The 60,948-nt window shown below is 51.5% G+C and overlaps 1 protein-coding gene across 3 annotated transcripts; it reads left to right on the top strand.

Annotated features, from left to right (window-relative positions):
* Positions 1-1,285: 1,285 nt before the first annotated feature.
* On the top strand, positions 1,286-44,473 carry LOC144480583 (annexin A2-like). 3 transcript variants are annotated; one of them, XM_078200199.1, is made up of 13 exons: positions 1,286-1,614; positions 6,246-6,313; positions 12,415-12,502; positions 15,027-15,121; positions 17,210-17,323; positions 19,134-19,224; positions 20,388-20,470; positions 36,935-36,994; positions 39,338-39,431; positions 41,291-41,386; positions 42,741-42,790; positions 42,877-42,996; positions 43,953-44,473. In XM_078200199.1, the coding sequence occupies exons 1-13, from the start codon at positions 1,524-1,526 to the stop codon at positions 44,010-44,012; spliced, it is 1,110 nt and encodes a 369-aa protein (XP_078056325.1). In that variant the 5' UTR covers positions 1,286-1,523; the 3' UTR covers positions 44,013-44,473. The 3 variants fall into 3 exon arrangements, with proteins under 3 accessions (XP_078056325.1, XP_078056328.1, XP_078056327.1); XM_078200202.1 differs by having other exon boundaries at positions 1,609-1,794; XM_078200201.1 differs by lacking the exon at positions 1,286-1,614 and adding an exon at positions 5,536-6,159.
* The last annotated feature ends 16,475 nt before the right edge of the window (positions 44,474-60,948 follow it).

Below are 60,948 nucleotides of genomic sequence, written 5' to 3'. Positions count from 1 at the left end.
CACCCAGTCACTGGCAGTGGCTCCCCCCCACACCCAGTCACTGGCAGTGCCTCCCCCCTCCCCCAGTCACTGGCAGCGTCTCCCCATCCCCCAGTCACTGGCGCGTCTCCCCTCCCCCAGTCACTGGCACGTCTCCCCTCCCCCAGTCACTGGCGGCGTCTCCCCCTCCGCCAGTCACTGGCGGCGTCTCTTCCTCCCCCCTGGCACTGGCGGCGTCCCCCCCTCCCCCCGGCACTGGCGGCGTCCCCCCCCTCCCCCCGGCACTGGCGGCGTCCCCCCTCCCCCCGGCACTGGCGGCGTCTCTCTCCCCCTCCCCCCGGCACTGGCGGCGTCTCCCCCCCTCCCCCCGGCACTGGCGGCGTCTCCCCCCCTCCCCCCGGCACTGGCAGTGTCTCCCCCTCCCTCAGTCACTGGCAGTGTCTCCCCCCTCCCCCCATTCACTGACAGTGTCTCTCCCCCCCACCTCCCCCAGTCTCTGGCATTGTCTCCACCCCCCCCCCCCCCCCCCCACCCCCAGTCACTGGCACTGTCTCACCCCCTCCCCCAGTCACTGTTCAGATTTGGAGATGGAATCGAGTGCAGTTTGCACCCTGACTGCAGTAAGTGAAGGCTGACGAGAACTCAGTCACTTCCTCTGTCCCAAGTCACAGCAGTGAGCAATATTTGTGGTTTTCAGAGGGCTGTTGGGAGTGGGGGACACTTGGAGCAGCCCTGTTTAAAAAGTCCGAAAGACGAGGGTGCATTGGCCCCAACACGCTCCGCAGTGTGGCGACTGGGGGATTTTCACAGTAGCTTCATTGCAGTGTTAATGTAAGCCTGCTTGTGACACTAATAAATAAACTTTTTTAAAACTTTACCTTTACTTTGACCTGGTAGAAAATGTCAAACATTTGGCGGCACGGTAGCACAGTGGTTCGCACTGCTGCTTCACAGCTCCAGGGACCTGGGTTCGATTCCCAGCTTGGGTCACTGTCTGTGTGGAGTCTGCACATTCTCCTCGTGTCTGCGTGGGTTTCCTCCGGGTGCTCCGGTTTCCTCCCACCGTCCATAGATGTGCGGGTTAGGTTGATTGGCCATGCTAAAATTGCCCCTTAGTGTCCTGAGATGCGTAGGTTAGAGGGATTAGTGGGTAAATATGTAGGGATATGGGGGTAGGGCCTGGGTGGGATTGTGGTCGGTGCAGACTCGATGGGCCGAATGGCCTCTTTCTGTACTGTAGGGTTTCTATGATTTCAAAACGATGGGGAAACAAGCAGCAGATGTTAAAAAAAGCAGGGGATTGGGAATCATAACTTGATTCGAATCAAACAAGTCGCCCCAGGCTCATAAATGGCAACCTCCAAATCCACAGTAGCAAAGCCGTGTGTCTCTTTTGCGGATACTTAAGGTGGCATTGACTGGCTGATTGTGCTGGTTTGGGCTGGGTTGTTCTAATAAATGACTGTTTCAGGAGGAAATGCTGAGATTTGGTGCTATGTGGATAAGGCTGGGCTTGCCGAGGGGTGGGGAAATACTCAGTGTTGATGTGGCCTCACAATCAGCTGGTATTTAAAAACCACACCCTGAAGCTGCAGCGAGTTCAGTCCCTATTCTGGTCCGTCACTGAGAAGACAGGTAAGTCTGCGATACTAACCCTCGTTACTGTAGAACCCGAGGCGAGCCACAGTGAATTCAGCAAGCAGGCACTTATTTATTTGTCCTGCTGATTGTCAAAGTCCGCAATGGTCTCAAAACTTTTAAGTTGCCTTTTCCGTGGGGGAAAAAAAACTTTCTGGAAAGTAACTGATTTGTGAGGTTTGTGATTGCGAAATATGTGATTAAAATATGTGAGTAAAGTAATGTAGCGAATGCCGCACCCTCTAGACCAGGCTCTGGACTGGTGCCAATGATTAACAACATTATAAACTACAGTGAGCAGAGTTGAGGTATCAAAAGTTTTGTGTTAAGGTTTCTCCAGAGCCCCCTGAATCAAAAGTTTCTTGTCTTGAGTAAGGAACGCTGTGTGACTGATTATTGCCAGCTGGTTTTTTTTACCCTTCTCGGTTGTTGTAAGGGACAGAGATGGATTGGAAATATTTGGTGAGCTGTTAACACATCTTCCATTGCGGCCGTAGACTCAGACAACTTTATTCTTTGTCTTCCAGCAGTCAAAGAATTATCGTCAGTGTAGAATAATGCCCTGAAGCGTTTTGCAGATGTGCAGTTTAACAAAGAGGTACTGAGAGGCTTGTCAGAGAAGCCTGAGGAGTTAACGTTCCAGGGTGGGGTGATTGAGAACCATGGAAAAGGTACAGCACTGCCATTCGGCCCATCGTGTTCATGCCAGTCCAAGGACGGCGAGGTGCCCTTTCTAATCCCACCTTCCTGCACCCGACCCATAGCCCTGTAGTTTACAGCACCTAACGTGGAGATCCAGGTACTTTTTAAAAGAGTTTAGGGTCTCTGCCTCCACCACCAACTCAGGCAGCGAATTCCAAACCCTCCACCCTCTGCGTAAAAAGGTTCTTCCTCCTATCCCCTCTACACTTACTGCCACTTATCTTGAATCTATGTCCGCTGGTTCTAGAATTCTCTGCCAAGGGAAACACTTTTACCCTGTCAGCTTGTAGGGAGGTTAGCGAGGTTGCTGGCAGGGTGAGAGTTTTAACTTGAGGTCTTGGCGGGAGGGAATCAGAAGCAATTGTGAGTCTGAATAGGATTTGTTGCAATACAGAGTTTGGTTTGGAGAGGTTTGGATGAACTGAAAGGGCACGGCACAAAGTTCAGAAAAGTATTGAAACTATGGAGGCTGAGTAAGGCATGACTGAGGGCGGGGTGTGGATGGGTGGGTGGGGAATGGACAGAGTAACTTGCGAGTTGGTTTTGGATTTACGTTAGGAATGAGACCCAATAATCTAATTGGATAGGTAGATGAAAGGGAAGCAGGTTTATCAATGACTAATATTCACCACTTTGAAGCAGCAGATTACTTCCCATCTCCAGAAGACAGGAAATGCCAATCACTGCCATTCCCATCTTGGCAGTTCCTAACGGGACAGAGGTGCAAACATGTTGAAGAGCAGGGCGGGGGGGGGCGAGTCTAATCTCCCTGTAAGTGCCAACACCCCACCCCCCTGACCTCAGCCTCCTACCCTGGGCAAGCGAAGTTTAACATGGACACGAAAACACACCGAGTCGATTCCCCTCATCAACTTCCCCTCTCGATCGCCCTCGTCAATCCTCATTGTCAATTCCCCTCGTAGATTTCCCTCATTCATTCAAGCAAATTACTACAGACTCATCCAGACTCGAAACATTGGCTCTATTCTCTCTCCACAGACGCTGTCAGACTTGCTGAGATTTTCCAGCACTTTCTGTTTTGTCCCTTATTGATTCCCCTCCTTGATTTCCCTCGTCAATTCTCAATCCCTTGGGCATTTTACGGATCTCGTGTCTTTTTTAATTCATTCATGGGATGTGGGCGTCGCTGGTTGGCCAGCGTTTATTGCCCATCCCTAATTGCCCAAGGGCAGTGAAGAGTCAACCATCTGCTGTGGTGGGATTTGTGCTCGGGTCCCCAATGCATAACCCTGGATCTCTGGATCACTAGTCTAGCGACAATACTACTGCCTCTCTTAATATTGACTTCAAAAATGTGAGACCATAGCGCTTGTCCCACTGTCTCCTAGACTGTGCAGTGCTGGCATTGAGGAGAGAGGGGTTGGCTGTGCCTACACTTCTGAGACTTGGGGCTTGAGTGGGTTAGTTTTCACGATCCCCCCCTTCCACCTTCCCAGTAGAGAAGTCCTAGGGTGGGGTAGGGTCTGTCCTCTTGGTGTTAAGTGTTTTGCTCTTCTTGTTCCCATCCGTAGTGCGTGTTGGAACATTCTGAGGTCGTAGATGCAAATCTTTCTTCGTTGCCCTTTCCTTGGTTTCAATAGTCAGCTTGGTCTTGGCTTCAATCGCCAGGTCCAACAATGCCTGCCATGACATCACCATCCTCTGTCTACAGTCCCAGTACTTGTTCCCCATTCTAAATCTCTTTTGTTTAATCTTGTCCCTCTGTGCAACTTTGTTCTGGATGGAATCACTAGAAACAATCTCCTCCCATTTGCCCAGCTCTCCCACCTCTTCCAAAATTATCATTAAATTAGAAAGAGTGCAGAAAAGATTTACCAGGATGCTGGTTTGAGTTATAAAGAGTGGCTGGATAGACTGAGACTTTTTTCCCTGGAGCGTAAGAGGCTTAGGGGTGATCTTATTGAGGTCTATAAAATAATGAGGGGCACAGATCAGCTAGGTAGTCAACATCTTTTCCCAAAGGTAGGGGAATCTGAAGCTAGAGGGCATAGGTTTAAGGTGAGAGGGGAGAGATACAAAAGGGTCCAGAGGGGCAATTTTTTCACACAGAGGGTGATGAGTGTCTGGAACGAGCTGCCAGAGGCAGTAGTAGAGGCGGGTACAATTTTAAAAAAAAATGCATTCAGACAGTTACATGGGTACAATGAGTATAGAGGGATCTGGGCCAAATGCAGGCAATTGGGACTAGCTTAGTGATCTTAAAAAAAAAAGGACGACAGGGACAAGTTGGGCTGAAGGGCCTGTTTCCATGCTGTAAACCTCTATGATTCTATTTCAAAATATTTCAAGTTTGGGCTGGGATTGGTTTGTGCTCGACAAATATCCACTTAAAGGAGAACGTTGACTTGTCAAAATTGCTGTTTTGGCTGCTAGTGGCCCTGCTGTGTAAGCACTGAAGTATTTGCCTTTTTGAAATGAGAGCTAGTTACGGACGGATGAAAGTTTGACACTGAGACGTCGTCAGAAAGGGCTGCAGCAAGTGGAAGAGAATGGAAAGTGTGAATGAGATTGCTAAACCGCTGTGAGCGAAAGGCATCTTTCCCTTGTTTTTTTTTCTACAAAGACCCCACCCATCAGAGTGAATTTCCAGCGCAAGATATTGCATTTTCGCCTGTTGCCAATTTCCCATTGAAGTGTCCCGTCCCCCACTCCATTCATCGATTCTTGACGCCTTCCTGAACTGAAATTCTGCCGTTGTGATATTTGATGATTGGGTTTGATTTGAAGGGAGGATCATTATTGACTCTCGGGCAGTTGTAGCCACCCAGCTGCCTGCGACTTGCTTCACATTCTGAGGTCTGAGAGTTCTGCCAGCAATCTGTGCCAGCAACAGTTGAAGTTTTCAGTTGCTATGGTTTTAGAGAAGTTGAACCCACAGAGACATTCCATTCTGTCTGTGTAATAGGGAGTGTTTGCAGAATGCTTGGGCCTGTGCAAGTTTTAATCTGTCCCTCACCTTGTTCACACACCACTATCAGACTTCCAAGTAGTTTGACTCACTTATGAGACAACGTGACTTCCAACTAAGAGAGGATTTTATTTGATCCGCAGATTCTATAAACTGAAAATGTTTTTCAACACTGCTGCTTGAGTAGTGAGCAATTGTCTGAGAAACACCCACAGTTGTACTGCAATTTAATTGGATCACACACTGTGCATTTATCAGTGGTTAAGAGACCAGTTCCACAGCTCTCCCTCTCTGCAAGTCTGAGTCACTCTTTCCAGATGGAGACAGGACTCACAGAATCCCTCCAGTATGGGAGGAGGCCATTTGGCCCATCGAGCCTGCACTGACAACAATCCCACCCTATCCCCGTAACCTCACACATTTGCCCCGCTGATCCACCCGAAGCTCGGGTCAATTCAGCACGGCCAATCAACCTGAACCGCACATCTTTGGACTGTGAGAGGAAACCGGAGCACACGGAGAAAACCCACACAGACACGGGGAGAATGTGCAGACTCCACACAGACAGCGATCCAAGCAGCGCATGGAACCAGGGCCCCTGGCGCTATGAGATATTGGCAGTGCTAACCACTGTGCCAGCATGCTGCCCAAGTTTGGAGTTTCGAAATATCCTCTCTCTCTCTCAAAGATGTGCGGGTTAGGTGGATTGGCCATGCTCAATTACCCCACATTGTCAGGGGTTTAGCAGGGTAAATATGTGGGGTTATGCGGATAGGGCCTGGGTGGGATTGTGGTCGGTGCAGACTTGATGGGCCGAATGGCCTCCTTCTGCACTGTAGGGATTCTATGATTTTCTCTCTCTCGCTTTATCCACACTGGGAAAGGAAAGGGATTCATTAACACTGACTGAGGTACAATCACTGTTCAATCTCCTTTATTGTGGGGACACTGGGGACATTGCACAGTCACCGATCTTTGATTCTTTTCTCTGTCCTAGTTCGTGCTGTAAACGAGATGGCTGAAATTCACAACATTTTGTCTCAAGTATGCCTGGGCGGTGATGAGGTGAGTGCATCAATCTAAACTCAAACTGTCTGAGTGGGACTGGCAAGGTAAGGGGGCAGGGGGGAGAGGGGGTGAATGCTTAGTTTGTGGGTGGGGCTGTGGACAGGTTTTGGAATGTGGATGAGGTTGGGGGTGGAGCTATGGGATGTGGGTGGGGCTGTGAGCAGGTTTTGGAATGTGGGTGGGGCTGGGGGCAGGTTTTGGAATGTGGGTGGGGCTGGGGGTGGGGCTATGGGGTGAGTGGGGATGGGGCTATGGGTGAGTGGGGGTGGGGCTATGGGTGAGTGGGGATGGGGCTATAGGATGTGGGTGGGGGTGGGGCTATGGGATGTGGGTGGGGCTATGGGATGTGGGTGGGGCTTTGGGGTTTGGGTGGGGCTCGGGTTGGGGCAATGGGATGTGGGTGGGGCTTTGGGATGTGGGATTCAGACCAGTGGGATTTACTCCAGCTTTTATACGAATTCAACACTGAGAATTTGTTCGGGAGAATCCCGGCCTGTATGACACTACTTGAAAGAACCATCATCCTTCCCCTCATAAACCAACCCTGGGTCCCTTTAACCCATCCGCAATTTCCAACCTCCCCGCAATCTCCAACCTCCCTTTCCACGCTTTAACATGGGCCACCTCACATCCCTCCAGATCCCCGTCCTGCCACAGCTCTTACCAAAGTCGCGAGTGATACCCTGTGAGACTGTGACAGGGTGAAACTTTCCCTCTTTGTCCTCCTCAAGCTGTCTGCAGCCTCTGACACGGTGACCACCCCATCCCCCTCCAACGGTGTCATCCAGCTGGGTGGGACTGCATTCACCTGGTTTCATTCTTAATAATCTGATCATAACCAGAGAATCCTCAGCAACATCTCTTCCTGCTCCCATCTCTGGCACTCCCCAGGGATTGATCCATCCTTGGTCCCCTTGCTATTTCCCATCCCCATGCTGCCATTCAGTGTTCGTTTTCACATGTCCACTGACACCACCCGGTTCTGCGTCGTCGCCGCCACCCGGTTCTGCGTCGTCACCGCCACCCGGTTCTGCGTCGTCGCCGCCACCCGGTTCTGCGTCGTCGCCGCCACCCGGTTCTGCGTCGTCGCCGCCACCCGGTTCTGCGTCGTCGCCGCCACCCGGTTCTGCGTCGCCGCCACCCTCCTGATCCCCCCAACGTCTGCACATTGTTAGATTGCTGTTGGGCAGACAGTATTCGATGGACAGAAATTTCCTCCAGTTAAATACCGAGGGGACTGAAGCCACTGTGTTCAGTCCCCACCACAAACGCTCGCTACCAGCTCCCACATCTCTCCTTGACCACTGTCTGAGTCTGAGCAGTTCTTCCTGACCTCGGTGTCATTCATGACCTCCCTGTGAGATTCAAAACTCATAACCCCCCTGCTGTCACTGAGACCGCCTATCTCCACCTCCATGACAGCGCCCAACTCCACCGTCCCCTCAGCCCCCCTTCAGCTAAACCCCTCATTCCTGTGCGTTATTAGCTCTGGCTCGATTAGTCCAGCTCGTTTCTGGGTGGCCCCCCCCCCACTCCGTCATCCGAAACTCTGCTGCCCATCCCCTAACACACGTCAAAGGTGGAATGTTCCTGCCTGGGCATCCCGCCTCGCTCGTAGGTAGGGCCAAAAATCCTGGCCCAAGACTCTCTCACCAAGCTTGTGCCAAAGCCAGGTGCCATTGTGTCATTGAGTTTGGCCGAGTGTGGATTTTGGAATTACTGAGGTGATGAGGCAGCTTATAATGGGCGGCACCGTGGTTAGCTCTGTTGCCTCACAGCGCCAGAGACCCGGGTTCAATTCCCGGCCATGGTCTGTGCGGAGTCTGCACGTTTTCCCCGTGTTCTATGGTTCTATGGGATATGGTCCAAGTGCAGGTCAGTGGGACTAGGCATAAAATGGTTCGGCACAGACAAGAAGGGCCAAAAGGCCTGTTTCTGAGCTGTAATTTTCTATGGTTCTATGGTTTGCATGGATTTTCCCCGGATGCTCCGGTTTCCTCCTATGGTCTGAAAGACGTGCTGGTTAGGGTGCATTGGCCGTGCTAAATTCTCCCTCAATGTAACCCGAACAGGCGCCGGAGTGTGGCGACTAGGGGATTTTCACAGTAACTCCATTGCAGTGTTAATGTAAGCCTACTTGTGACACTAATAAATAAGCTTTAAAACATTGCAATTCCAACTCCTGCCTGCCCACTCCCAGCCTGCCGAGGTTCAGGAATGTTGAGCTCAGGATTGCTACTCCAGTTTCCTCTCTCTCCCCTGATGTTTGCGGAGTTATTTTTCTGCAGCAGGGTGTTCTGTCACCTGAACCCTGGGAGTGGGAAGCAAAGCCCTTGGCCAAGTGCGCGCACACATTCCGACGTTCCTGTCAGTCTTTGTTTCCAACGACAAACCCTTTCCTTTTATTAGTTTTGGCATTTGGACAAAAAGGAACTTGAATTTTTCCAGTTGAAATAAAACCGGGATTCCGGCCGGAGAGAATGGCTCATGGTTTGGAACTTTCAACCAGTCTTGCTGTTTTTTTTCTATTTTCCAAAGTCTAGGTCGACGGCACAGCGGTTAGCGCTGCTGCCTCACAGCACCAGGGATCTGGGTTCGATTCTGGAATCGGGTCACTGTCTGTGTGGTGCTTGCACCTTCTCCCCGTGTCTGCGTGGGTTTCCTCCGAGTGCTCCGGTTTTCTCCCACACTCTGAAAGACATGTGGGTTAGGTGGATTGGCCATGCTAAATTGCCCTTTAGTGTCAGGGGGATTAGCAGGGTAAATATATGGGGTTACGGGGATAGGGCCTGGGTGGGATTGTTGTCAGTGTAGGCTCAATGGGCCGAATGGCCTCCTTCTGCGCTGTAGGGATTCAATGAATTCCTGGTGAGTTGGCAGCTTATTCAAGACACAATTGATAAAAGCTGCTGGGCTGGTGGAAAACTTGGAATTAGGATTGGGGACAGGGTGGGATTCGAAGGAATCAAGTTAAGGTGTTAAATTGGAGGAAGGCTAATTACAGCAATATTAGGCAAGAACTGAAGAATGTAGATTGGGGGCAGATGTTTGAGGGTAAATCAGCATGTGGGAGGCTTTCAAGTGTAAGTTGATAGGGATTCAGGACTGGCACATTCCTGTAAAGGTGAAGGCTAATTATGGCAAATTTTGGGAACCTTGGATAACGAGAGATATTGTGAGCCTAGTCAAAGAGAAAAAGGAAGCATTTGTCAAAGCTAGGAGGCTGGGAACACACGAAGCAAGTGTGGAATACAAGGAAAGTAGAAAGAAATTTAAGCAAGGAGTAAGAAGGGCTAAAAGGGGTCACGAAAAATTATTGGCCAGCAGGATTAAGGAAAATCCCAAGGCTTTTTATACATATATAAAGAACAAGAGGGTAGCCAGGGAGAGGGTTGGCCCACTCAAGGACAGGGGAGGGAATCTATGCCTGGAGCCAGAGGAAATGGGCGAGGCATTAAATGAGTACTTTGCATCAGTAATCACCAAAGAGAAGGACTTGGTGGATGATGAGTCTGGGAAAGGGTGTGTAGATAGTTTGAGTCATGTTGAGATCAAAAAGGAGGAGGTATTGGGGTTCTTGAGAAACATTAAGGTAGACAAGTCCCCAGGGCCTGATGGGATATACCCAGAATACTGAGAGAGGCAAGGGAGGAAATTGCTGGGGCCTTGAGAGAAATCTTTGTATCTTCACTAGCTACAGGGGAGGTACAGTAAGAAGTCTCACAACGCCAGGTTAAAGTCTAGTCAATATGTGCGATCTTTTTGGAGATCCTCTCCACTTGGAGCCGGCAGTTTGCGGTGTCGATGGTAGCCATGATGTGGAGATGCCGGCGTTGGACTGGGGTAAGCACAGTAAGAAGTCTCACAACACCAGGTTAAAGTCCTGGTGTTGTGAGACTTCTTACTGTGCTTACCCCAGTCCAACGCCAGCATCTCCACTACAGGGGAGGTCCCAGAGGATTGGAGAATAGCCAATGTTGTTCCTTTGTTTAAGAATAATCCAGGTAATTACAGGCCGGTGAGCCTTACATCAGTGGTAGGGAAATTATTGGAGAGGATTCTTCGAGACAGGATTTACTCCCACTTGGAAATAAGTGGATGTATTAGCGAGAGGCAATGTGGTTTTGTGAAGAGGAGGTCGTGTCTCATTAACTTGATCGTGTTTTTCGATGAAGTGACGAAGATGATTGATGAGGGTAGGGCAGTGGATGTTGTCTACAAGTAAGGCCTTTGACATGGCAGACTGGTGCTGAAGGTGAAGTCGCATGTGATCAGAGGTGAGCTGGCAAGGTGGATACGGAACTGGCTCGGTCATAGAAGACAGAGGGCGGCAGTGGAAGAGTGCATTTCTGAATGGAGGGCTGTGACAAGTGGCGTTCCTCGGATCAGTGCTGAGACCTTTGCTGTTTGTAATATATATAAATGATTTGGAGGAAAATGTAACTGGTTTGATTAATAAGTTTGCGGATGACACAAAGGTTGGTGGATTTGTGGATAGCGATGAGCAGCATCAGAGGATACAGCAGGATATAGATCAGTTGGAGGCTTGTGCAGAGAGATGGCAGATGGAGTTTAATCCGGACAAATGTGAGGTAATGCATTTTAGAAGGTCTAATACAGAGAGGAAATATTCAATAAATGGCAGAACCCTTAAGAGTATTGATAGGCAGAGGGATCTGGGGGTGTACAGGTACACAGGTCACTGAAAGTGGCAACGCAGGTGGAGAAGGTAGTCAAGAAGGCATACGGCATGCTTGCCTTCATCGGCCGGGGCATTGGGTTTAAAAATTGGCAAGTCATGTTGCAGCTTTATAGAACCTTAGTTAGGCCACACTTGGAATATAGTGTTCAATTCTGGTCGCCACACTACCAGAAGGATGTGGAGACTTTGGAGAGGGTACAGAAAAGATTTACCAGGATGTTACCTGGTATGGAGGGCGTTAGCTATGAGGAGAGGTTGGAGAAACTTGGTTTGTTCTCACTGGAACGACGGAGGTTGAGGGGCGACCTGATAGAAGTCTACAAGATTATGAGGGGCATGGACGGAGTGGATAGTCAGAAGCTTTTTCCCAGGGTGGAAGAGTCAATTACGAGGAGCACAGGTTTAAAGTGCGAGGGGCAAGGTTTAAAGGGGATATACGAGGCAAGTTTTTTACCCAGAGAGTGGCAGGTACCTGGAACTCGCTGCCGGGAGAGGTAGTGAAAGCAGATACGATCGTGACTTTTAAGGGGCGTCTGGACAAATACATGAACAGGATGGGAATGCAGGAATACGGTCTCCGGAGTGGTAGAGGGTTTTAGTTCAGTCGGGCAGCATGGTTGGTGCAGGCTTGGAGGGCTGAAGAGCCTGTTTCTGTGCTGTAATTTACTTTGTTCTTAGTTTTGAACTCCCCTACCCTGGGGAGAAGACCTTGGCTGTTCACCTTATGTGTGCCCCTCATGATTTTGTAAACCTCTATACCTCATCCTCCTGCACTCCAGGGAAAAATAGTCCCAGCCTATCCAGCCTCTCCTTATAATTCAAACCTTCCAGTCCCGGTAACACCCTTGTTGAAAATAAAGTGCATGATATGCAATTAATAATGAATCTGCTCGTAAAAGAAAACTAGTGCCTGGAATCAAATTGCTGTTAAAAACTTGCCAGGTTCAATCACGGCCTTCTGGGGAGGAAATCTGAAGCCTCACCAGGACTGGCCTACATGTGACCTACATGTGTTGACCCTTAACTTGTCCCCTGGAAAGGCCAAGCAAACCATACGGTCCTATCAGTGCACTGTAGAAAAGTCTAACAGAAATAAAATAATGCAATATAGTGTGGATAAAAGTGAGGTTCTCCACCTTCATAGCAAAAGCAGGAAGGCAGGTTAGTATATGAATAGCTATAAATTGAGAGAAGGGAATGTGCAATGAGCCCTGGGTGTACTTGTACATTCGTCGCTGAAGATAAGCATGCAGGTGCAGAAGACAGTGAAGAAGGCAAATGATATGTTGGCCTTCATAGCGAGAGGTTTCGAGTACAGGAGCAAGGATGTCTTGCTGCAGTTATACAGGGCCTTGTATAACGGTGGAGGAGTTTGATTCTTTTCCTTGTCTTTTAGCTCTCGGATGGAGCCACGGTGAAACCCTTCGCTGATTTTGTTGTGGAGGATGATGCTGCAGTCCTGCAGAAAGCTCTGGAAACCCGCGGTGAGCTCTCCCTTTGTGGCTTTTTCTGAGAATGAGCCGGTGTCGGTGGAAACTTGTTCTTTGACTTATTTTAGTTTGAATAATTCCGACTGAATTCCTTTGCACTGTCAGACAGTTTGTGCAGTGCAGATTCGATGGGCTGAATGGCCTCTTCTGCACTGTTGGGACTCTGTGGTCGGCATGGTGGCAGGCACAGTGGTTAGCACTGCTGCTTCACAGAACCAGGGATCTGGGTTCGATTCCCGGCTTGGGTCACTGTCTGTGTGGAGTTGGCACGTTCTCCCCGTGTCTGCGTGGGTTTCCTCCGGGTGCTCCGGTTTCCACCCACAGTCCGAAAGACGTGCGGGTTAGATGGATTGGCCATGCTAAATTGCCCCTTATGTCAGGGGAATTAGCAGGGTAAATGAGAGTTATGGGAATAGGGCCTGGGTGGGATTGTGGGAGGTACAGACTCAATGGGCCAAATGGCCTCCTTCTGCACTGTAGTGATTCTATGAATGCCAGTCACTATCAGAAGTGTCCTCTTTGATAAGATGCTAAACTGAGGCCTCATTTGTCCTTTTTGTGTATTTGCCTTTTGGGAATCCCAGCAGATGCTCCCTTTGGGAATCTCAGTACATGCTCCCTTTGGGAATCCCAGAGCGCACACCCTTTGGGAATCCCAGAGCACGCTCCCTTTGGGAATCCCAGAGCACACTCCCTTTGGGAATCCCAGAGCGCACACCCTTTGGGAATCCCAGCACATGCTCCCTTTGGGAATCCCAGAGCACACTCCCTTTGGGAATCCCAGCACATGCTCCCTTTGGGAATCCCAGCACATGCTCCCTTTGGGAATCCCAGAGCACACTCCCTTTGGGAATCCCAGCACATGCTCCCTTTGGGAATCCCAGAGCACACTCCCTTTGGGAATCCCAGAGCGCACACCCTTTGGGAATCCCAGAGCACGCTCCCTTTGGGAATCCCAGTGCACGCTCCCTTTGGGAGTCCCAGTCCACGCTCCCTTTGGGAATGCCAGTCCACGCTCCCTTTGGGAATGCCAGTCCACGCTCCCTTTGGGAATGCCAGTCCACGCTCCCTTTGGGCATCCCAGTACACTCTCCCTTTGGGAATGCCAGTCCACACTCCCTTTGGGAATGCCAGTACACCACATCTGCAAGGTTCCCACCTGTGTTACTTGCTGCTACCGCAAAGAACTCTAATAAAATTAGTCCACATGATTTCCTTTTACAAAACGATGTTGACTCTGCCCGATTGAGATTTTCAAAGTGCCCCGCTATAATCTGCTTAACGATAGATTCTTTCGTTTCCATTTAGGAAATGTTAGGCTAACTGGCCTGTAATTCCCTCCTTTCTCGTCGAGAGGAGTTACAGCAGTTTTCTCAATCCTATCCCTGGTGCTTGTAATTATTTTAAGTTCCTCCCTCTCTTTCGCTTCTTTATTCACAAGTATTTTTGGGATGTTATTTGCGGCACGGTAGCACAGTGGTTAGCACTGCTGTCTCACTGTGCCAGGGACCCGGGTTCAATTCCCGGCTTGGGTTACTGTCTGTGTGGAGTTTGCACGTTCTCCCCGTGTCTGCGTGGGTTTCCTCCGGGTGCTCCGGTTTCCTCCCACACTCCAAAGATGCTCGGGATAGGTTGATTGGCTATGATAAATTGCCCCTTAGTGTCGGGGGGATTTGGAGGGTAAATACGTGGGGTTACGGGATTGGGACACGACCTGGGTGGGATCGTTGTCGGTGCAGACTCGATGGGCCAGGTGGCCTCCTTCTGTATTCTATGATGCTATGTCTACCCCTTGACCCTTTTTCTCAGTTCACTTTAGTCAGCTAAAGTGGCCTTGTAATGACCTTTCTATTCTCCATGGCCACAACCACAACGTAGAATCATAGAATCCCTACAGTGCAGAAGGAGGCCATTCGGCCCATCGAGCCTGCACCGACAACAATCGCACCCAGACCCGATCCCCGTAACCCTACGTATTTACCCTGCTAAGCCTCCTGACACTAAGGGGCAATTTTAGCATGGCCAATCAACCTAACCCACACATCTTTGGAGTGTGGGAGGAAACTGGAGCACCTGGAGGAAACCCACGGGGAGAACGTGCAAACTCCACACAAACACTCTCCCAAGGCCGGAATTGAACCCGGGTCCCTAACGCTGAGAGGCAGCAGCGCTAACCACTGCGCCGCCCTTTCCACTTGCCGACCAATCAATACCCTTTTTCTCATGCTTGCTCACTTTGAAATTTGGTATTCTTGTGTCTGTCCTGATGAGTGCAGGTGAAAAAGCTTCAACAACATGTCTGCTATTTTCCACAATATATTCTCATTATTCTGCTGCTGATTGTGGGATCTTGCTGTGCTTTCCATGTTTCCTACATTGCAACAGTGGCTACACTTCACATGGACCTCATTGGCTCTAAGAGGCATTGGAGTGTCCTGAGGTCACGGCCTCAGCCCTGTCCTGTAGAGTTTAGCCAAAGTGCTGATGGAGTGACTGGAATGTTCTGTCTTGGTTCTAGGCATTGATGAACATTCCATTATCGATATATTGACAAAGCGCAGCAACGCTCAAAGACAAGACATTGCTTTTGCCTTCGAAAGGAAAACAAAGAGGGTAAGTTCCCTTTTCCAGCAGAACATTAGACATTCCATCAGGTGGGGACACAGAATCTAAAACACCCTCATGATTGGCCGACTCAGGCGGGTTTGTCAGGCAGTGAGGTCAAAGGTCAAACAGGAGTCGGCGCCTCGAGTCTCCCCAGGGGAAAACAGGAAGTGGAAACGGAGGGAAAGTAGGGAGAGGGAAGAAGAGGGGGGGAAATGGAGAGGGTGGCACAGTGGTTAGCACTGCTGCCTCACAGCACCAGGGACCCGGGTTCGATTCCCGGTTTGGGTCACTGTCTGGGTGGAGTTTGCACATTCTCCTCGTGTCTGTGTGGGTTTCCTCCGGGTGCTCCGGTTTCTTCCCACAGTCCAAAGATGTGCAGGTTAGGTAGATTGGCCATGCTAAAATTGCCCATTAGTGTCAGGGGGACTAGCTAGGGTAAATGCATGGGGTTTGGGGATAGGGCCTGGGTGGGATTGTGGTCGGTGCAGAAGAGGAGGGGGGGGGTGGAGAGGAAGGAATGGAGGAGGAGGGAGGCATGGAGATGGAGTGATGGGGAGGGTGAAATGGGGAGGAGGAAGAAATGGAGAGGGGTGAAGTGAAGTGGCCAGAAATCCCATTTCCTCTCATCACAAAAGGCAGGTTAATCGATTAAATTGTCACCCGAACATGATATTGGGCTGCTGATGTCAAGTGAGTTAATGTCACTGAAGTGCAGAACCAATCAGAATCCTTTACCCTCCACAATACGGGACTGGCAGAGAGTGAGGGTGGGGGGAGGGGTCAACTTGGAGAATAACACCAAGACCCCAGCCAATTCCATTGAGGTTCTTAGAGGTTCCTCACTGGCCAATAGCAAAAGCTGGGTGAACCTCAGCAGTAGCCTGCGGGTTATTGTTGATCGGAGCAGAGAGGCTCCAGAGGATGAACGTATCAGGACCAAAGAGGATGGGGGGGTGTTGCAAAGTCACGCACCCTCTCTATGGTTCCTATGTGAGTGTCCGTTGGTTTGGGGGGTGAGGGCACAGAGGAGATTTACCAGGATTTGTCATACTGCATAAATATATAATCTAACCTATAAATATACCTGAAACCAAAAGAGAAAATGCTGGAAAAATCTCAGCAGGTCTGGCAGCATCTGTAAGGAGAAAAGAGCTGACATTTTGAGTCCAGAAGACCCTTTGTCAAAGCTAAAAGACATCGAAAGTGGGAGATATTTATACTGCAGGGGGAGGGAATGAAAGATGAGTCATAGCCACAAAAAACAAGGGGAAAGGCTGCTAATGGCAGCCCATAGAGAGAATAGAAGGTGTGAATGGCCAAACGGCAGAGAAGCTTTGTTTTCATTTTAATTTTTTACTGTTCTCTTACCTTTCATTTCTTTATTGCCTTTCTTCATTTTTCTTCTCTCCCCCCCCCCCACTCTTTCCCCCTATTTTATCCCCCTTTTCTTTCCTTTGCTTCCCTTTTTCCCCCTTCTTCTCAATTTTACCTCTCTCCCACCCATCTCCCCCCTCCCCCCCAACATCTTCACTCACCTGATGAAGGAGCAGTGCTCCGAAAGCTCCTGATTCCAAAAAGACCTGTCGGACTTTAACCTGGTGTTGTGAGACTTCTTACTGTGCCCCACCCCAGTCCAACGCCGGCATCTCCGCATCACATCTCCATCTGTCACAGCTTACCCTCTGATTTTAGCTTCTCTGCCGTTTAGCTTTGACAAAGGGTCGTCTGGACTTGAAACGTCAACTCTTTTCTCTCCTGACAGATGCTGCCAGACCTGCTGAGATTTTCCAGCATTTTCTCCTTTGGTTTCAGATTCCAGCATCCGCAGTGATTTGATTTTATGTAAATACTCCTTATTGCTGTCATACTGTTGTATTTCTGAAATATTTCTGGGACTACTTTTTCTGGACAATAATTCTGACCTTAAACTTTCGACTCACAGCGGTTAGCACTGCTGCTTCACAGCGCCAGGGACCCGGGTTCGATTCCCGACTTGGGTCACTGTCTGTGTGGAGTTTGTACGTTCTCCCCGTGTCTGCGTGGGTTTCCTCCGGGTTTGACCGTTTGTTGATTGTTGACCGTTTGTATCCGTAGAATCTGGAGGAGGTCCTGCATCGTGCCCTCTCGGAGCCTCTGAGGTCTGTCATCTTGGGGCTGATGAAGACCCCAGCCAAGTACGACGCTTCTGAAATCAAAGGAGCTGTCAAGGTGAGGGTTCAACCAGCAGACGAGGAGGATATTAGATGGGATAATGGTGGAGGATTGAAATCACGAGGTGAGGTGTATCTGCCCTCAGACTCCAATTCCAGAATTCCTTCTCACCTCTCCCCAACCCGCTCTCCCCCACCACGCTCTCCCAACCTGACTCCACTCCCTCCTTCCTGACCCTACTCTCCTTCCATCCCCCATTTCCCCCCCCCCCCCCCCCATTCCTACTGTCAACCACACCAAACCCACCCTCCAACAGTCTCTTACCCCTGATATGGGGGTGCTGTGACTGACAGCTTGGAGAAAGCACCAAGACTATTAAAACTGAGGCCAATCTCGCTCACACTCGCTCTCTCACACTCGCTCTCTCACACTCGCTCTCTCACACTCGCTCTCTCACACTCGCTCTCTCACACTCGCTCTCTCACACTCGCTCTCTCACACTCGCTCTCTCACACTCGCTCTCTCACACTCTCTCTCTCAAACTCGCTCTCTCACACTCGCTCTCTCACATTCGCTCTCTCACACTCGCACTGTCACACTCGCACTGTCACACTCGCACTGTCACACTCGCTCTCACACACTCGCTCTCACACTCACATTGTCACACTCACTCGCTCTCACACTCACATTGTCACACTCACTCGCTCTTCACACACCCACACATTCTCTCTCTCTCCCCTGCATACACACACACGATAGCACTCACTCACTCCATCTCACACTCTCACGGACTCACTCTTACACAGAAATACTCACATTCACAGATTGACCGTCTGAGTTGTACATTCACACTCACCTCTTGCAGCATGCACAAACTCTCTCACTCTCATGCACACACTCTCTAATGCTCACAGACGCTCACACTCACATACCCTTACCTCTCGTGCGCATACATTCTCACGCACACCCACACTCCTTTTTATTCATTCGTGGGACATGGGTATCGCTGGCTGGCCAGCATTTATTGCCCATCCCTAGCTGCCCCAAGGGCAGTTGAGAGTCAACCACATTGCTGTGGCTCTGGAGTCAGGGTTCATCGGTAGATTCTTAATTCCAGATATTGTTTATTGAATTCAAATTCCACCATCTGCCGTGGGATTCGATTCCACACACACACACACACACACACACACACACACTGTATATATACGTCTATAAAGTTAGTCCATACACGCATGAATATGCATGCGTGCACACACGAGCAGTGCACACATGCATGTTCCATACCTACACATGCGTGCACACGCACACACACGCTCACATACACACGCTCGCGTACACACGTTTGCGTACACACACTTGAAACAGGTATACATCACAATACACACATTCACACATTCATTCACGTCACATTAGTCCGTTGCTGGCTGCCTTCGATCAACACATTCAGCCCAGTTATGTGAAAGGAGCACTGTTGTGGCTCAGTGACGCAGCTTTCTCTAATCCCGGGGTGGGACAGCGTGCTACAGAACATTGTTTTCAGTTGTTTCTCTGAGAGGGTGAGTGCCGAGAGTTGGTGCCTGAACGACTCTGAGTCGCAGTGAGACAGTGCTCCATGTGCCCTCTGGTGGCTGCTGGCTGTGACTGCGGGAGGCGCAATTGAAACTCGGGGCAATCATTAACGGGCAGGTGTAACTGGGGCCCCGGCTTCTACTGGGCACAGGAAGATCCCATGGGTTAGTTTCCCAGTTCCCTTTCTGTTGTGAGCTGTAAACAGTCTGCAGTTTCTGTGTGCTAAACTTGCAAAATACAAACCTTGAGTAATTATCATGGGGGAAAATGAGGTTTTGAAATCTGCTTTTGACAGGGTCTGGGTACCAATGAAGACACTCTGATTGAGATCCTGTGCTCTCGTACAAACAAGCAAATCCAGAACATGAAAACGGCCTATGGAGAGCGTAAGTGAGGAGAAATCCTGTTTAAACACCGACCCACACCGAGCCCCGCTTGATGGTACAGAACCATACGAGCGGGAGGAGGCCATTCAGCCCTTCGAGCCTGCTCCGCCATTCAATATGATCATGGCTGGTCTTCTATCTCAATGTCATACTCCCACACTCTCCCCTCATCCTTTGCCACTTGAGATGACAGTTTGAGATTTGCCCACTTTGTGCTCCAATTGCCAGATCTTTGCTCACTCACCTAACCTATCGATTAGCCTCCCGAGGTCCTCTTCACAATTTATATTCTTATCGATCATTGTGCCATCAGCAAATTTAGCAACCATAGAATCTACGGCACGGAGACAGGCCCATCGGCCCTAACTGGTCCACCCCGACCAAAATGCCCATCTAAGCTAATCCCATTTGCCTGCATTTGGCCCATATCCCTCTAAACCTTCCCTATCCATGCATCTGTCCAAATGCCTTTTAAATGTTGTCAATGTCCCTGCCTCAACCACTCCCTCCGACAGCTCATTCCACACACGCACCACCCTCTGTGTAAAAAAGTTGCTCCTCAGGTTCCCATTAATTCTTTCCCCTCTTAACTTAAACCTATGCCCTCCAGTTCCCGATTCCCCAACCCTGGGAAAAAGACTGAGTGCATTCACCCTATCCATGCCTCTCATGATCTTATACACCTCTATAAGATCACCCCTCAGTCTCCTACGCTCCAAAGAAAAAAGTCCTAGCCTGTCCAACCTCTCCCTATAACTCAGCCCCTTGAGTCCTGGCAACATCCTTGTAAATCTCTTCTGCGCTCTCTCCAGTTTAATAACATCTTTCCTATAGCAAGGCGATCAAAACTGAACACAATACTCCAGGTGCGGCCTCACCAACATCTTGTACAACTGCAACATAACTTTCCAACTTCTACACTCAATGCCCTGACTGATGAAGGCCAGCATGCCAAAAGCCTTCATCACTGCATATCTACCTGTGACTCCACCTTTAGAGAACCATGCACCTGAACTGCAGTCCCTTCATCCAAGTCATTGTATAAATTGTAAAAGGTTGAGGCCCCAGCACTGATCCCGGTGCACACCACTCATCACATTCTGCCAACCAGAAAGAGACCCATTTTTGCTCACTAAATGACTGTTAAACTTTCCTCTCTGCAGTTTATAAGAAGAAAGACATGGCAAAGGACATCAAAGATGATACATCTCAGAAATTCCGCGATCTTCTTCTTGCCTTAGCAGAGGTATATCCCAGTTGACTGTTTTAAATATAAGACTTGCATTCATTGGTCGTTTCTCCCAGTCTCTGGCTCCACTCGTTCTGGATTTTTCCGGTCTTTCTGGATTGGCTGGCAGCATTCCAACGAGGAATCCCGGGATGGCTGAGCCTGGCACCGTTTCTGTGGAATTTGCCCCGATGCCCCCAGAGGCAGGGAAGGAGGCAGGTGTGCCCCTCGACGTTCAATAGCATTACCATCGCTGTAGCCCCCGCCATCAACATCCCGGGGGTTCTCACTGACCAGAAACTGAACTGGACCCAGCCATATAGATATTGCGGCTATCAGAGCAGGTCAGAGGCTGGGAATCCTGCAGTGAGTAACTCCCCTCCCGACTCCCCAGTGCCTGTCGACTATGTACAAGGCACAAGTCAGGAGTGTGATGGAATACTCTCCACTTGCCTGGATGGGTGCAAGAAGCTTGACACCATCCAGGGCAAAGCAGCCCCGCTTGATTGGCACCCCTTCCACAAACATTCAATCCCTCCACCACCTACAAACAGTGGCAGCCGTGTGTACCATCGACAAGATGCACTACAGCAACTCACCAAGGTTCCTTAGGCAGCACCTTCCAAACCCACCACCTCTATCTAGAAGGACAAGAGCAGCAAAGGCCTGGGAACACCCACCACCTGGACGTTCCCCTCTGAAATATCTTGGAAAGAGTGGAATAATGAAAGAATTATTTATTAACTGTGATACCTATTTACAGAGAGTCAGAAAGATGGTCTCGATTACCCCGAGTCCAGGCTGCCTGAGGGAGTCCGTGCTCAGCCCCAGAAGTTGACCACCTCTGCCCGATTGGCTGAACTGGTCACATGACCCTCCTAAACCTCGCCCCTTAAGGGGGCTCAGTACTAGACCCGACAAGCCACACGCCACCCTGACCTGGAAATATATCGGCCGTTCCTTGGCTGTCGCTGGGTCAAAATCCTGGAACTGCCTCCCTAACAGCACTGTGGGTGTACCTACGCCACACGGACTCCAGTGGCAAAAGAGGACAGCTTGCCATCACCTTCTCGAGGGGCAATTAGCAATGGACAACAAATAGAAATAGAAAGAAATCATAGAATCCCTACAGTACAGAAGGAGGCCATTTGGCCCATCTAGTCTGCACCGACAACAATCCCACCCAGCCCCTATCCCCATAATCCCACATATTTACCCCACTTATCCCTGGAACCTACGCATCCTGGGACACCAAGGGATAATTCAGCACGGCCAATGCACCCAACCCGCACATCTTTGAACTGTGGGAGGAAACCGGAGCACCCGGAGGAAACCCACGCAGACACGGGGAGAACGTGCAGACTCCGCACAGACGGTATTGAACCCGGGTCCCTGGCACTGCGAGGCAGCAGTGTTAACCCACTGTGCCACCGTGTCACTGCGAGGCAGCAGTGTTAACCCACTGTGTCACCGTGTCACTGAGAGGCAGCAGTGCTAACCCACTGTACCACCGTGTCACTGCGAGGCAGCAGTGTTAACCACTGTGCCACCGTGTCACTGTGAGACAGCAGTGTTAACCCACTGTGTCACCGTGTCACTGTGAGGCAGCAGTGTTAACCCACTGTGTCACCGTGTCACTGTGAGGCAGCAGTGCTAACCCACTGTGCCACCGTGTCACTGTGAGACAGCAGTGTTAACCCACTGTGTCACCGTGTCACTGTGAGGCAGCAGTGTTAACCCACTGTGCCACCGTGTCACTGTGAGACAGCAGTGCTAACCCACTGTGTCACCGTGTCACTGAGAGGCAGCAGTGTTAACCCACTGTGCCACCGTGTCACTGTGAGACAGCAGTGCTAACCCACTGTGTCACCGTGTCACTGTGAGGCAGCAGTGTTAACCCACTGTGTCACCGTGTCACTGTGAGGCAGCAGTGTTAACCCACTGTGTCACCGTGTCACTGTGAGGCAGCAGTGCTAACCCACTGTGTCACCGTGTCACTGTGAGGCAGCAGTGTTAACCCACTGTGTCACCGTGTCACTGTGAGACAGCAGTGTTAACCCACTGTGTCACCGTGTCACTGTGAGGCAGCAGTGCTAACCCACTGTGTCACCGTGTCACTGTGAGACAGCAGTGTTAACCCACTGTGTCACCGTGTCACTGTGAGGCAGCAGTGTTAACCCACTGTGTCACCGTGTCACTGTGAGACAGCAGTGTTAACCCACTGTGTCACCGTGTCGCTGTGAGACAGCAGTGTTAACCCACTGTGTCACCGTGTCACTGTGAGGCAGCAGTGTTAACCCACTGTGCCACCGTGTCACTGTGAGACAGCAGTGCTAACCCACTGTGTCACCGTGTCACTGAGAGGCAGCAGTGTTAACCCACTGTGCCACCGTGTCACTGTGCGACAGCAGTGCTAACCCACTGTGTCACCGTGTCACTGAGAGGCAGCAGTGTTAACCCACTGTGTCACCGTGTCACTGTGAGGCAGCAGTGTTAACCCACTGTGTCACCGTGTCACTGTGAGGCAGCAGTGCTAACCCACTGTGTCACTGTGAGACAGCAGTGTTAACCCACTGTGTCACTGTGAGACAGCAGTGTTAACCCACTGTGTCACCGTGTCACTGTGAGGCAGCAGTGTTAACCCACTGTGTCACCGTGTCACTGTGAGACAGCAGTGTTAACCCACTGTGTCACCGTGTCACTGTGAGACAGCAGTGTTAACCCACTGTGTCACCGTGTCACTGTGAGACAGCAGTGTTAACCCACTGTGTCACCGTGTCGCTGTGAGACAGCAGTGTTAACCCACTGCGTCACCGTGTCACTGAGAGGCAGCAGTGTTAACCCACTGTGTCACCGTGTCACTGTGAGACAGCAGTGCTAACCCACTGTGTCACCGTGTCACTGAGAGGCAGCAGTGTTAACCCACTGTGCCACCGTGTCACTGTGAGACAGCAGTGTTAACCCACTGTGCCACCGTGTCACTGTGAGACAGCAGTGCTAACCCACTGTGTCACCGTGTCACTGTGAGACAGCAGTGTTAACCCACTGTGCCACCGTGTCACTGTGAGACAGCAGTGTTAACCCACTGTGTCACCGTGTCACTGTGAGACAGCAGTGTTAACCCACTGTGTCACCGTGTCACTGTGAGGCAGCAGTGCTAACCCACTGTGTCACCGTGTCACTGCGAGGCAGCAGTGTTAACCCACTGTGCCACCGTGTCACTGTGAGGCAGCAGCGTTAACCACTGTGTCACCGTGTCACTGTGAGACAGCAGTGTTAACCCACTGTGTCACCGTGTCACTGAGAGGCAGCAGTGTTAACCCACTGTGTCACCGTGTCACTGTGAGACAGCAGCGTTAACCACTGTGTCACCGTGTCACTGTGAGACAGCAGTGTTAACCCACTGTGTCACCGTGTCACTGAGAGGCAGCAGTGTTAACCCACTGTGTCACCGTGTCACTGTGAGACAGCAGCGTTAACCACTGTGTCACCGTGTCACTGTGAGACAGCAGCGTTAACCACTGTGTCACCGTGTCACTGTGAGACAGCAGCGTTAACCACTGTGTCACCGTGTCACTGTGAGGCAGCAGTGTTAACCCACTGTGTCACCGTGTCACTGTGAGACAGCAGTGTTAACCCACTGTGTCACCGTGTCACTGTGAGACAGCAGTGTTAACCACTGTGTCACCGTGTCACTGCGAGGCAGCAGTGTTAACCCACTGTGTCACCGTGTCACTGAGAGGCAGCAGCGTTAACCACTGTGTCACCGTGTCACTGTGAGACAGCAGTGTTAACCCACTGTGTCACCGTGTCACTGTGAGGGAGCAGTGTTAACCCACTGTGTCACCGTGTCGCTGTGAGACAGCAGTGTTAACCCACTGTGTCACCGTGTCACTGTGAGACAGCAGTGTTAACCCACTGTGTCACCGTGTCGCTGTGAGGCAGCAGTGTTAACCCACTGTGTCACCGTGTCACTGTGAGACAGCAGTGTTAACCCACTGTGTCACCGTGTCACTGTGAGACAGCAGCGTTAACCCACTGTGTCACCGTGTCTCTGTGAGACAGCAGTGTTAACCCACTGTGTCACCGTGTCACTGTGAGACAGCAGCGTTAACCCACTGTGCCACCGTGTCACTGTGAGACAGCAGTGTTAACCCACTGTGCCACCGTGTCACTGTGAGACAGCAGCGTTAACCCACTGTGCCACCGTGTCACTGTGAGACAGCAGTGTTAACCCACTGTGCCACCGTGTCACTGTGAGACAGCAGTGTTTACCCACTGTGCCACCGTGTCACTGTGAGGCAGCAGTGTTAACCCACTGTGCCACCGTGTCACTGTGAGGCAGCAGTGTTAACCCACTGTGTCACCGTGTCACTGTGAGGCAGCAGTGTTAACCCACTGTGCCACCGTGTCACTGTGAGGGAGCAGTGTTAACCCACTGTGTCACCGTGTCACTGTGAGGCAGCAGTGTTAACCCACTGTGTCACCGTGTCACTGTGAGGCAGCAGTGTTAACCCACTGTGTCACCGTGTCACTGTGAGACAGCAGTGTTAACCCACTGTGTCACCGTGTCACTGAGAGGCAGCAGTGTTAACCACTGTGCCACCGTGTCACTGTGAGACAGCAGTGTTAACCCACTGTGTCACCGTGTCACTGAGAGGCAGCAGTGTTAACCCACTGTGTCACCGTGTCACTGTGAGACAGCAGTGTTAACCCACTGTGTCACCGTGTCACTGAGAGGCAGCAGTGTTAACCCACTGTGCCACCGTGTCACTGTGAGGCAGCAGTGTTAACCCACTGTGCCACCGTGTCACTGTGAGACAGCAGTGTTAACCCACTGTGTCACCGTGTCACTGTGAGACAGCAGTGTTAACCCACTGTGTCACCGTGTCACTGTGAGACAGCAGTGTTAACCCACTGTGTCACCGTGTCACTGTGAGGCAGCAGTGTTAACCCACTGTGTCACCGTGTCACTGAGAGGCAGCAGTGTTAACCCACTGTGTCACCGTGTCACTGTGAGACAGCAGTGTTAACCCACTGCGTCACCGTGTCACTGTGAGACAGCAGTGTTAACCCACTGTGTCACCGTGTCACTGTGAGACAGCAGTGTTAACCCACTGTGTCACTGTGAGACAGCAGTGTTAACCCACTGCGTCACCGTGTCACTGTGAGACAGCAGTGTTAACCCACTGTGTCACCGTGTCACTGTGAGACAGCAGTGTTAACCCACTGCGTCACCGTGTCACTGCGAGGCAGCAGTGTTAACCCACTGTGCCACCGTGTCACTGCGAGGCAGCAGTGCTAACCCACTGTGTCACCGTGTCACTGTGAGACAGCAGTGTTAACCCACTGTGCCAGCGTGTCACTGTGAGACAGCAGTGTTAACCCACTGTGTCACCGTGTCACTGTGAGACAGCAGTGTTAACCCACTGTGTCACCGTGTCACTGTGAGACAGCAGTGTTAACCCACTGTGCCACCGTGTCACTGCGAGGCAGCAGTGCTAACCCACTGTGCCACCGTGTCACTGTGAGACAGCAGTGTTAACCCACTGTGTCACCGTGTCACTGAGAGGCAGCAGTGTTAACCCACTGTGTCACCGTGTCACTGAGAGGCAGCAGTGTTAACCCACTGTGTCACCGTGTCACTGTGAGGCAGCAGTGTTAACCCACTGTGCCACCGTGTCACTGCGAGGCAGCAGTGTTAACCCACTGTGTCACCGTGTCACTGAGAGGCAGCAGTGTTAACCCACTGTGTCACCGTGTCACTGTGAGGCAGCAGTGTTAACCCACTGTGTCACCGTGTCACTGTGAGGCAGCAGTGTTAACCCACTGTGCCACCGTGTCACTGCGAGGCAGCAGTGCTAACCCACTGTGCCACCGTGTCACTGTGAGACAGCAGTGTTAACCCACTGTGTCACCGTGTCACTGAGAGGCAGCAGTGTTAACCCACTGTGTCACCGTGTCACTGAGAGGCAGCAGTGTTAACCCACTGTGTCACCGTGTCACTGTGAGACAGCAGTGTTAACCCACTGTGCCACCGTGTCACTGTGAGGCAGCAGTGTTAACCCACTGTGTCACCGTGTCACTGAGAGGCAGCAGTGTTAACCCACTGTGTCACAGTGTCACTGTGAGACAGCAGTGTTAACCCACTGTGTCACTGTGAGGCAGCAGTGTTAACCCACTGTGCTACCGTGTCACTGTGAGACAGCAGTGTTAACCCACTGTGTCACTGTGAGGCAGCAGTGCTAACCCACTGTGTCACCGTGTCACTGTGAGACAGCAGTGTTAACCCACTGTGCCACCGTGTCACTGCGAGGCAGCAGTGTTAACCCACTGTGCCACCGTGTCACTGCGAGGCAGCAGTGTTAACCCACTGTGCCACCGTGTCACTGTGAGACAGCAGTGTTAACCCACTGTGTCACCGTGTCACTGTGAGGCAGCAGTGTTAACCCACTGTGTCACCGTGTCACTGTGAGACAGCAGTGTTTACCCACTGTGCCACCGTGTCACTGTGAGGCAGCAGTGTTAACCCACTGTGTCACCGTGTCACTGAGAGGCAGCAGTGTTAACCCACTGTGTCACCGTGTCACTGAGAGGCAGCAGTGTTAACCCACTGTGCCACCGTGTCACTGTGAGGCAGCAGTGTTAACCCACTGTGCCACCGTGTCACTGTGAGGGAGCAGTGTTAACCCACTGTGCCACCGTGTCACTGTGAGACAGCAGTGTTAACCCACTGTGCCACCGTGTCGCTGTGAGACAGCAGTGTTAACCCACTGTGTCACCGTGTCACTGAGAGGCAGCAGTGTTAACCCACTGTGTCACCGTGTCACTGTGAGGCAGCAGTGTTAACCCACTGTGTCACCGTGTCACTGTGAGGCAGCAGTGCTAACCCACTGTGTCACTGTGAGACAGCAGTGTTAACCCACTGTGTCACTGTGAGACAGCAGTGTTAACCCACTGTGTCACCGTGTCACTGTGAGGCAGCAGTGTTAACCCACTGTGTCACCGTGTCACTGTGAGACAGCAGTGTTAACCCACTGTGTCACCGTGTCACTGTGAGACAGCAGTGTTAACCCACTGTGTCACCGTGTCACTGTGAGACAGCAGTGTTAACCCACTGTGTCACCGTGTCGCTGTGAGACAGCAGTGTTAACCCACTGCGTCACCGTGTCACTGAGAGGCAGCAGTGTTAACCCACTGTGTCACCGTGTCACTGTGAGACAGCAGTGCTAACCCACTGTGTCACCGTGTCACTGAGAGGCAGCAGTGTTAACCCACTGTGCCACCGTGTCACTGTGAGACAGCAGTGTTAACCCACTGTGCCACCGTGTCACTGTGAGACAGCAGTGCTAACCCACTGTGTCACCGTGTCACTGTGAGACAGCAGTGTTAACCCACTGTGCCACCGTGTCACTGTGAGACAGCAGTGTTAACCCACTGTGTCACCGTGTCACTGTGAGACAGCAGTGTTAACCCACTGTGTCACCGTGTCACTGTGAGGCAGCAGTGCTAACCCACTGTGTCACCGTGTCACTGCGAGGCAGCAGTGTTAACCCACTGTGCCACCGTGTCACTGTGAGGCAGCAGCGTTAACCACTGTGTCACCGTGTCACTGTGAGACAGCAGTGTTAACCCACTGTGTCACCGTGTCACTGAGAGGCAGCAGTGTTAACCCACTGTGTCACCGTGTCACTGTGAGACAGCAGCGTTAACCACTGTGTCACCGTGTCACTGTGAGACAGCAGTGTTAACCCACTGTGTCACCGTGTCACTGAGAGGCAGCAGTGTTAACCCACTGTGTCACCGTGTCACTGTGAGACAGCAGCGTTAACCACTGTGTCACCGTGTCACTGTGAGACAGCAGCGTTAACCACTGTGTCACCGTGTCACTGTGAGACAGCAGCGTTAACCACTGTGTCACCGTGTCACTGTGAGGCAGCAGTGTTAACCCACTGTGTCACCGTGTCACTGTGAGACAGCAGTGTTAACCCACTGTGTCACCGTGTCACTGTGAGACAGCAGTGTTAACCACTGTGTCACCGTGTCACTGCGAGGCAGCAGTGTTAACCCACTGTGTCACCGTGTCACTGAGAGGCAGCAGCGTTAACCACTGTGTCACCGTGTCACTGTGAGACAGCAGTGTTAACCCACTGTGTCACCGTGTCACTGTGAGGGAGCAGTGTTAACCCACTGTGTCACCGTGTCGCTGTGAGACAGCAGTGTTAACCCACTGTGTCACCGTGTCACTGTGAGACAGCAGTGTTAACCCACTGTGTCACCGTGTCGCTGTGAGGCAGCAGTGTTAACCCACTGTGTCACCGTGTCACTGTGAGACAGCAGTGTTAACCCACTGTGTCACCGTGTCACTGTGAGACAGCAGCGTTAACCCACTGTGTCACCGTGTCTCTGTGAGACAGCAGTGTTAACCCACTGTGTCACCGTGTCACTGTGAGACAGCAGCGTTAACCCACTGTGCCACCGTGTCACTGTGAGACAGCAGTGTTAACCCACTGTGCCACCGTGTCACTGTGAGACAGCAGCGTTAACCCACTGTGCCACCGTGTCACTGTGAGACAGCAGTGTTAACCCACTGTGCCACCGTGTCACTGTGAGACAGCAGTGTTTACCCACTGTGCCACCGTGTCACTGTGAGGCAGCAGTGTTAACCCACTGTGCCACCGTGTCACTGTGAGGCAGCAGTGTTAACCCACTGTGTCACCGTGTCACTGTGAGGCAGCAGTGTTAACCCACTGTGCCACCGTGTCACTGTGAGGGAGCAGTGTTAACCCACTGTGTCACCGTGTCACTGTGAGGCAGCAGTGTTAACCCACTGTGTCACCGTGTCACTGTGAGGCAGCAGTGTTAACCCACTGTGTCACCGTGTCACTGTGAGACAGCAGTGTTAACCCACTGTGTCACCGTGTCACTGAGAGGCAGCAGTGTTAACCACTGTGCCACCGTGTCACTGTGAGACAGCAGTGTTAACCCACTGTGTCACCGTGTCACTGAGAGGCAGCAGTGTTAACCCACTGTGTCACCGTGTCACTGTGAGACAGCAGTGTTAACCCACTGTGTCACCGTGTCACTGAGAGGCAGCAGTGTTAACCCACTGTGCCACCGTGTCACTGTGAGGCAGCAGTGTTAACCCACTGTGCCACCGTGTCACTGTGAGACAGCAGTGTTAACCCACTGTGTCACCGTGTCACTGTGAGACAGCAGTGTTAACCCACTGTGTCACCGTGTCACTGTGAGACAGCAGTGTTAACCCACTGTGTCACCGTGTCACTGTGAGGCAGCAGTGTTAACCCACTGTGTCACCGTGTCACTGAGAGGCAGCAGTGTTAACCCACTGTGTCACCGTGTCACTGTGAGACAGCAGTGTTAACCCACTGCGTCACCGTGTCACTGTGAGACAGCAGTGTTAACCCACTGTGTCACCGTGTCACTGTGAGACAGCAGTGTTAACCCACTGTGTCACTGTGAGACAGCAGTGTTAACCCACTGCGTCACCGTGTCACTGTGAGACAGCAGTGTTAACCCACTGTGTCACCGTGTCACTGTGAGACAGCAGTGTTAACCCACTGCGTCACCGTGTCACTGCGAGGCAGCAGTGTTAACCCACTGTGCCACCGTGTCACTGCGAGGCAGCAGTGCTAACCCACTGTGTCACCGTGTCACTGTGAGACAGCAGTGTTAACCCACTGTGCCAGCGTGTCACTGTGAGACAGCAGTGTTAACCCACTGTGTCACCGTGTCACTGTGAGACAGCAGTGTTAACCCACTGTGTCACCGTGTCACTGAGAGGCAGCAGTGTTAACCCACTGTGCCACCGTGTCACTGAGAGGCAGCAGTGTTAACCCACTGTGTCACCGTGTCACTGAGAGGCAGCAGTGTTAACCCACTGTGTCACCGTGTCACTGTGAGACAGCAGTGTTAACCCACTGTGCCACCGTGTCACTGTGAGACAGCAGTGTTAACCCACTGTGTCACCGTGTCACTGAGAGGCAGCAGTGTTAACCCACTGTGTCACCGTGTCACTGAGAGGCAGCAGTGTTAACCCACTGTGTCACCGTGTCACTGTGAGGCAGCAGTGTTTACCCACTGTGCCACCGTGTCACTGCGAGGCAGCAGTGTTAACCCACTGTGTCACCGTGTCACTGAGAGGCAGCAGTGTTAACCCACTGTGTCACCGTGTCACTGTGAGGCAGCAGTGTTAACCCACTGTGTCACCGTGTCACTGTGAGGCAGCAGTGCTAACCCACTGTGTCACCGTGTCACTGCGAGGCAGCAGTGTTAACCCACTGTGCCACCGTGTCACTGTGAGGCAGCAGCGTTAACCACTGTGTCACCGTGTCACTGTGAGACAGCAGTGTTAACCCACTGTGTCACCGTGTCACTGAGAGGCAGCAGTGTTAACCCACTGTGTCACCGTGTCACTGTGAGACAGCAGCGTTAACCACTGTGTCACCGTGTCACTGTGAGACAGCAGTGTTAACCCACTGTGTCACCGTGTCACTGAGAGGCAGCAGTGTTAACCCACTGTGTCACCGTGTCACTGTGAGACAGCAGCGTTAACCACTGTGTCACCGTGTCACTGTGAGACAGCAGCGTTAACCACTGTGTCACCGTGTCACTGTGAGACAGCAGCGTTAACCACTGTGTCACCGTGTCACTGTGAGGCAGCAGTGTTAACCCACTGTGTCACCGTGTCACTGTGAGACAGCAGTGTTAACCCACTGTGTCATCGTGTCACTGTGAGACAGCAGTGTTAACCACTGTGTCACCGTGTCACTGCGAGGCAGCAGTGTTAACCCACTGTGTCACCGTGTCACTGAGAGGCAGCAGCGTTAACCACTGTGTCACCGTGTCACTGTGAGACAGCAGTGTTAACCCACTGTGTCACCGTGTCACTGTGAGGGAGCAGTGTTAACCCACTGTGTCACCGTGTCGCTGTGAGACAGCAGTGTTAACCCACTGTGTCACCGTGTCACTGTGAGACAGCAGTGTTAACCCACTGTGTCACCGTGTCGCTGTGAGGCAGCAGTGTTAACCCACTGTGTCACCGTGTCACTGTGAGACAGCAGTGTTAACCCACTGTGTCACCGTGTCACTGTGAGACAGCAGCGTTAACCCACTGTGTCACCGTGTCTCTGTGAGACAGCAGTGTTAACCCACTGTGTCACCGTGTCACTGTGAGACAGCAGCGTTAACCCACTGTGCCACCGTGTCACTGTGAGACAGCAGTGTTAACCCACTGTGCCACCGTGTCACTGTGAGACAGCAGCGTTAACCCACTGTGCCACCGTGTCACTGTGAGACAGCAGTGTTAACCCACTGTGCCACCGTGTCACTGTGAGACAGCAGTGTTTACCCACTGTGCCACCGTGTCACTGTGAGGCAGCAGTGTTAACCCACTGTGCCACCGTGTCACTGTGAGGCAGCAGTGTTAACCCACTGTGTCACCGTGTCACTGTGAGGCAGCAGTGTTAACCCACTGTGCCACCGTGTCACTGTGAGGGAGCAGTGTTAACCCACTGTGTCACCGTGTCACTGTGAGGCAGCAGTGTTAACCCACTGTGTCACCGTGTCACTGTGAGGCAGCAGTGTTAACCCACTGTGTCACCGTGTCACTGTGAGACAGCAGTGTTAACCCACTGTGTCACCGTGTCACTGAGAGGCAGCAGTGTTAACCACTGTGCCACCGTGTCACTGTGAGACAGCAGTGTTAACCCACTGTGTCACCGTGTCACTGAGAGGCAGCAGTGTTAACCCACTGTGTCACCGTGTCACTGTGAGACAGCAGTGTTAACCCACTGTGTCACCGTGTCACTGAGAGGCAGCAGTGTTAACCCACTGTGCCACCGTGTCACTGTGAGGCAGCAGTGTTAACCCACTGTGCCACCGTGTCACTGTGAGACAGCAGTGTTAACCCACTGTGTCACCGTGTCACTGTGAGACAGCAGTGTTAACCCACTGTGTCACCGTGTCACTGTGAGACAGCAGTGTTAACCCACTGTGTCACCGTGTCACTGTGAGGCAGCAGTGTTAACCCACTGTGTCACCGTGTCACTGAGAGGCAGCAGTGTTAACCCACTGTGTCACCGTGTCACTGTGAGACAGCAGTGTTAACCCACTGCGTCACCGTGTCACTGTGAGACAGCAGTGTTAACCCACTGTGTCACCGTGTCACTGTGAGACAGCAGTGTTAACCCACTGTGTCACTGTGAGACAGCAGTGTTAACCCACTGCGTCACCGTGTCACTGTGAGACAGCAGTGTTAACCCACTGTGTCACCGTGTCACTGTGAGACAGCAGTGTTAACCCACTGCGTCACCGTGTCACTGCGAGGCAGCAGTGTTAACCCACTGTGCCACCGTGTCACTGCGAGGCAGCAGTGCTAACCCACTGTGTCACCGTGTCACTGTGAGACAGCAGTGTTAACCCACTGTGCCAGCGTGTCACTGTGAGACAGCAGTGTTAACCCACTGTGTCACCGTGTCACTGTGAGACAGCAGTGTTAACCCACTGTGTCACCGTGTCACTGAGAGGCAGCAGTGTTAACCCACTGTGCCACCGTGTCACTGAGAGGCAGCAGTGTTAACCCACTGTGTCACCGTGTCACTGAGAGGCAGCAGTGTTAACCCACTGTGTCACCGTGTCACTGTGAGACAGCAGTGTTAACCCACTGTGCCACCGTGTCACTGTGAGACAGCAGTGTTAACCCACTGTGTCACCGTGTCACTGAGAGGCAGCAGTGTTAACCCACTGTGTCACCGTGTCACTGAGAGGCAGCAGTGTTAACCCACTGTGTCACCGTGTCACTGTGAGGCAGCAGTGTTAACCCACTGTGCCACCGTGTCACTGCGAGGCAGCAGTGTTAACCCACTGTGTCACCGTGTCACTGAGAGGCAGCAGTGTTAACCCACTGTGTCACCGTGTCACTGTGAGGCAGCAGTGTTAACCCACTGTGTCACCGTGTCACTGTGAGGCAGCAGTGTTAACCCACTGTGCCACCGTGTCACTGCGAGGCAGCAGTGCTAACCCACTGTGCCACCGTGTCACTGTGAGACAGCAGTGTTAACCCACTGTGTCACCGTGTCACTGAGAGGCAGCAGTGTTAACCCACTGTGTCACCGTGTCACTGTGAGGCAGCAGTGTTAACCCACTGTGTCACCGTGTCACTGTGAGACAGCAGTGTTAACCCACTGTGCCACCGTGTCACTGTGAGGCAGCAGTGTTAACCCACTGTGTCACCGTGTCACTGAGAGGCAGCAGTGTTAACCCACTGTGTCACAGTGTCACTGTGAGACAGCAGTGTTAACCCACTGTGTCACTGTGAGGCAGCAGTGTTAACCCACTGTGCTACCGTGTCACTGTGAGACAGCAGTGTTAACCCACTGTGTCACTGTGAGGCAGCAGTGTTAACCCACTGTGTCACCGTGTCACTGTGAGACAGCAGTGCTAACCCACTGTGTCACCGTGTCACTGTGAGACAGCAGTGTTAACCCACTGTGCCACCGTGTCACTGCGAGGCAGCAGTGTTAACCCACTGTGCCACCGTGTCACTGCGAGGCAGCAGTGTTAACCCACTGTGCCACCGTGTCACTGTGAGACAGCAGTGTTAACCCACTGTGTCACCGTGTCACTGTGAGGCAGCAGTGTTAACCCACTGTGTCACCGTGTCACTGTGAGACAGCAGTGTTTACCCACTGTGCCACCGTGTCACTGTGAGGCAGCAGTGTTAACCCACTGTGTCACCGTGTCACTGAGAGGCAGCAGTGTTAACCCACTGTGTCACCGTGTCACTGAGAGGCAGCAGTGTTAACCCACTGTGCCACCGTGTCACTGTGAGGCAGCAGTGTTAACCCACTGTGCCACCGTGTCACTGTGAGGGAGCAGTGTTAACCCACTGTGCCACCGTGTCACTGTGAGACAGCAGTGTTAACCCACTGTGCCACCGTGTCGCTGTGAGACAGCAGTGTTAACCCACTGTGTCACCGTGTCACTGAGAGGCAGCAGTGTTAACCCACTGTGTCACCGTGTCACTGTGAGGCAGCAGTGTTAACCACTGTGTCACCGTGTCACTGTGAGGCAGCAGTGTTAACCCACTGTGTCACCGTGTCACTGAGAGGCAGCAGTGTTAACCCACTGTGTCACCGTGTCACTGAGAGGCAGCAGTGTTAACCCACTGTGTCACCGTGTCACTGTGAGGCAGTGTTAACCCACTGTGTCACCGTGTCACTGAGAGGCAGCAGTGTTAACCCACTGTGCCAGCGTGTCACTGTGAGACAGCAGTGTTAACCCACTGTGCCACCGTGTCACTGTGAGACAGCAGTGTTAACCCACTGTGTCACCGTGTCACTGTGAGGCAGCAGTGTTAACCCACTGTGTCACCGTGTCACTGTGAGACAGCAGTGTTAACCCACTGTGCCACCGTGTCACTGTGAGGCAGCAGTGTTAACCCACTGTGTCACCGTGTCACTGTGAGACAGCAGTGTTAACCCACTGTGTCACCGTGTCACTGTGAGACAGCAGTGTTAACCCACTGTGTCACCGTGTTGCTGTGAGACAGCAGTGTTAACCCACTGTGCCACCGTGTCACTGTGAGGCAGCAGTGTTAACCCACTGTGTCGCTGTGAGACAGCAGTGTTAACCCACTGTGTCACCGTGTCACTGTGAGACAGCAGTGTTAACCCACTGCGTCACCGTGTCACTGTGAGACAGCAGTGTTAACCCACTGTGTCACTGTGAGACAGCAGTGTTCACCCACTGTGTCACCGTGTCGCTGTGAGACAGCAGTGTTAACCCACTGTGCCACCGTGTCACTGTGAGGCAGCAGTGTTAACCCACTGTGCCACCGTGTCACTGTGAGGCAGCAGTGTTAACCCACTGTGTCACCGTGTCACTGAGAGGCAGCAGTGTTAACCCACTGTGTCACCGTGTCACTGAGAGGCAGCAGTGTTAACCCACTGTGCCACCGTGTCACTGTGAGGCAGCAGTGTTAACCCACTGTGCCACCGTGTCACTGTGAGGGAGCAGTGTTAACCCACTGTGTCACCGTGTCACTGAGAGGCAGCAGTGTTAACCCACTGTGTCACCGTGTCACTAAGAGGCAGCAGTGTTAACCCACTGTGCCACCGTGTCACTGTGAGACAGCAGTGTTAACCCACTGTGTCACCGTGTCACTGAGAGGCAGCAGTGTTAACCACTGTGTCACCGTGTCACTGAGAGGCAGCAGTGTTAACCCACTGTGTCACCGTGTCACTGAGAGGCAGCAGTGTTAACCCACTGTGCCACCGTGTCACTGTGAGGCAGCAGTGTTAACCCACTGTGTCACCGTGTCACTGAGAGGCAGCAGTGTTAACCCACTGTGCCACCGTGTCACTGTGAGGGAGCAGTGTTAACCCACTGTGTCACCGTGTCACTGAGAGGCAGCAGTGTTAACCCACTGTGCCACCGTGTCACTGTGAGGCAGCAGTGTTAACCCACTGTGTCACCGTGTCACTGAGAGGCAGCAGTGTTAACCCACTGTGTCACCGTGTCACTGAGAGGCAGCAGTGTTAACCCACTGTGTCACCGTGTCACCGTGAGGCAGCAGTGTTAACCCACTGTGCCACCGTGTCACTGTGAGGCAGCAGTGTTAACCCACTGTGTCACCGTGTCACTGAGAGGCAGCAGTGTTAACCCACTGTGTCACCGTGTCACTGAGAGGCAGCAGTGTTAACCCACTGTGCCACCGTGTCACTGTGAGGCAGCAGTGTTAACCCACTGTGCCACCGTGTCACTGTGAGGGAGCAGTGTTAACCCACTGTGTCACCGTGTCACTGAGAGGCAGCAGTGTTAACCCACTGTGTCACCGTGTCACTAAGAGGCAGCAGTGTTAACCCACTGTGCCACCGTGTCACTGTGAGACAGCAGTGTTAACCCACTGTGTCACCGTGTCACTGAGAGGCAGCAGTGTTAACCACTGTGTCACCGTGTCACTGAGAGGCAGCAGTGCTAACCCACTGTGTCACCGTGTCACTGAGAGGCAGCAGTGTTAACCCACTGTGTCACCGTGTCACTGAGAGGCAGCAGTGTTAACCCACTGTGTCACCGTGTCACTGTGAGGCAGCAGTGTTAACCCACTGTGTCACCGTGTCACTGTGAGGCAGCAGTGCTAACCCACTGTGTCACCGTGTCACTGCGAGGCAGCAGTGTTAACCCACTGTGTCACCGTGTCACTGTGAGGCAGCAGTGCTAACCCACTGTGTCACCGTGTCACTGTGAGGCAGCAGTGTTAACCCACTGTGTCACCGTGTCACTGTGAGGCAGCAGTGCTAACCCACTGTGTCACCGTGTCACTGTGAGGCAGCAGTGTTAACCACTGTGTCACCGTGTTGTCCAGAATAACTGAGTTCTGTAATCTTGCGTCCTGTGTAATGTGAATCTTGAACTTGATGCTGGTGTGAGTGACGTTTCTTGTGATCTTTCTGTGCGCAGGGAAATCGGTCGGAACCCTCCAACGTGATTGACCACGAGCTGATTGACTCCGATGCCCGGGTAGGTTCCTCTGCAGCGGCACTCGGTCGAATGAATCTCTGTCTCCCGCTCGCTTCAACGGTCAATGAAAGAATCACTGGCATCGCTACGGGATTGGAGGGGGCATGTGATCCGGGTTCAGGCTGGGTTTGGGTAACTGCGAGCCCAGCATTTAAAGGGTTTTGGGGGTTATTGCCACACAAGCACCCCCACTGACCTACCCCCCCCCCCCCCCCCCCCCCCACACCACCTATTTTGCAGGGGGCTAGGGCTGTTGGCTGGGGTGGGGGGCCTTGAACTATCTGTGGCTATGCTCAGAATATGGTTCTCACACAATCAATAGTTTCACCTCCGCTGATGCGTTCTCGTCAGTTGATGAAAATCTGTCGACTGTCAGAGCAGAGGCCTGGGGACAGAGGTACAGAGCAGAGGCCTGGGGACTGAGGTACAGAGCAGAGGCCTGGGGACTGAGGTACAGAGCAGAGGCCTGGGGACAGAGGTACAGAGCAGAGGCCTGGGGACTGAGGTACAGAGCAGAGGCCTGGGGACTGAGGTACAGAGCAGAGGCCTGGGGACTGAGGTACAGAGCAGAGGCCTGGGGACTGAGGTACAGAGCAGAGGCCTGGGGACAGGGGTACAGAGCAGAGGCCTGGGGACAGGGGTACAGAGCAGAGGCCTGGGGACAGGGGTACAGAGCAGAGGCCTGGGGACAGGGGTACAGAGCAGAGGCCTGGGGACAGGGGTACAGAGCAGAGGCCTGGGGACAGGGGTACAGAGCAGAGGCCTGGGGACAGGGGTACAGAGCAGAGGCCTGGGGACTGAGGTACAGAGCAGAGGCCTGGGGACAGAGCTACAGAGCAGAGGCCTGGGGACTGAGGTACAGAGCAGAGGCCTGGGGACTGAGGTACAGAGCAGAGGCCTGGGGACTGAGGTACAGAGCAGAGGCCTGGGGACTGAGGTACAGAGCAGAGGCCTGGGGACTGAGGTACAGAGCAGAGGCCTGGGGACTGAGGTACAGAGCAGAGGCCTGGGGACTGAGGTACAGAGCAGAGGCCTGGGGACTGAGGTACAGAGCAGAGGCCTGGGGACAGGGGTACAGAGCAGAGGACTGGGGACAGAGGTACAGAGCAGAGGCCTGGGGATAGAGGTACAGAGCAGAGGCCTGGGGACAGAGGTACAGAGCAGAGGCCTGGGGACAGAGGTACAGTGCAGAGGCCTGGGGACAGAGCTACAGAGCAGAGGCCTGGGGACAGAGGTACAGAGCAGAGGCCTGGGGACAGAGATACAGAGCAGAGGACTGGGGCCAGAGGTACAGAGCAGAGGCCTGGGGACAGAGGTACAGAGCAGAGGCCTGGGGACAGAGGTACAGAGCAGAGGCCTGGGGACAGAGGTACAGAGCAGAGGCCTGGGGACAGAGGTACAGAGCAGAGGCCTGGGGACAGAGGTACAGAGCAGAGGCCTGGGGACAGAGGTACAGAGCAGAGGCCTGGGGACAGAGGTACAGAGCAGCGGCCTGGGGACAGAGGTACAGAGCAGAGGCCTGGGGACAGAGGTACAGAGCAGAGGCCTGGGGACAGAGGTACAGAGCAGAGGCCTGGGGACAGAGGTACAGAGCAGAGGCCTGGGGACAGAGGTACAGAGCAGAGGCCTGGGGACAGAGGTACAGAGCAGAGGCCTGGGGACAGAGGTACAGAGCAGAGGCCTGGGGACAGAGGTACAGAGCAGAGGCCTGGGGACAGAGCTACAGAGCAGAGGCCTGGGGACAGAGCTACAGAGCAGAGGCCTGGGGACAGAGGTACAGAGCAGAGGCCTGGGGACAGAGGTACAGAGCAGAGGCCTGGGGACAGAGCTACAGAGCAGAGGCCTGGGGACAGAGGTATAGAGCAGAGGCCTGGGGACAGAGATACAGAGCAGAGGACTGGGGACAGAGGTACAGAGCAGAGGCCTGGGGACAGAGGTACAGTGCAGAGGCCTGGGGACAGAGCTACAGAGCAGAGGCCTGGGGTCAGAGGTACAGGGCAGAGGCCCGGGGACAGGGGTACAGAGCAGAGGCCCGGGGACAGGGGTACAGAGCAGAGGCCCGGGGACAGGGGCACAGAGCAGAGGCCTGGGGACAGAGCTACAGAGCAGAGGCCTGGGGACTGAGGTACAGAGCAGAGACCGAGATCGAGAGACCAATGAGGGATTAAATTACATAACACGAGTTGGGGACGGAATGACAGAGCTTAGGCCTGAGAGACAACATGCACAAGCCTAGGTGAAAATTCCAGAGTAAAAGCCTGGTCCTGGGCTCGGGAGAATACACCGATTGCATTAACATTTGAGAGAATTCAATGGTCACATCTCAGAAATGTTCCTCCTCAGGAGCTGTACGATGCTGGAGTGAAGAATAGTAAAGCAGATGTTCCAAAGTGGATTGCCATCATGACCAAGAGGAGTGTTCCTCACCTCCAGAGAGGTAATAAAACAACACAGTGCGGCTTTGACCACGCAGAAACACTCATAGTGAGAACAGAAATAGTGAACCAGCGTGCACGCGCACACACACACTCACACATACACTCTCACTCTCACACGCACACTCTCACACGCACACTCTCACACGCACACTCTCACACGCACACTCTCACACGCACACACTCTCACTCTCACACACACACCACAAACACACACACCACACACACTCTCACTCTCACACACACAAAACGCACACACTCTCACTCTCTCTCACACACACACACACTCACACACTCTCTCACTCACACACACTCTCACTCACACACACTCTCACTCACACACTCTCACTCACACACTCTCACTCACACACTCTCACTCACACACTCTCTCACTCACACACTCTCACTCACACTCTCTCACTCACACACTCTCACACGCACACTCTCACACGCACACACTCACACGCACACTCTCACACACACACTCTCACACGCACACTCTCACACGCACACTCTCACGCACACTCTCTCACGCGCACACTCGCACGCACACTCTCACACGCACACTCACACACACACTCTCACACACACACACTCACACACACACGTGCGCACACACACTCTCTCTCACACACTCTCACTCACACACACACACACTCTCTCACTCACCACACTCTCACTCACACACTCTCTCACTCACACACTCTCTCACTCACACACTCTCACTCACACACTCTCTCACTCACACACTCTCTCAGTCACACACTCTCACTCACACACTCTCACTCACACACTCTCACTCACACACTCACTCACACACACTCTCACTCACACACTCTCACTCACACACTCTCACTCACACACTCTCACTCACACACTCTCACTCACACACACTCTCTCACACACTCACTCACACACTCTCAGTCACACACTCTCACTCACACACTCTCACTCACACACTCTCACTCACTCACTCACACACTCTCTCAGTCACACACTCTCACTCACACACTCTCACTCACACACTCTCACTCACACACTCACTCACACACACTCTCACTCACACACTCTCACTCACACACTCACTCACACACACTCACTCACACACACTCTCACTCGCACACTCTCTCGCACACTCTCTCGCACACTCTCTCGCACACTCTCTCGCACACTCTCTCGCACACACGCTCGCACACACGCTCGCACACACGCTCGCACACACGCTCGCACACGCTCGCACACGCTCGCACACGCTCGCGCACACGCTCGCACACACGCTCGCACACACGCTCGCACACACGCTCGCACACACTCTCACACACACTCTCACACACACACATACACACTCTCACTCACTCTCACACACACACTCCCTCTCTCTCTCACACACACACACACTCTCTGAGTACAGTAATCACATGAATGCATATGTGGACACTGCACATGCGTTCACACACGGTGCAGGAATAGTGATCCACACACATGCATTCACAGCCATACACACTGCACATGCAAACACACACACAGGACACCTGGATAGTGAAGCATCACGTGCACACGTGCGCGCACACAGACATACAACACAACAACATGCACACACATGGTACAGCAATAGTGAACCAGCATGTGTGTGCGCACACATGTACAGTACATGAATAATGTTTAAATTAATCTGGACTGAATTTGATTTAAATCTGTTCACATTCCTCCGTATAACCAACACCAGAAATGATTAGATTTCAGTGGTTAATCATTTCTAGGAATCGTGAGCTTTTACGAGCAATTTATTAATTAGCAAAAGTCTCGCCAGTGATGGTACATTAGCATGAGTTTAATATTTGAATTTGCTTTTGCTGCTTAGTGTTTGGCAAGTATCGGAGTTACAGCAGCTACGATATGATTGAGAGCATTAAAAAGGAGGTCAAGAGTGATCTGAAAACTACTTTTGTCAGCCTGGGTAAGTGTGACTTAACGTTTTATCCAGTCGTTGTTGTCTTCCCCTTTTCCCCTACTGCTCACTTTCAGTTCTGGGCCAAGGGCTGGTTTAGAGGGCGGCAAGGGTCACTGATTAACCCCTGGATAAAAGCCAATCACTGCGGACGCTGGAATCTGAAACCAAAAGAGAAAATGCTGGAAAATCTCAGCAGGTCTGGCAGCATCTGTAAGGAGAGAAAAGAGCTGACGTTTCGAGTCCAAATGACCCTTTGTCAAAGCTCAGTCATGACCTTCTCGTTAGTGCTGGGAGCACACACTCAGTGTGAGTGTGTTTGTACAGTTCTGGTCACCCTGTTATAGAAAGGGTATGATTGAACTAGAAAGAGTGCAGAAGAGATTTGCTAGGATGCTACCGGGACTTGATGGTTTGAGCTAGAAGGAGCAGCTGGATAGACTGGGACTTTTTTCTCTGGAGCGTAGGAGGCTGAGGGGTGATCTTATAGAGGTCTATAAAATAATGAGGGGCACAGATCAGCTAGATAGTCAATATCTTTTCCCAAAGGTAGGGGAGTCTAAAACTAGAGGGCATAGGTTTAAGGTGAGAGGGGAGAGATACAAAAGGGTCCAGAGGGGCAATTTTTTCACACAGTGGGTGGTGAGTGTCTGGAACAAGCTGCCAGAGGTAGTAGTAGAGGCGGGTACAATTTTGTCTTTTAAAAAGCATTTAGACAGCTACATGGGTAAGATGGGTATAGAGGGATATGGGCCAAACGCGGGTAATTTGGATTAGCAAAGGGGTTTTTTAAAAAAAAAGGGTGGCATGGACAAGCTGGGCCGAAGGGCCTGTTTCCCTGCTGTAAACCTCTGTGACTCTGAGTCTCCAGACAGGGCTCAGAAACTGATCAGTATGCTCCTAACCTATCAGCTGCTCCTGTTAACTTGTATACCAGACAACCAGGCTCATGGTAATGCGATATAGGTTACCAAATAGCCCAGGGTGAGAGTGGCGGGGGAAAGGTGAAAGACTTTGACAGCAGTAATACTGCATGTCTGACTTTCATTGTGGGACATGTCACCCACCCAATTCTAGAATCAGATCGTGCCAATAGGCTGGCGTTAAAATTCAGACTGGCCATGGTATAGCTGCAGAGCAGCGCAACAGTCTGTTCCTGTGCAACAGGCTGGAGAGGGGGGCTGAATGGGCTGCCTCCTGTTCTTGTCTAACAGGCTCGAGGAGCTGAATGGCCTCCTCCTGTTCCCCTCTCTATAGGTTCTGATGGGAAGCTTATCTTGATGTGCAACTAATTCCTCTGATCATGATGTGAAACTGGATCAAGCTGAGCTGTTAATGCCCCGATATCTCTCTCTCCCTGCAGTGCAATGTATCCAGAACACACCGGAGTTCTTCGCTGACAAGTTATGCCAGGTAAACACTTGCAACTTGTACAACATTTTGTACAAAGGTTCTGCTCAGAGGGCCGCAGACACTAACCTGAGCGATATTTTCTGCAGAGCACTGTGAAGAGGGACGTGTTAACTCGGATCATGGTGTCACGCTCTGAAATCGACCTACTCTACATCAAGAGAGAGTTCAAGAAGAAAACTACCCAAACTCTGCATCAGTATCTCTCAGTAAGTATCGAGCCATCTGTCAACCCGCTGACTGAACTACCGAGCTAACCACATCCCAACCTCCTGGCCGAACAGCCACCTTACACAACTGCCCACTCCTCTCAGCGGCCTCTACCTACACAGACTGCCACAGGTATTCAAGGAGATTACTGGGGGAGTTAATTACACCCTTGGTACACTTGGTGTGTGTGTGTGTGTGTGTGTGAGACGTGTGGTGTGTGTGTGTGTGAGACGTGTGGTGTGTGTGTGTGTGTGACGTGTGGTGTGTGTGACGTGTGGTGTGTGTTGTGTGTCGAGCGGTGTGTGTGACGTGTGGTGTGTGTGTGTGTGTGACATGTGGTGTGTGTGTGTGTATGTGTACGTGTACGTACCGGGCGGTGTGCATACCTAACCGTGTATATGCTGGATGGTGCATATACCAGTTGGTGTTCATACCAAGCAGCGTATGTGTGTGGGTGTTGGCATACTTGGTGGTGCCTCCACACCAAGCTGTTTGTACATACCTGGCAGTGCAGAAGGAGGCCATTCGGCCCATTGAGTCTGCACTGTCTCTCTGACAGAGCATGCCACCCAGCCCTTGCCATATCCCATAACCCCACACATTTACCATGGCCAAACCATCTAACCTACACATTTTGGGACACTGAAGGGCAATTTAGCATGGCCAATGCACCTAACCTGCACATCTTTGGAGTGTGGGAGGAAACCGGAGCACCCGGAGGAAATACATGCAGACACAGGGAGAATGTGCAAACTCCACACAGACAGTGATCCAAGCCGGGAATCGAACCCAGGTCCCTGGCGCTGTGAGGCAGCAGTGCTAACCACTGTGCCACCGTGTCCATTTCTTTATTACAGGTTGATTCACAGCTTTACATTTTTAAGTGTGTACGTCTTAACCTTAGCGAGCTTGCTGATTAGCTGTATGTTGACCGGTGCCTATTGTTCTGTTCCAGGCAGCAACGAAAGGGGATTACCAGCGAGTTATGCTGGCTCTGTGCGGAGGTGATGATTAAATGTCTCGTCGTGGGCAGGAAAACACAGTTCTGTATCCTCTCTGTTTTGAGCCGGAAGGACAGGACTGCATGGAGCCCCTGTCAGATTGAACCACTTAACCTTCCTCATTCTGTCTGTGTAAACGTCAATAGTTATACCCCGTAACGAGATTGTGCTTGTAAAATTCTCTGTTGTTTAAAAAAAAAAGCTGCCAATAGATCAACTGCTGTGAACTGGAAAATGAGCTTCCCTCAACAGCTTCACCTTGGGCCTTACCTGGGGGGCTGTTCTGGGGGCTCGCTGATCAAATGGATCCAACAGCTTGCTTGTTCATGACTCAAGGCAGGATATTTGCTGGATAAGATATTCTCAACACATGGCGTTGCGTACAGTACAAACTCGGTCTGGAAATGCATCTGCCTTCACACCAGAATGGAATTTTTATAGATAATAAAGAAATTCAGTGATTACCGTAACACAACCTCAACAGTGACACTTTATTTCTCATTGCACAAGACAGAGTTAAATATTCAGCATCTATTTATTTATTCTATTTGTTTATTCATGTCACAAGTAGGCTTACATTAACACTGCAATGAAGTTGCTGTGAAAATCCCCTAGTTGCCACACTCCGGCGCCTGTTCAGGTACACTGAGGGAGAATTTAGTACGGCCAATGCACCCTAACCAGCACGTCTTTCGGACTGTAGGAGGAAACCAGAGCACCCACGCCAGCACGGGGAGAATGTGCAGACTCCGCACAGACAGTGACCCGAGGCCGGAATTGAACCCCGGTCCCTGGCGCTGTGAGGCAGCAGTGCTAACCACTGTGACCACGTGCTGCCCTCAGAAACGCAGCAGCAGAATCCTTCAGCTCCAGAACTTGCAACACTGGCATCTACCCGGCAAAGCGCAAAATTGCCCAGGTATGTCCTGGGTGGCACGAAGGAATATTACTGCAGGAGTTCCGTAGGATAGTGCCCTAGGCCCAACCATCTTCAGCTGCTTCATCAAATACCTTCTTTATATCATGAGGTCAGAAGTGGGGGATGTTCGCTGATGATTGCACAATGTTCAGCACCATTCGTGACGCCTCAGATACTGAAGCAGTCCATGTCCAAATGCAGCAAGACCTGTACAATATCCAGGCTTGGGCTGACAAGTAATATTCACACCACACAAATGCCAGGCAATGACCATCACCAACAAGGGAGAATCCAACCATTTGCCCTTGACATTCAATGACATCACCATCATTGAATCCCCTACTGTCAACACCCTGGAGCCCACCATTGACCAGAAACTAAGTGGGACCTGCCATACAAATACTATGGCTACCAGAGCACGTCAAAAGCTAGGAATCGTGCGGCGAGTACCTCACCTCCTGACTCCCCAAAGCCTGTCCACCATCTACAAGGCACAAGTCAGGAGTGTGATGGAATATTCCCCACTTGCCTGGATGGGTGCAGCTCCAACAACACTCAAGAATCTCAACACCATCCAGGACAAAGCAGCCCCGCTTGATTGGCACATCCACAAACATCCACCACTGACGTTGAATGGCCACTGTGTGTAACATCAACAGGACGCACTGCAGTGACTCACCAAGGCTCCTTCGACAGCAACTTCCAAACACATGATTCTACCATCTAGAAGGACAAGAGCGGATTCCTGGGAACATCACCACCTGGAGGTTCCCCTCCATGTCACTCACCACCCTGACTTGGAAATATATCACCGTTCCTTCACTGTTGCTGGGTCAATATCTTGGAACTCCCTCCCTAACAGCACTGTGGGTGTACCTACACCACATGGTTCGAGAAGGTGGTTCACCACCACTTTCTCAAGGGCAAGTCGAGATGGGCAGTAAATGCTGGCCTAGCCAGCGATGCCCACATCTTGTGAAAAGATTCTAAACAGAAAGCAGCAGTTTTATAGAATCATAGAAGCCCTCCAGTGCAGAAAGAGACCATTCGGCCCATCGATTCTGCACTGACCGCAATCCCACCCAGGCCCTATTTCCGTAACCCCTCATATTTTACTCTGCTAATGCCCCTGACACTATGGGGCAATTTTTAGCATAGCCAATCAACCTAACCCGCACATCTTTGGACTGTGGGAGGAAACCAGAGCACCCGGAGGAAACCCACGCAGACACGGGGACAACATGCAGACTCCACACAGACAGTGACCCAAGCCAGGAATCGAACCCAGGTCCCTGGCGCTGTGAGGCAGCAGTGCTAACCACTGTGCCACTGTGCCGCTCACTCTGGGCATTTTGCTCTGGCAGGTTTTGAACAGGACTGAAGAGGAATGGGTCGCATATTAGACGAGAAATGTTGGGTGGGATTCTGTCAGTTGGCCCAGGGTGGGTTTGGTGGCAGGCGGGCATGCGGGGAATCATGCACAAACCTGTCGGGGTAAAACCACATTGCGATTCTCACAAAGGCGGGTCCCTACCCACGAGCAGATGGCATAAACACCATTTGCATTCATTCAATGCTGATCAAAACAGCTGCCCGTCGGCATCCCAGCAGCCTTTCAGTCTTCCATCACATCAGCGGAATTTGATTTATTTATTTTTATTCGTTCGTGGGACAGGGGTGTCGCTGGCTGTCCAGCATTTATTGCCCATCCCTAGTTGCCCGAGGACAGTTGAGAGTCAACCACATTGCTGTGGCTCTGGAGTCACATGTAGGCCAGACCAGGGTAAGGACGGCAGATTTCCTTCCCTAAAGGAGATTATTCACCATCAAACCTGATTGCTAATGAGTGGCACACACCAGATGGTCCTCAGTTCACCAGAGACTTCATGGTAAATGCAACAACTCCCTGCCCAAATGCTGCATTACTCCTGATGCGCTGTACATCACTCTGCCAGGGCAGACCGTTTCCTGCCTCCATCTACATACCAAACTGGTCTTCATAGAATCCCCACAGTGCAGAAGGAGGCCATCCGGCCCATCGAACTTGCACTGACCACAATCCCACCCAGGCCCTATCACTGTGACCCCAAACATTTACTCTGCTAATCCCCCTGACACTAGTCTCAATTTAGCATGGCCAATCAATCTAACCCGCACATCTTTGGACTGTGGGAGGAAACCGGAGCACCCGGAGGAAACCCACGCAGACACGGGGAGAATGTGCAAACTCCACACAGACAGTGACCCAAGCCAGGAATCGAACCTGGGCCCCTGGTGCTGTGAGGCAGCAGTGCTAACCACTGTGACCACGTGCTGCCCTCAGAAACGCAGCAGCAGAATCCTTCAGCTCCAGAACTTGCAACACTGGCATCTACCCGGCCAAGCGCAAAATTGCCCAGGTATGTCCTGGGTGGCACGGGTGGCTCGAAGGAATATTACTGCAGGAGTTCCGTAGGATAGTGCCCTAGGCCCAACCATCTTCAGCTGCTTCATCAAATACCTTCTTTGTATCATGAGGCCAGAAGTGGGGGATGTTCGCTGATTGCACAATGTTCAGCACCATTCGTGACGCCTCAGATACTGAAGCAGTCCATATTCAAATGCAGCAAGACCTGTACAATAGCCAGGCTTGGGCTGACAAGTGGCAAGTAACATTCACACCACACAAATGCCAGGCAATGACCATCACCAACAAGGGAGAATCCAACCATTTGCCCTTGACATTCAATGACATCACCATCATTGAATCCCCTACTGTCAACACCCTGGAGCCCACCATTGACCAGAAACTAAGTGGGACCTGCCATACAAATACTATGGCTACCAGAGCAAGTCAAAAGCTAGGAATCGTGCGGCGAGTACCTCACCTCCTGACTCCCCAAAGCCTGTCCACCATCGACAAGGCACAAGTCAGGAGTGTGATGGAATACTCCCCACTTGCCTGGATGGGTGCAGCTCCAACAACACTCAAGAAGTTCGACACCATCCAGGACAAAGCAGCCCCGCTTGATTGGCACCACATCCACAAACATCCACCCCCTCCGACGTTGAATGGCCGCTGTGTGTAACATCAACAGGACGCACTGCAGTGACTCACCAAGGCTCCTTCGACAGCAACTTCCAAACACGTGATTCTACCATCTAGAAGGACAAGAGCGGATTCCTGGGAACATCAGCACCTGGAGGTTCCCCTCCATGTCACTCACCACCCTGACTTGGAAATATATCACCGTTCCTTCACTGTTGCTGGGTCAATATCTTGGAACTCCCTCCCTAACAGCACTGTGGGTGTATCTACATCACATGGTTCAAGAAGGTGGTTCACCACCACCTTCTCAAGGGCAAGGAGAGATGGGCAATAAATGCTGGCCTAGCCAGCGATGCCCACATCCTGTCAAAAGACTCTGAACAGAAAGCGGCAGTTTTATAGAGTCATAGAATCCCTACAGTGCAGAAAGAGACCATTCGGCCCATCGATTCTGCACTGACCGCAATCCCACCCAGGCCCTATTTCCGTAACCCCTCATATTTTACTCTGCCAATGCCTCTGACACTATGGGGCAATTTTTAGCATGGCCAATCAACCTAACCCGCACATCTTTGGACTGTGGGAGGAAACCAGAGCACCCGGAGGAAACCCACGCAGACACGGGGACAACATGCAGACTCCACACAGACAGTGACCCAAGCCAGAAATCGAACCCAGGTCCCTGGCGCTGTGAAGCAGCAGTTGTAACCACCGTGCCACTCACTTTGGGCATTTTGCTCTGGCAGGTTTTGAACAGGACTGAAGAGGAATGGGTCGCATATTAGACGAGAAATATTGGGTGGGATTCTGTCAGTTGGCCCAGGGTGAGTTTGGTGGCAGGCGGGCATGCGGGGAATCATGCACAAACCTGTCGGGGTAAAACCACATTGCGATTCTCACAAAGGCGGGTCACTACCCGCGAGCAGGTGGCATAAACACCATTTGCATTCATTCAATGCTGATCAAAACAGCTGCCCGTCGGCATCCCAGCAGCCTTTCAGTCTTCCGTCACATCAGCAGGAATTGATGTATTTATTTTTTATTCGTTCGTGGGACAGGGGTGTCACTGGCTGTCCAGCATTTATTGCCCATCCCTGGTTGCCCGTGGACAGTTGAGAGTCAACCACATTGCTGTGGCTCTGGAGTCACATGTAGGCCAGACCAGGGTAAGGATGGCAGATTTCCTTCCCTAAAGGAGATTATTCACCATCAAACCTGATTGCTAATGAGTGGCACACACCAGATGGTCCTCAGTTCACCAGAGACTTCATGGTAAATGCAACAACTCCCTGCCCAAATGCTGCATTACTCCTGATGCGCTGTACATCACTCTGCCAGGGCAGACCGTTTCCTGCCTCCATCTACATACCAAACTGGTCTTCATAGAATCCCCACAGTGCAGAAGGAGGCCATCCGGCCCATCGAACTTGCACTGACCACAATCCCACCCAGGCCCTATCCCTGTGACCCCAAACATTTACTCTGCTAATCCCCCTGACACTAGTCTCAATTTAGCATAGCCAATCAATCTAACCTGCACATCTTTGGACTGTGGGAGGAAACCGGAGCACCCGGAGGAAACCCACGCAGACATGGGGAGAATGTGCAAACTCCACACAGACAGTGACCCAAGCCAGGAATCGAACCCGGGTCCCTGGTGCTGTGAGGCAGCAGTGCTAACCACTGTGCTACCGTGCCACCTTCATCCCTCCTGTGTCAACAACTCGGATCAGTACCACACCTGTGGTTTGGGGGGTGGAGGGGGTCTCCTTGCCCCTGGTATCACACACCCGTCTCTACGTGGACAGCACAGTGCTGCTGGGCTCACGCAGCCACCACAACAAAGGTCCGAAATTTTACTGGGGCTGGAGTGCGAGGTGAGGTAAATGTGTTCTATCGAAGACCGGGGTTTGGGGGGGGGGGGTGGTGGTGGAATGTGAAAGGTGGGCTGTGCAAGGAGGGGTGGGGGAGAGAGGGTGAGGGCTCATGGTGGCAAGCAGAGGGGCAAGGAGATGGAGGGGGAAGATGAACAATGGAAGGCAGAGAGAAAACTGAGGGTTGGGAAACTGGACCCCGACAAAGCTGCAGGAAAATCTCTCACACAAGGGGGTTAACGAGATACCACATTGTTTACTGGAAGTGGTGGATAGAGGTCCAACTGGGCTGTGGGTGCCTCACGGGAGATAGGCCGAGGGCGTGGGTGGTTGAATCATTTCCTCTTGAGGCTGTTAGCCTTTTCCCTCTGGGTTCCTGTCATCCTGCACGTTCCGGTGAGGACAGGTGAGCTGGAGAGAGTGATATGAGTGTGCTGGACTGGTGTTTAAATATGGCGCTGGGACCTTTGAACCCTGAGGGCTGGCGGAAGCTGCAGCTACTGGCCTGCTGGGAGAGCGGGAGGGGAACTTATCAGTATAATAATTGTATATGATTGGCCATGATAAAATTGCCCCTTAGTTTCCTGAGATGCGTAGGTTAGAGGGATTAGTGGATGAAATATGTAGGGATATGGGGGTAGGGCCTGGGTGGGATTGTGGTTGGTGCAGACTCGATGGGCCGAATGGCCTCTTTCTGCACAGTAGGGTTCTATGATTCTATGATAAACTTCGAAGCATTGAATCTGATTCTTTTTTTATTCATTTGTGGGACATGGGCCTCACGGGCTGGGCTAGCATTTATTACCCATCCCTAGTTATCCAACAGCAGTTGAGAGTCAACCACATTGCTGTGGCTCTGGAGTCACATGTAGGCCAGACCGGGTAAGGATGGCAGATTTCCTTCCCTGAGGGACATTTGCGAACCAGATGGGTTTTTCTGACAATCGACAATGGTTTCATGGTCATCAGTAGATTCTTATTTCCAGATATTTTTTATTGAATTCAAATTCCACCATTTGCCATGGCAGGATTCGAACCCGGGTCCCCAGAACATTCGCTGAGTTTCTGGATTAATAGTCTGGCGATAATACCACTAGGCCATCGCCTCCCTGCTATCCTGGTCGGCGGGACAGAGTAACCGGAGCCACCCTCCACCGCACGGAGTCTCAGAATGGGAGAAGTTTGCCCGTTGCATCAATGGAGGGTAAGATGTTTCCAAAGCGGATCAAGACGGGATCAACATGTGGAGTTACCCTTACGCAGCGTTTAGTGAGAGATTTATCCCATCTTACTTCATCTCAGTGAGATGCTCTGTGTGGTCGGGAGAAGTAAATTACAAAGACACAAAGGGCAGAAATTTCCTGTCTCACCTGCCACAGAAATCGTAGCGGGCAGGACACAGACCATGGAAAGGTCCAATGGTCTCAGGCGGGGGGGGAGGGGGGAGGGGGGGGGGCATATTCCAGTATCGGGGCGAGCGCGGCTGGCGTGAACATAAACTGTCATATAAAGGTTCAGCTGACAAACGGTGAGGTTTGGATCTCAGTAAGTTGGGTGGGAGTCTGTTCAAACATTGATGTGTAGGAGCCAAGAGATTTAACAATTCCATAGCATACCTAGCATGCAGAGAGAGGCCATTTGGCCCATCACGTCTGCACCAACTCTCCAAAAGAGCAACTTACCCAGCCATTACCTTCCCAGGCAGTGCATTCCAGATTCCCACCACATTCTGAGTGAGTTTTTTTTCTCTCAAATCCCCTTTGAATCTCCTGCCCCTTACCCTAAAACTGTGTATGTCCCCTCGTGATTGACCCCTCAACCAAGGGGAACAGCTGCTCCCTATTCATCCTGTCCATAACCCTCAATCTTATACGCCTCAATCATGTCCCCCCTCTCAGCCTTCTCTGCTCTAAAGAAAACAAGATGTGGAGATGCCGGCGTTGGACTGGGGTAAACACAGTAAGAGTTTTAACAACGCCAGGTTAAAGTCCAACAGGTTTATTTGGTAGCAAATGCCATTAGCCTTTGGAGCGCTGCTCCTTCATCAGATGGAGTGGTCAGATGCTCCATCTGACGAAGGAACAGCGCTCCAAAAGCTACTGGCATTTGCTACCAAATAAACCTGTAAGAGTTTTAACAACACCAGGTTAAAGGAAACAATCCAAACCTATCCAGTCTCTCCTTATAGCTCAAACGCTCCGTCCTGGTGAATCTCCTCTATACCCCCTCTAGTGCAATCACATCCAAATGTTATGGCCATTGCGTTATGGAATGAGATTATGAAGCATTTTGACACACAAAGGCTGATTGGAATTTGGAACTCTCTTCTACAAACAGCAATCAATCCCCAGATCAACTTTAAATCACAGGATTACAGAATTGTTACGGCACAGAAGGAGGCCATTCAGCCCATCGTGTCTGCACCAGCTCTCCAAACGAGCAGCATGACTTAGTGCCATTTCCCTGTACCCCTGCACATTGTTTCTATTCAAATAATCATCTGATGCCCTCTTGAATGCCTCCACCACACTTCCAGGCAGAACATTCCAGATCCCAACCACTCGCTGGGTGAAGAAGTTCTCACATCACATTTGCTTCTTTTGCAAGTCACTTTAAATCTGTACCCTCTCATTCACATAAAATCCCCTACAGTGCAGAAGGAGTCCATTCAGCCCATCGAGTCTGCACCGACCGTATTCCCACCCAGGCCCTATCCCCATAACCCCATGTATTTACCCTAGCTAATCCCCCTGACGCTGAGGGACAATTTAGCATAGCCAATCCACCTAACCCGTACATTTGTGGAGTGTGGGAGGAAACCGGAGCACCCGGAGGAAACCCACGCAGACACGGGGAGAACGTGCAAACTCCACACAGATAGTGGCCCAAGCCGGGAATCGAACCCGGGTCCCCGGGGCTGTGAGACAGCGGTGCTAACCACTGTGCTACCGTGCCTCCCCAAGCCTTGATCCTTTTATGAGTGGGAACAGATTTGGTTTCAAATTGAAACCTAAGATTGAAGAATTTTGTTAATCAAAGTTACTGGGAGAAGGAGGTCATGGTGGGTAGATGGAACCCAGTTAGAGATCGACTGTGATCTCATTGAATGGTTTGAAAGGATAAGTGATCTAGTCTTGTTCTTACACTGCAGAACTGGAGGTGATTTCAGTGATAAGGAAACTGCGGAACATAGAACCATACAATCATAGAATCTCGAGAGTGCAAAAGGAGGCCATTCGGCCCATTGAGCATCTTACTCAGGCCCACCCCTGCCCTATCCCTGGAACCCCCTGCATTTAGCACGGCCAATCCGCATAATCTGCATATCTTTGGACTGTGGGAGGAAACCGGAGCACCCGGAGGAAACCCATGCAGACACGGGGAGAACGTGCAGACTCCACACAGACAGTGACCCGAGGCTGGAATTGAATCGGGGTCCCCGGCGCAATGAGGCAGCAGTGCTAACCATTGTGCCACCGTGCGGCACAGTTGCATGGCGGGATTCTTAACAAGGATTAGAATGTTATGGTGATGTTTAAGTGGGAGACAGTGTGGGTCAATTGAACATGTTTGAATGGTGCTGGGTGCAAGTTAGGATACAGCCAGAGGCATTTAGGTTTCAGGAAGAGACAATGATGGGAAGTGGACCAGGAGAGCATTGGGAAGGTCAAATCAGCTAAAAAAAAAAGAGCAGAGAGGAACAGCGGAGGCAGGTATGGAGTCAGGCAGTCGGTGAAAATAGTTAATTAATTAGTTAATAACTAGCAGGCTAGCTAACAAGCTAGTAACTAGCTGGCTGAGGAAATTTGGCAGGTCCGCTATGACTCTCACCAACTTTTACATCTGCACCATGGAAAGCATCCTTTCCGGATGTATCACAGCTTTGTATGGCTCCTGCTTTGCCCAAGACCGCAAGAGACTACAAAAGGGTCGTGAACAAAGCCCAGGCCTTCAAACAAACCAGCCTCCCATCCATTGACTCTGTCTACACTTCCCGCTGTCTCAGAAAAGCAGCCACCACAATCAAAGACCCCACGCACCCCGGACATTCTCTCTTCCACCTTCTTCCACCAGGATAAAGATAGAACAGTACAATACAGTACAGCACAGGAAACAGGCCCTTCGGCCCTCCGAGCCTGTGCCGCTCCTTGGTCCAACTAGACCAATCGTTTGTATCCCTCCATTCCCAGGCTGCTCATGTGACTATCCAGGTAAGTTTTAAACGATGTCAGCGTGCCTGCCTCCACCACCCTACTTGGCAGCGCATTCCAGGCCCCCACCACCCTCTGTGTAAAAAACATCCCTCTAACATCTGAGTTATACTTCGCCCCTCTCACCTTGAGCCCGTGACCCCTCGTGAACGTCACTTCTGATCTGGGAAAAAGCTTCCCACCGTTCACCCTATCTATCCCCTTCATAATCTTGTACACCTCTATTAGATCTCCCCTCATTCTCCGTCTTTCCAGGGAGAACAACCCCAGTTTACCCAATCTCTCCTCATAGCTAAGACCCTCCATACCAGGCAACATCCTGGTAAACCTTCTCTGCACTCTCTCTAACGCCTCCACGTCCTTCTGGTAGTGAGGCGACCAGAACTGGACGCAGTACTCCAAATGTGGCCTAACCAGCGTTCTATACAGCTGCATTATCAGACTCCAGCTTTTATACTCTATACCCCGTCCTATAAAGGCAAGCATACCATATGCCTTCTTCTCCACCTGTGTTGCCACCTTCAAGGATTTGTGGACTTGCACACCTAGGTCCCTCTGTGTTTCTATACTCCTGATGACTCTGCCATTTATTGTATAACTCCTCCCTACATTATTTCTTCCAAAATGCATCACTTCGCATTTATGCGGATTAAACTCCATCTGCCACCTCTCCGCCCAATTTTCCAGCCTATCTATATCCTGCTGTATTGCCCGACAATGCTCTTCACTATCCGCAAGTCCAGCCATCTTCATGTCATCCGCAAAATTGCTGATTACACCAGTTACACCTTCTTCCAAATCATTTATATATATCACAAATAGCAGAGGTCCCAGTACTGCGGAACACCACTGGTCACAGACCTCCAGCCAGAAAAAGACCCTTCGACCACTACCCTCTGTCTCCTATGGCCAAGCCAGTTCTCCACCCATCGAGCCACTTCTCCTTGTATCCCATGAGCCTTAACCTTCTTACCCAACCTGCCATGTGGGACTTTGTCAAATGCCTTACTGAAATCCATATAGACGACATCCATGGCCCTTCCTTCATCAACCGTTTTTGTCACTTCCTCAAAAAACTCCACCAAATTTGTAAGGCACGACCTCCCTCTTACAAAACCATGCTGTCTGTCACTAATGAGATTGTTCCGTTCTAAATGCACATACATCCTGTCTCTAAGAATCCTCTCCAACAACTTCCCTACCACGGACGTCAAGCTCACCGGCCTATAATTTCCTGGGTTATCCCTGCTACCCTTCTTAAACAATGGGACCACATTCGCTATCCTCCAATCCTCAGGGACCTCACCCGTGTCCAAAGAAGCGACAAAGATTTCCGTCAGAGGCCCAGCAATTTCATCTCTCGTCTCCCTGAGCAGTCGAGGATAGATGCCATCAGGCCCTGGGGCTTTGTCAGTTTTAATGTTCCCTAAAAAACCTAACACTTCCTCTCTTGTAATGGAGATTTTCTCTAACGGGTCAACACCTCCTTCCGAGACACTCCCGGTTAACACACCCCTCTCCTTCGTGAATACCGATGCAAAGTATTCATTGAGGATCTCCCCTATTCCCTTGGGTTCTAAGCATAATTCCCCTCCTTTGTCCCTGAGAGGTCCGATTTTCTCCCTGACAACTCTTTTGTTCCTAACGTATGAATAGAATGCCTTAGGATTCTCCTTAATCCTGCCTGCCAAGAACATCTCGTGACCTCTTTTTGCCCTTCTAACTCTCCGTTTGAGTTCTTTCCTACTCTCTCTGTATTCCTCCAGAGCTCCATCTGTTTTCAGTTGCCTGGACTTAACGTACGCCTCCCTTTTCATTTTAATCAGATCCTCAATTTCCCTGGTTACCCACGGCTCTCGAATCCTACCTTTCCTATCTTTCCTTTTTACAGGCACATGCCTATCCTGCAGCCTTATCAACAGTTCCTTAAAAGACTCCCACATGCCAGACACGGACTTACCCTCGAACATCCTCTCCCAATCAACATCCACCAATTCCTGCCTAATCCGGCTATAGTCAGCCTTCCCCCAATTTAGCACCCTGCCCGTAGGACAGCACTCATCCTTGTCCATTACTATCCTAAAGTTAACAGAGTTGTGGTCACTATTTGCCACATGTTCCCCTACCGAAACTTTGACGACCTGACCGGGCTCATTTCCCAGAACTAGGTCCAGTATAGCCCCCTCTCTATTTGGGCTATCTACATACTGTTCCAAAGAACCTTCCAGTACGCATTTTACAAATTCCTCCCCGTCCGGACCCCCAGCTCTAAGCACTTTCCAGTCTGTGCCAGGGAAATTAAAGTCCCCCACTACAACAACCCTATTTTTTCTGCACAAAAGTCTGAGGTCATGTACCAACCGACTCAAGAACAGCTTCTTCCCTGCTGCCATCAGACTTCTGAATGGACCTACCTCGCATTAAGTTGATCTTTCTCTACACCCTAGCTATGACTGTAACACTACATTCTGCACTCTCTCCTTTTCTTCTCTATGTACGGTACGAATCATAGAATCCCTACATTGCAGAAGGAGGCCATTCGGCCCATCGAGCCTGCACCGCCCACAATCCCACCCAGACCCTATCCCCTAACCCCACATATTTACCCTGATAATCCCCTGACACTAAGGGTCAATTTAGCATAGCCAATCAACCTAACACCCACATCTTTGGAGCGCGGGAGGAAACCGGAGCACCCGGAAGAAACCCAGGCAGACACAGGGAGAACGTGCAGACAGTGGGAGCACTGCTGGATTGCTGGAAAATCTCAGCAGGTCTGGCAGTGAGTGCACAGACAGGGACCCAGGCTGGGAATTGAACCCGGGTCCCTGGCGCTGTGAGGCAGCAGTGCTAACCACTGTGCCACCGCGTCGCCCCAAAGGTCAATGAATTGAATACTTTGTATAGCGGGGGAGAAACAAAAATTTTCACTGTGTGCCAATACATTTGACAATAATAAATCAAATCAAATCAAATAATAGTGAGGGGAAATTCACCCTCGGGGCAAGTACAACACCCAGGCCTGGCGCAGCCTCATACAGCAGCCAGCAACTCCACGGCACTTAACTCAAGTCGATAATGGAAAAAATACAAATTGTCTGGACTGAGGCCTCACCCAGAATCATCTTGCGATAAACTGGGGACATGATCCTTTGAGTGTTTCTGAGTGGAGGCTCACTAATGTTTCTCTGATCTGAAAGGGAAAGTAATGTGAGCTGGGCCTCCCTTCAATCTGCTCAGCCTTCATTGCTATTCTCTCCCTAAGCAGCCGGATCAGTGGGAGCGGGATCCACAAGTGGAGAGCTGCAGAAATCTCATTTCTCTCCAAATTGCAGCAAGGCTATAACGGGCACTTGAAGGAAATGACTCCTGCCAGTTACAGCCCCTCGTAACGCAGCCCAGGATTGCTTTGTAAATCCACTGGCGCTTATCTCTTTCTGATTATGTTTTATCGTTTGAGTGTTTCTTGTCTTTCGTTAAATAGGCGAGCGAGCACGTGAATGCGGAAACAAATTCCAATAAAATACCCCAAGGAATTCGACGGAAAGCTGCAGTGAGAAGGTGGCAAATCACCACGGTGATTCTGGAGCCTCCCGGTGTCTGAGGGAGGGTTAAATAACTAGTCACTTTCCCTGTTTTATTAAACAGGTATGGGACACCTTCAATACAATCGGGGCGCTCTCCGACACAGCATCTTAGCCAGGCCCTATCCCCATAACCCCCACATATTTAGAGAGAAAATGCTGGAAAATCTCAGCAGGTCTGGCAGCATCTGTAAAGAGAGAAAAGAGCTGACGTTTCGAGTCCAGGTGACCCCTTTGTCAAAGCCTCTGCCGCTGGACCATGACCACACCACTGGATATCAAGCCATTAGCTCCAACGCCGTTACCGACCTCATTTCCTCCGGATGCCTTCCCCGCACAGATTCCAGCCTCATAGTCTCCCAACCCTGGACAGCCCGCTTCTACCTACTTCCCAAAATCCACAAAATGGACTGTCCTGGTAGGCCAAAGAAAAAGAGTTTTGACAAAGGGTTGTCTGTACTCGAAACGTCAGCTCTTTTCTCTCCTTACAGATGCTGCCAGACCTGCTGAGATTTTCCAGCATTTTCTCTTTTGGTTTCAGATTCCAGCATCCTCAGTAATTTGCTTTTACCCCACATATTTACCCCACTAATCCCCCTAACCTACACGTCTTGGGACACCAAAGGGCAATTTACCCGGATTGTGGGAGGAAACCGGAGCACCCGGAGGAAACCCACGCAGACACGGGGAGAATGTGCAGACTCCGCACGGACAGTGACCCAAGGATGCTGGCTCTGTCTCCACCATGCTGCGCAGTGTATTCCCAATCCTGACCACTGGCCGCGTCAAAAGCAAATCCCCTCATGTCGCCTCTGATTCTTTGACCAATCAGCTTAAACCTTAAAGCGACAGCTCGAGAGAAAATGAAGATACCATCAACATGGATGCAAACAGGACAATTCGCCCCTCCCCTCCCCCACCCAGCTCCGACGCTGAGGGCAGTGTCCTCCCTAACCTGCCTCCCTCCAGATTACCCTCTCATTAACCCTCCCTCTGCTCCTCCACCACCCACCCATCCTCACTCCCCACCTCCCTCCTTCCCCAGGGTGTGACTGGCCAGTCTCATGGAGGAAGGTGGATCTTGTGGGCCCAGTTTTCCATGCCAGCCTGTTGTCTTTGTCAGAGAGGATTGTGGATTGATTTGATTTGGTTTGAATTGATTTGATTTATTATTGTCACATGTATTGAGATACAGTGAAAAGTATTGTTTCTTGCGTGCTATACAGACAAAGCATACCGTTCATAGAACACATAGGGGAGAAAGAAAGGAGAGGGTGCAGACTATAGTGTTACAGTCACAGCTAGGGTGTAGAGAAAGATCAACTTAATGCACGGTAGGTTCATTCAAAAATCTGATGGCCAAAATTTTGTGTGATTTCAAGAAGGAATTAGATATAGCTCGTGAGGCTAAACGGAACAAGGGAAAGAAGGTGGGATCAGGATATTGAATTTGATGATCAGCCATGGTCAAAATGAAGGTGGAGCAGGCTCAGAGGGCCGAATGGCCTACTCCTGCTTCTAGTTTCTATGAAGCAGCCAGCTGGTGTGGGACAGACAAGTATGGCATGGCAAGATCCCAGCACAAGCTGCGCTATACCAGGAACATTCACCCAGGTAATACAGATTTAGCCTCTACCATCGCTATTCACTGTTCCAGGCCTACGACATGCGTGTAAATGTGTATGTTGCCATATGTGTTGGGGTAAGTGGGCATGGCTCATCATTTGGCTGGAAAGCCGCTGTCAATCAGATTGGTGCTGACTGCACTGGGGTTCGATTCCTGCTCCGGCTGGGGTGGATTCGGGGAACTGCCTCCCTGCGCTAACCTCCCGTGGCGAAGATCACGTGATGTGGCCTGATTCCGGCAGAGAGCTGAGGTAGACATGTGGAGAATGAGTCCACGGGTGGGAAATCCTGGCTAGCAGGAGAGAGATGGAAGACACTGGGATAATTTCCACTGCCCCAGAGAACACTGAGGGGATTTAATTGAGAAGTTGCTCTTTAATTATGAAGGGTTTGATCGAGTGAATGGGAAAAGATTATTTCCTCTGGCTGGGAGTTGCTGGCAGGGGTCATCAATTTTATAATTGTCACCCTGAGAATGAGGATTTAATTCGGAGAAATCTCTTTACACAGAGAGTGTTGCGGAGCTCAACAACGAGAGGTTGAGGGAAGGATCACTGCAACTTTTAAAGCCAAATATGAGATAATATGAGAAAGAGGGAGATACGGGAAGAGATTGAGATACTGAGATTACAAAGAGCCAGCATCAATCTGATGGGCCGAATGGCTAATCCCCTGTGTGACAGGTATATTTAATCAGGTATATTTCTGATGATAAGGTTTGAACTAATTGCATGTTCAAACATTTATTGCTCTTGGGTGGCACAAGTGGTTAGCACTGCTGCCTCACAGCGCCAGGGTCCCAAGTTCAATTTTGGCCTCAGGTCACTGATTGTGTGGAGTCTGCACGTTCTCCCCGTGTCTGCGTGGGTTTCCTCCGGGTGCTCCTGTTTCCTCCCACAGTCCAAAGATGTGCGGGTTTGGTGGATTGGCCATGATAAATTGTCCCTTAGTGTCAGAGGATTAGCGGGTTGAATATGTGGGGTTGTGGGAATAGGGCCCAGGGGCTATTGTGGTTGGTGCAGACCCAATGGGCCGAATGGCCTCCTTCTGCAATGTAGGGATTCTATGAGTCAAACAGTGGGTGGTCAGGAACGAGCTACAAGAGGTGGTAGTAGAGGTGGGAACAATTTTGTCTTTTAAAAAGCATTTAGACAGTTACATGGGTAAGATGGGTATAGTGGGATATGGACCAAATGCGGGCAATTGGAACTCGCTTAGTGGTATAAACTGGGCAGCATAGACAAATTGGGCCGAAGGGCCTGTTTCCGTGCTGTAAACCTCTATGACTTTATGACTATGAGTGTGATGTGGATTTTTCTAATTAGCATCAACAAATGTGTGGCAATTGTACATAACAGTGGGGAGGGGGGTGGGGGGTGAGGGGAGTGGAGGGGGTGGTGAGGGAGGGGAGAGGGTGGTCGGGGAGGGGAGAGGGTGGTCGGGGAGGGGAGAGCGTGATGGTGCAAACCCAGTGGGCCAAATGGCCTCCTTCTGCACTGTAAGGGATTCTATGGTTCTGTGGAGTGGGATTGGGAAGAGGTGTGGATTTTAAATTGGACAAGGAACAAGATGGCAAAACATGTTTCCATGTCCCGGGTTTAGGAGTCGACAAGGGATGGTTTAAAATGAGAAGCGATGGAGGAATTAGGTGTGGATGGAGTGGGGTTATGGCGGATGAAGATTTTGACAGTTGTGGAGGTAATGGAGA

This window comes from Mustelus asterias, chromosome 29 (genome assembly GCF_964213995.1).
Source record: "Mustelus asterias chromosome 29, sMusAst1.hap1.1, whole genome shotgun sequence".
Taxonomy (NCBI): Eukaryota; Metazoa; Chordata; class Chondrichthyes; order Carcharhiniformes; family Triakidae; genus Mustelus; species Mustelus asterias.
This window is presented reverse-complemented; position numbering and strand designations above follow the sequence as displayed.

What these genes read in the sequence shown, in the direction of transcription:
- LOC144480583 (XM_078200199.1), top strand. Translation starts at nt 1,524, where the DNA reads ATGTGGCCTCACAATCAGCTGGTATTTAAAAACCACACCCTGAAGCTG. An exon ending in GAAAGCTCTGGAAACCCGCG is followed by an intron (nt 12,503 to 15,026) that starts GTGAGCTCTCCC and finishes TCTTGGTTCTAG; the next exon opens with GCATTGATGAACATTCCATT. An exon ending in TCGAAAGGAAAACAAAGAGG is followed by an intron (nt 15,122 to 17,209) that starts GTAAGTTCCCTT and finishes TTGTATCCGTAG; the next exon opens with AATCTGGAGGAGGTCCTGCA.